We start from the raw sequence: 69,487 nt of genomic DNA on the forward strand, positions 1-69,487 counted from the left end.
GCCAACAGGCAGACTGGGTCTGGCTCCCTTCCTCCCACTGGCCCTCTGGGGGCTTGACATTGTGGTCAAATTCCACCTTCATGTCTTTTATCCTCCCCTTTCCTGCTGAAGCCACAACCAATCCAGCCTGTTGGACTCCTTGAGAACCAGACAGAGGTGGGTTTGAACTCTGGTCCCCTTATTTCCTAAGCAAGGGGACATTGACAAATTCCTTAACCTCAGCCTCAGTGGTCCCTTCTCTAGAATGGACAATAAAATGACCTACCTTTTGGGGCTTCCCTGGTGGTGCAGTGGTTGAGAGTCCACCTGCGGATGCAGGAGACACGGGTTCGTGACCCAGTCCGGGAAGATCCCACATGCCGCGGAGCGGTTTGGCCCGTGAGCCATGGCCACTGAGCCTGCGCGTCCGGAGCCTGTGCTCCGCAAGGGGAGAGGCCACAACAGTGAGAGGCCCACGTACCGCAAAAAAAAAAAAGAATACCTACCTTTTGTGTGGTTGCAAGGAGATGGTTTGTAGGGTCTGGCACATGGTAGATTCAGAATGGTAGATATGATTTTTGGTAATAATCAAAAATCATTGGTAATTCCTGCCTCAAGTAGAAAAAAAAAGGTTAAAAACAGGGGTATAATTAATTAATTTTTTTCAAGTAGGAAAAAAAAAAAGGTTAAAAACAGGGGTATAATTAATTAATTTTTTTCAAACGCCTTTCCAGCCCTAAACTGGAGGATTCTTCTCTAGAATCATCAGAGGAACAGCCTGTGAAGATAGGGTTTCAAGTGTAGGTGTTGCTGCCTCTGAGTACAATGTCCCCACCCTGGCATTTGGGGTAACCCTCAGCCTAATGGCTCACACACCTTAAAGAGGAGCTGGTGAATCGAGGTGCCCTCCATCTCCCCTCTGCCCCCTTCCCACCCCCAACCAGCCATCCTGCTTGGGAGGGAGGTCTCATGGGCTAAAAGACCAAAGTGCCCAATGGGAAGTGGTAGGGAGAAGAGCCAGTGAAGAGCTCTCATTTTCCCGGGTGGACAGTTAGGTTTCTCTCGTGTGAGACCATCATGAAGGGGGAAGACAAAGATAAACCAAGAGACCAGGCATTTCCTGAGGGCAGTCACTGAGCTGGGACTGGGCAAAGGGCTCCAGAAAACACTAATGATGGTTGGAGTTCTTCCAAGAAGGGGACCCTCAAAATTCTCCAAAGCGATGGGCCTCCTTGGAATAGAAAGTTCCCTAGCATTGATGGTGTTCCAGAGGGAACTTTATGTTGGAGTATCGGGGTGGAGCATGAAGCTTCAAATGGGCTGTTTGATGAGATGCCCTCTCAAGCCCAGCCTTATTCTGGGATCTATAACTGACAAGTCTTCAGGGTTTCAAAGGGCTTCCAGCTGCTTGAAAAGCAAAAATAAACAGAAGAAGCTCGTATGTCAATAAAGCGAGGCATTAGGAAAGTAGGGGCTTTTAATATGAGGCAATGTCAGCACAAGGAGACGTATACAAAGCTGGGTCATTTTTAGAATTTGGTGAAGGCACATTATTCTTTTGACAATAAGAATAAAGAAAGCAATTAGAAACTCCAGGAAAATCAAAAGCTGTACAAAACAGCCATCACCCAAATATAAAGCAAATGAAAATATGGCAAGCCTTCGAGTAGTTGATGGAGCCTAAGGAAATTGAATACATGTGACCTTGATGCATTCTTAGCCACCCTTTGAGTGGCCTGGGCATCACGACACTGGATCGGAAGGGAAGGAAATATAATCCTTGGGTACATATTCCTTCTCTCAGCAGAGGACTATACTCATAGTAATATCGGTTTATTGATTTTTTTAACTTTTAAAGCCAATCTAAGGACAAAATGCAACTGTCATGATTTCAAAACAGCATTTAAATATTATCATCTTTTAAAATGTAAGACTATTACAGACAGGTTGAGAGGCAGATGAATGGGGGGAGGGGAAGAGGAGAGATAGGAGTGGTAAATTTCTCATTTTATATAGTGGGAAGGCAGTAGATGGTGTCTCCACTCCATGGAGTAGCAAGGAAGATGTAGTGTTTAGAGCGCAAATGTAACCAATAGAAGAACCAAAACTATTTTAACTAGCAAAACTCAGGAGGAATGGGGGAGAGAAGAATGGGAGCATATAAGTGAGCTAAAACGTGGTTTTCCATAGAACAGTGTATTCCTTTCCTAAGGCTGTCACAACAAAGCACCAAAACCCAGGTGGCTTAAACAACAGAAGTTTACTGTCTCACAGTGCTAGAGACTGGAAGTCTGAGACCAAGGTGTCGGCAGGGCTGGTTCCTCCGAGACTGTGAGGGAACACCTGCTCTATGGCTCCTAGCTTCTGGGGTTTGCTGGTAACATTTGGGGCTTCTTGGCTTGTAGATGCATCACTCTGATATCTGCCTTCACCTTCACAAGGCATCCTCCCTTGTGTCTTTACATGGTGTTCCCTCTGTGTCCCTTTTTTGAATAAGGACGCCAATTTTATTGGATTAGGGCCCACCTTAATGCCTTCATTTTAAATTGATTATCTCTTTAAAGACCCTATTTCCAAACATCACATTCTGAGGTACTGGGGGACTTCAACATATCTTTCTGGAGGGAATACAATTCAACGCATAGCAAAGAGTCACAGATATTGTCTAAAAGTCTCTGTATCAAGACAAGGCGTTCTATGCATATAATTTAGATTTATGCAGGTCAATATCACTTCATTCCAGGCAGTGGGGCCCCGGCCCTGAGGCCCATGCTTTAGAGGGCTTGGCCCTGACTCTAGCCTACGGCGCCAGGCTTTTTTTTCAGTGTAAGTATGTCCCATGTAATATTGGGGCCACACTTATACTAAAAAATTATTGTTGTCTAACTGGGTGCCCTGTATTTTATCTGGCATTCCTACCTGAGACATGCCTTTCAAGGGGACTTTTCTACCTAGATCCTACACCCCAACTTCTGGAGCTGGGGCCATGGAATTCTCTGCCCAAATGAAATGGCCTGAGCCTGCTTCCAGGGCCTCTGTAAATCTTTTCACAATGACCACTCCTCCCCAGGCAGAACTACACCAGGGTGTGTGTACCCCTAGGCCTGAGTCAGTTCGAGGGAGGTAGGGAATGTGGACAGAGCTTGGGTGTGAGGGCTGCGGTGTTCACTTCCCTATGCCTAGGGCCCCTCGTGATACAGGATGGAGCCTGGGGTGGGAAGAGAAATAGGACAGCTGTAGGTGGGGTGTCCTCTGCCTGCCTGTCTAGTTCTAGGCTGGGACTCCCAAGGAGTACAAGAATTCTAAAGTTGAACTTGGCCTTCAAATGGTAATGAAGGAACATTTGTCAAGGTAAGAGAATAGAACATATTATGTAGCTTGCAGGATTTACAACTTTTAAATATTTAGACATATGTTATGTGCATCCCCAAATGTACCCTTGCCCCAGGTCCTGCAAATGTTCTGGGCAGGCCCAATATGTGTAACCACAGCAGAACTAAAAACAGACACCATCCCAAGTTGTTGCCTCTGGGGAATGGATGGGGGAGGGAAGGGTGGGAGGCAGAGGACTGTAGTATTTTGTATTAAGCCTCTCTGTCCATTTGATATTCGCGGGCCTCTCACTGTTGTGGCCTCTCCCGTTGCGGAGCACAGGCTCCGGACGCGCAGGCTCAGCGGCCATGGCTCACGGGCCCAGCCGCTCCGCGGCATGTGGGATCTTCCCGGACCGGGGCACGAACCCGCGTCCCCTGCATCGGGCAGGCGGACTCTCAACCACTGCGCCACTAGGGAAGCCCGCATTCTTTACTTTGTTACGAAAAGTATTCAAGTTCCCAGTTCCTCCCTTAAGTCTTCCTGATCCCCAGCTCACACACCCTTCTCTCAACCCCTACACCCCATGCTGTGCAGCATTCTGTCCTGCCTGGCCCTCTCCCAGAGGTCTTTGCAGCCAATGCCACCTCCCTAGGCAGACTGGCCTCCTGTCTCCTTGTCTTCCCCTGAGAGGTGGCCTTGGACCGAGGTCAGCATGGCCCTGTGACCCTGCCTCCCCGTGGCCAGCAGCCTTGGCCGGAGCTCCTCTCCTCCCTCCATCTGCAGCTGGTGCTCCCCACTTGTACACCCTAGGAAGCCCCTCAGGGTTGGGAGAACCCTGACTGCAACCTCTTTCTGCAGGTTGGTGTGGAGCAGCATAGCATGGAAACCTCGCTGCAGCCTGGCCTGTTGATGAGAAGCAGGTGTCCTGAGGGCTTTCTGCTGTAGGTGAGATGCTCCATGCTCCTCCTGGCTGGCCCCTCCTTTCCCACCCCTGTTCTCTCATGTCTCCTCCCTGCCTGCTCCCCTCTCTCTTCTTTTTCTCTCTCTGCCCTTGTCTCCCTATTTCTCCTTTTGTCTCTTTGCATTACTCTGTAGTCCTCTGCCAACTGCCTCTACTGCACTTTCCAACAAGGCATGGGGACCATTGCTACTATTTCAGACCCCAAAACCCTGCTTCATACCTGGTGTTAACCTACCTCCGCCCCACCCTCTAAATCTACACCCGCATCTAATCCTGGCCTTTCAAGCTGACCCCTAACAAGTGGCCTTGGCCTGTTCCAGCGCACCATCGCTACCTAGGGACTGGGATCCTGACCTTATATCTCTGGTCCCAGTCTAGAACCTTAATTCAAAGACTCACTCATTCACAGCACTCCCCAGTCCCACCCCTAGCCTTTGAGAAGGCGTGAGGCTGAAAACTGGAAATCTGCTATGTGCCCTGGGTGTGTGGCCGAGGTCTGAATTTCTGGAAACTGTGAGATTGGCGGGCAGAAGAAAGAAAATAATTCCAATGAAATATGCCGCAGTTAGCGCCGCTGCTGAAAACGGCCCCTGCGAACTAAGGGAAAGGTCAGGAGAGGGCAGTGAGGATGGTACTAGGAGGCAGGGACCAGAAATGCCAGCTAGAGAGTGTCCAGCGACAGAGAGGGCAGTGCCACACAGAAGGGAGGGGCTGGGGAGGCCCTGGGCAGGTGGAGGAGGGCCGGGGGGCAGAGGCTTCCTGCTAGGAGACTGGAGGTCTTTTCCTTCATTCATTCATTCAACACTATTTACCGAGCACCTGCTAAGTGGCTGACCCTTTGGCAGGCACTGGGGGTATCGCAGTGAACAGAACAAAGTGCCCACCCACGTGGAACTCATATTCAGACTGGGGAGATGGACAAGAATTACACTCACAGATATGTCAGAGGTAAGTGTTAGGAAGAGGGACGGGGAATTCCCCGCTGGTCCAGTGGTTAGGACTCAGCGATTTCACTGCCATGGCCCGGGTTCAATCCCTGGTCGGGGAGCTAAGATCCTGCCAGCCGAGAGGCATGGCAAAAAAAATTAAAAAAGGAAGAGGGACAAGTAAAGCAGGGTGAGGGGACAGAGTGACAAAGGCTGATTATGTAAGGTGGTTGGGGAAGGCCTCTCTGGGGAGTTGGCATTTGAAAATCTCCATAGACTAGAGGGAGTGAGCCCTACAGAGTCCAGTTTGAGAAAAGAACGAGAGCAGTGCCCCCAGCGTGGGAGCAGGTGATGCGTGAGGCTGGACACAGTTAGCGGGGTGGAGATGGGGCCAGACAAGTAGCCAGGGGCAGATCAGAGAGGCACCTCCTGGTTTCCAAGTTCTGAAGAACTGAGACTGGAGAAGAGCCGAGAGGCCCTCACACCTGAGCGAAGGGGAGGGGTGTGTGGAGAGGAAGGTGGAGGGTGGGAAAGGAAACGGGAGTGAGGGCATCGTGGTAGGGTCAGCCAGGGGCCAGGCCGGCTCTGCCTGGGCTGGGGCCTCTGGGCTGAGGCTGATGCAGGGGAGGAGATGGGGCCTGGCCTGCCGGCCCTACCCACAGCCTCAGGAGCCCACACAACGCGCTGACGCTCGAGCCATCCCCACATACCCGCAGTGTGCGTGTACCAACAAGCACATATGGAAAATCAGCACAGGCTCACGTGCATGCAAACAGAAATGATTGTGCGTGAACGCACGAGTGCACGCAGACTCCTCATGTGAAGGTAGGCATTAGAAATTCTAGAACATCAGGGCTGAAGGACATCAGACCATCTCATCTGACTCCCACATAGGACAGAGAAACTGTATTCTCAATGGCCCAGGCCAGACTCTTCCTCCTGGGAGACCCACAGGCTTAACCAAGTCCCACCGGGAGCCGCGGAGCTTCCTCCCAATTATTCTAGCAAGCTGTGTGGAGGGAAAGTGGGGTTGGAATCAAGACCAGCCTGCCCTCTCCGCATGATGGCAACAGCCCCCAACCATGGCTGGCCACACATCTGAGCACCAACGGTCTCCTTCTTCTCAGAGCCAATTTCAGGGCCCAGCAGACCCTCTTTCTCCATCTCCTTTTCTGTGTCGACCTTTCTCTACCTTTAGGTCTAACCCTGGCTGTCGGTGATTGCTTTCTTTCTCTCTTCCCCCATCTCTGTCTCCCTTTTCTCAGTCTCTCGGTTTCTCTCCAGTTCCCTCTGTGCTGGGCTCTGTCCCTCTCACTCTATTTTCTCTCTCTCTCCAGGATCTTTTTTTGCCTTCCAGGAAAAGCTGACGTGGCCCCCTGGTCAGCTGGAGTGAGGCCTCTTTGGGGTGGTGGAGTCAGGCTGGCTGAGCCTCTGCAGCAGGAAAGGGATTGGCCGCCCTGGTGGGAGGGGAAGGCAGGAGGAACGGGAGGAGAAAGGGCTGGGCTCCTGCGGAGGGCTGGAGAAGGGGGAGCAGAAAGAAAAACTCTGTGGGAAGAAGTGAGCACCACCTCCCCTGCTACGGTGATCAACTGTCCCAGTTGGCCTGGGACTGTCTGGATTTTAACACTGAAAGCCCCGCATCCTGGGACTGTTGGTCACTCTACCCTGAGGCCCACAGGAGCCAGGATGGGGCTGGCAGGATGGGCTCCCAGACCTGACTCCTTTCCTCCTCCTCCTAATTCTCCCTTCCACCGTTGCAGGGCTGCTGAGGATCCAGGGATGGTGGAGGGGTTTTAGGGTCTGAGAGAAGCTCTCTAGCCCTAGACCTTTGGGCCTCCATCTGTGATCTGGGGACAGTCAAGGTATCCACATACTCACCGAGGATCCCCATCTCCAGGTCCACAGGGAGCTCCCGGCTGGGAAGAGGAAGGGGAGCCGACCTCCAGTTTGTGTCCTTGCCTGCTCGCATTATCTCCTGTGGGATGGGCTTTTCAGGAAGAACTTTCAGTCGATGAGGGGATGATGGTGCAGGGAGAGCGAGGGGTGGGGGCGGGGGTGGGTGCTGCCTAGGAGTTGATAAGCCCAGTCCTTGGAGTTGTACCACCGCTTCTCAGGCTCGGCAGGGAGTGGCCCTGCGTGGCCCACTGTGAAGCGCCTTGGAGGACACTATGCTTCTTGGTAGAGGCCCACTGGACCCTGACAGCCCTTGTCCTATTGTCCTTCTTGGTAGAGGTGGGGCACACTTCACCCTCAGGAGGTGACGGGATCTGGGCAGATGGGGAAGAGCTGTCAGTGACCAATGTGTGCAGACTCAGCTCTGCCTGGGTGGGCAGGTCCCTCTTGCTGCTCCTGCCGTAGCACCACCCCGTTCCCCCCTGCCTCCACCCCCGGTTGCTCTGCATGGGATTCCAAGGGCAGCCTACTGTTGGGCTGCCATCAAGGTCTTTGATGATGGGGAATGGGGGTGAAAGGACCCCCAGGAAGCCTGGTAACGTGCTCACTCACCCAACAGAGGGTGGGTCTCCCACATTGTATGAAATATTCTTAAAATGTCCTGTTCTGAGGAAGCCGGTCTGGGCCCAGGGTCCTTACCTGTAAAATGAGGGGGTGGAGAAGGTGGCCTCCAAAGCGCTTTCATTTCTGGCAGCTGACGCCCACGCAACTCATCCATTCATTGAGTCAAGGGGTATTTACTGAGCATCCTCTCTGTGCCAGGGGTTAACAACAACAGGGAAGATAAGATGTCTGCCTTGAACAGGCTTCCTCTCTAGTAGAGGGGTCTCCCATTAAACACATGAGAATAAACTTATGTCAAGTGAATTAACTGAGAAAATCTCTAATAGGAAAGACAGTTCCAAATAAGTAAGCTAACAGAAAAAAAAATGCAACTTGAAGAAACCAGCAATGCAGATAGAATGAAGCTTTCAAAAAAAAGCTATTATTAACGTCAGAGAAATACAATATATACACATGAAACAAGAACTGGATGCACATCAGAAAATCTACAAACAACAAATGCTGGAGAGGGTGTGGAGAACAGGGAACCCTCTCGCACTGCTGGTGGGAATGTAAATTGATACAGCCACTATGGAGAACAGTACAGAGGTTCCTTAAAAAACTAAAAATAGAATTACCATACGACCCAGCAATCCCACTACTGGGCATATACCCTGAGAAAACCATAATTCAAAAAGACACACGCACCCCAATGTTCATTGCAGCACTATTTACAATAGCCAGGACACGGAAGCAAGCTAAATGCCCATCGACAGACGAATGGATAAAGAAGATGCGGTACATATATACAATGGAATAAAAAGGAACGAAATTGGGTCATTTGTAGAGACGTGGATGGAGTTAGAGACCGTCATACAGAGTGAAATAAGTCAAAAAGAGAAAAATAAATATCGTACATTAATGCATATATGTAGAATCTAGAAAAATGGTACAGGTGAACCGGTTTGCAGGGCAGAAATAGAGGTACGGATGTAGAGAGCAAATGTATGGACACCAAGGGGGGAAAGCAGGGTGGCGGTGGTGGTGTGATGAAGTGGGAGATTGGGATTGACATATATACACTAATATGTGTAAAATGGGTAACTAATAAGAACCTGCTGTATAAAATATAAAATTTAAAAAAACAAAGAACTGGACGCAAGTATCCTCTCCCTGGAGGATGCTAGTGTTGGGACAGCAGAGCCCAGGGAGCGAGGCTGCGTCCCCAGACAGGCGGCACCTAAGGTGGGGTTTCAGGCACTTGGGAGGCCACAGAGAGACTATTCCAAAAGGAGCAATGTCCTTCAGCCTCACCTGGCTGCCAGGTGGGTAGTCCTGGGTGATGGAACTGTCTCTGTGAGCCTGAGTGTCTTAGAATCCCAGTCTGGAAACTGAAGCCCAGCTGGTTCCTGTCCGGAGCTTTCTTTTACCCGCTTGGAGCCCAGTCACACCCCTGCCTCCCGCCCGCCCACCACTTCCAGCCCAGTGGGGAGCCAGGGCTGGAGCCTTGGAGCCTGGGGACCTCCGGGGTTACATGTGTTTAGGGCAGCCCAGCCTCAGAGCCAGCAGGCAGGCCTGACACGGGCGGGCCAGGAGGATGTGTTTTCTTACAAAAACATCTCTAACCTTTTGGCTTCTTACTGAGGCTTTGGAGCATCGTGGGTGTTTTATACACTTTGGCCTCAGCTTTTCACTGGAACACACCCACCACCCACACAGACACACAGTCACAGATATGCACGCTCACTTCTACACATAAACATGCACACACACACACACACACACGCCCAAATATACAGACAGACTCACATACACCCACACAAACACAGAGACACACAAAGACTCAGCCTCACACCTACACAAAAACACACACCCAAACATTTCCAAACACACAGATTCACCCATACATGGTCTCACACCCACATCCACACAAACACACATACAAACTCATCTGCACATAGAGATATCACACCCACACTCAGACATGCACACGCAAGTGTACACACAATCCCTCACACGGTCTCAGCTTGGAGAATGCCCCCCACCCCCGCGCATTTATTTCTTGTTCAAAGTGAGGTTAGAAGTCTCCCACCTTCCACGGGATTCAGTTTCTCACCCTTCCCCCCATAAAAATCCTTCTGGCCACATCTTTTCTTGGGTCTTGTCCAGCTAGTGCTGTGTCTTTAAGGAAGTTGAAGCTGCTAAAAGTGAGTGAGAGAGAGAAAAAAAAAAAAATCAAAAAATTTGGCATCTTTTCCCCCTCAAGTTTCTGGTGTCACTTATGAAACACGGGTCCTTGTTGCTGCAGAGAAGCAGTTGTTTTGCTGGAAGGAGGAAGTATACGGGCTGCCTGGGCTTCCTTCCTGCAGCCTCCTCTCAGCAGACGGTCTCAGGCACCCCGTTCGGATAAGGAAAGGGCAGGCCCAGGTGTGCAGACTGAAGGTGGGGCAGGGACCAGGCTGCCCCGTCCTCCAGCATCTTCATCTTCCCTTGGCCCTGCAGACCGTCCAGGGCTAACTCTTCCTTTGTTGCTTTTTTGGTCCCATCTTAGAAGAGGCTCTGCTTGACTAAGAAAGAGTAGTTTGAAGGTAAGCCAGCTGGAAGAGGGCTCCAAGGGCCAGTGGGAAGAGAGGGCAGCCTGCCGGGCACAGGGGCTGGGCTCCCCTGGGCACTTTCCTGTTGGTTTGGGGTGCTTGGGACAATCCCTTGCTTGGATCTGTCCAGGGGGCCTCAGTCCCTCTAATAACCGCAGCCCTGGAAATCTCAGCAGTATTTGGGTTGAGCCACTGGCCTCACCCAAGCCAGCTGAGAGGTCCTGGCAGGGGTTTATTTAGGCAGCTGCCTGGCGTAGTTTGAACCGAATAGGCCAAGGGTGTGATTCTGTAGAAAGGGTCTGGTGTCTGCTGTGGTCACGGGCCGGTAGGAACGGGAGAGCGGTGGGTGGGGCGGATGGGGGTGGTGTGCATTGCACAAGGGTCCTTGTCTAGGCCGGGGCAAAGCATACCTATGGGGGGCTCTAGTGGGAGGGACTGCGGCCAGGATGTGGGAGGGCAGGGGGGAGGTTCTGCCAAGTGCTGGGGGGAGGAGGTGGCTGGAAAACAGATCTCAAGCCATAAAGTCAGCTCGGAGCTGGCCGATGCAGGGAGAGCTCTCTGCTCAGAGAAGGAGCTGGGGTCCTCTTCCGTCCGGTCTTCACCTGCTCCTGACTGCATGACCTCGGGCAAGTCCTGGACCTTCTTTGGGCCTCAGTTTCCCCTCCTATAGAATGGGGGTGGTGGGCTAGGTGGTATTGGGTCTTAGCTGGAAGATGCTGGCAGGTCCTTCTGATGGGGAAGAGCTCTGGGTCAGGGTGCTGAGAGGGATGAGTGCCTTCTGTGTGTCCTCGGGGTCACCTCGGTGGCATGTCCTTCTCTGCAGGAGGTAGGATGCAGGAGCTGCGTCTGCTGTGCTGGGTGGTCCTTGTGGGCCTGGTGCAGGCCTGTCCCGAGTCCTGCGACTGTGGGGAAAAGTACGGCTTCCAGATCGCCGACTGTGCCTACCGTGACCTGGAGGCCGTGCCACCCGGCTTCCCGGCCAACGTGACCACGTTAAGCCTGTCGGCCAACCGGCTGCCGAGCTTACCAGAGGGCGCCTTCAGGGAGGTGCCCCTGCTGCAGTCGCTGTGGCTGGCGCACAATGAGATCCGCAGGGTGGCCGCTGGTGCCCTGGCCCCTCTGGGCCAACTCAAGAGCCTGGACCTCAGCCACAACCTCATCTCTGACTTTGCCTGGAGCGATCTGAGCAACCTCAGCGCCCTCCAGCTGCTCAAGATGGATAGCAACGAGCTGACCTTCATCCCCCGCGACGCCTTCCGCAGCCTTCGCGCCCTGCGCTCACTGCAGCTCAATCACAACCGCTTGCACACACTGGCAGAGGGCACCTTCGCGCCGCTCACCGCGCTGTCCCACCTGCAGATCAACGATAACCCCTTCGACTGTACCTGTGGCATCGTGTGGTTCAAGACGTGGGCCCTGACCACTGCTGTGTCCATCCCAGAGCAGGATAACATCACCTGCACTTCACCCCACGTGCTCAAGGGCACACGGCTGAACCGCCTGCTGCCGCTGCCTTGCTCGGCACCCTCGGTGCAGCTCACTTACCAGCCCAGCCAGGACGGCGCCGAGCTGCGTCCTGGCTTCGTGCTGGCGCTCCACTGCGACGTGGACGGGCAGCCAGCCCCCCAGGTTCACTGGCACATCCAGACGCCCGGCGGCACCGTGGAGATTGCCAGCCCCAACGTGGGTGCCGATGGGCGTGCTCTGCCCGGTGTCCTGGCAGCCAGCAGCCGGCCGCGCTTTCAGGCCTTTGCCAATGGCAGCCTGCTCATCCCCGACTTCGGCAAGCTGGAGGAGGGCACCTATAGCTGCCTGGCCACCAACGAGCTGGGCAGTGCGGAGGGCTCGGTGAACGTGGCACTGGCCACACCAGGCGAGGGTGGCGAGGATGCACTGGGGCGCAGGTTCCATGGCAAAGCGGCCGAGGGTAAGGGCTGCTACACGGTTGACAATGAGGTGCAGCCGTCGGGTCCTGAGGACAACGTCGTCATCATCTACCTCAGCCGTACTGGGGGCCCCGAGGCTGCAGCAGCAGGAGGAGGGGTCTCTGAGAAGCAGCCCCCAGGGCTGCTTCTGCTGGGCCAGAGCCTCCTCCTCCTCTTCTTCACTGCCTTCTAGCCCCACCCCCACCCAGGCTGGGCTGGAGGAGGCCCAAGGCCTCGCTGACTCCTGCCCCTGACTCTGCAGCCGTCCCTTACAAGTGCTGCAGGGGTCTGGGCTCGGCAACTCTCGAAGCCTGCATCGGGGACTTCCCATCTTCCTACCTCCCTTTCTCATCTCTTCTGGAACACTCACTGCCCCAACTTCTAGACTTGCTCAAAGCTAGTGACTAGGACAGAATTTGATCCCGTAACTCACCGTCTACGGTGCTAATTGCTGCTAACCACAATGCCCATGCTCCCTTCTCGGGGCAGCGTGCTGACAGGGCGGCGCCCTAACCAAGCGGGGTGGGGGGGACTCACTGATGGAATTCTGGGCACTGGGACTGACACACTGCCGAAGGCTATGGGTGGGGCTTGGGGCTTGGGGCTTGGCAGGGAGGTAGGCTGAAGCAGACAGGACACAGGAGACTAGGATGTAGCGGAAGTGGCTGGCGTGGCTTTGAGGCTCTCTGACCTGCTTGAGCTCCTGCTGACCTTTGGCGTTCTCTGATGACTTGGGGGCTTGGGAGGCTCTGCCCTCATCTCAGACAGGACTGGAGTGTCCAGAATGTCCTTCATCTCCTCACCCTTCCTCCTTCAGTGTGCCCCTCCACCCTGGACACCTGCCCTGTCTTCCTCTCCAGGTATGCATCTGTAGCCTGCCCCTCCAGAGAGACCAGGCAGCCTGGGGGCGGCAGAGAAATAAACAGCATTTCTGGTGCTCCCCTGCATCTGCCTGGTGTTTTGTCTGGATCTAGGGGGCCCCTGGTGGAGGATAGGACTGGAAGGACAGCCAGCCTGCCTGTCCACATGTTCCGGGGCCTGTGAGGCAGGGAGGGGTGGCCCGGTGGTGGGTTCAGGGCTGGGTTGAGCTGCAGATGTTCTCCTCCACCCCCCACCTAGCCCACGGCACAAATCGGGGTATGAGCCTGACAACAATTGCAAAGGCTTCTCTGGGGTCCCTGAGCAGTGGCCTGAAGGAGGTGTTTTGGAGGGGGCATGGGGGAAATCAAGTGCCTGGGTTGTGGCCTCTCTTCCCATTCCTGCTCCGGGAAGAGATGTTAGGGAACAGTGAGGAAAGCGGGGACGGGCAAGGCAAGATGGAGGGGAGAGAGAAGGGAGGAGAGAGGGGATGTAGGATGGGGTGAGAAGGAAAGGGAAAGACCCAGAGAGACTGAGGACAAGAGAACATATTTGAAGGAGAAGACAGAGGAAATGAATGGTACTTCCTCCCACATTTCCAGAAAGAGGAAATAGTATTCCTGGAGGAAAGTCTTTTCCTCACAGAGCAGGGGGATCAGGAACCGACTTGAGGGGTGGAGGGCCTGGCAGCAGCCTGTGGGTCTCTTAGGATGGGGTCAGAACCTGGAGACCGTAGAACCTGTGCTGGGTCAGAGACACGTCTCCCTACTGCCTTTATCCCTGCCCCTTTCCTGATCAAATGGCGCTATGCATGGGGACGAGACCCCATGAGAGAGGCTCTGAAGCCTCTGACTAGAGCCCCCAGAACTGCTGAGCCCAGCAGAGTGGAGGCAGGGAGGCCAAGGGACGTGCGGTAGCAGTTGTGAGCCTTGGAGGCTGGCCAGCCCCGCTACCTCCTCCTTCCACATACAGCGCCTCCCCATCCCCGCCCCCCCCCCACCCCCATCAGCTTGCAGCTCCTGCTGAGCTGCTGTCACCAGAGCACATGTCAAGGATGACTGCACCTCCGATGGAAAGCAGCAGGATGGTGCCGAGTCCCCTGTGCTCTGCCACTTTGGGTAAGTCACTGCCCATCTCTGGACTTCAGTTTCCTCAGAAAACAAAGGATGGGCTAGGATATGATAACTCATTGACTCTGACCCACTGACCCTGATTATCTAAGGCTTGATAATCCTAACCCAGCTTGGACCCCTTGACATCTCTGGCTCCATTCACAGTTGAGCAGGCTTGGCTTCTTGGAGTAGGATGTGGGCCTAAGACCTGAGTCGGGGGCAGCTGGGGAACATTTGTGCTCTGAATGAACTAGCTACTCGCTTGTTTTAAAGTCATCCATGGCCCCCCATGCCCTCAAGGTGAAGCCCAAGTTCCCCAGCCAGATGTTCGTGGCCCCTCTGACTGGCTCTCCAAAGTCACCCCTCCCCACCTCTCTTGGAATGGCTAATGAATTGTTCCTTTAACAGTCTGCGATGTGTCATCCTCTGTACGTTTACTTATACTGTTCCATCAGTCTGGACACCCTTCTCCTGTTCCTCACTTGGCTAAGTCAGCTTTTGAGAGTCGGCTGAGGTACCACCTCCTCCAGAAAGCCTCCCTGGATGCTTTTCCCTCACGCCCCCCCAGTTGGACTAGGCCCCCTCCTCTGGCTCACACAGTCCTGAGTGTCCAGTGTCCCAGCCTGATTACACTTTATTATGACTCTGTTTCCATATTAAGGGCAGAGACCCAGTCTGCCTTCTCATTCCTGAGACCCCGTCAATCACTAACACAGGGCTAGGAAGACATTTTTCAGTGGGCTGCAGTGGGATCAGACCCTGCCCCCTTTGCCCTCTTCCTGGGCATCCTCGAAGGTGGGTTGACGCTCCCTGGCCCTGCCTGGCTTCCTGCGAGTTTGAGGCTGTCGTTTGGGTGCAGGAATGTGATGTAATTGTGCAGATACTTCTGGAGGCCCCACTGATCCAGGTGTGTGGGGTGGCCACATCTGCCCCACCCTCGGTAGCCCCAGCGCCACAGTGGCCCCCAAACCCTCACTCATACATGCCCGCACCTCAGTCCCCAGCAGGGGGAGGGACCCCCTCAGTTGCCCTCCCTTCTGCATACTAGTCTCCTCCTACCTCCATACCTTTATTCATATTGTCTCCCCATCTCTTGAAATCTCTCCTCCTCCCCAAATCCTGCCCATTCTCGAAGACCCAGAATCAGTCTTACTTCCAAAGCCAATGCTCACACGACTCAGGGGTGGCACCATATGTCCCCAGTCTCTCCACCACCCCAAGGGATGTGGCCATGGTTCCCATTCTGCCCCCCATCCAGTGCCCAGCCCAGCATTGACCAGAGTACCCCAACCCCACCCAAGCCCCATAAACACAGTGTTGATTGACTGAGATGCCGGGTGGTTTTCCCCACGTACCCCTCCCCTTCAGGAAGACTGTTTCTTAGGGACAAGTTTATTACAGGGAACACACTAACCTCTTTCATAATATCTAAAGGCATACCAGCTACAAAAATACCAGGCTCTCAAGTGTGGCCAGCTCAGTGTGGGGCCTGGTTTGAGCCGTGACTGCTGCCGGGTAGGAGCCCACGGCTTCCTCCCGGGCTGCCTTGCAGGCCACAGGGACCCCCAGGAGGAGCGGGGAACGCTGCAGGAGAGAGGAAGCGCTGTGTCTGGTCACAGTGGTGTGTTCCAAGGCTGAGTGGGTCCAGCTGGAATCCTAGGTTGTCCCGGCCTGCATCACCAGCCCCGATCAGCAGAAGGCTTCCGTGAAGCCTGAAGGCTGGCGGCAGAGCCAGCGTCGGGAGGCTCCTGGACCGAGGGCCTAAACCACCAATTGCTTTCTCCAGAGCCCTAGCTGGCTTCCCAGGGTCAAAGGGGCAGACCAGAGCCTTCCCAAGGCTTGAGGTTCACAGTGCTGACAGACTTCCACCCAAGCAAAGCAACCCCCGGCTGGCGCTGAACCCCCGGGACCTGCTGACAGAGCTGGTGCCAAGCAGAGAGGCTGCCATGGCTGGAGTGATGACGCTGGGAGAGCTGGGGAGGGAGTGGGCTGGGAGGATGGGAAGTGCTCCAGCACAGGCAAGGACACGGCGGGGTGGCCTTCCCCGCCTTCAGGGCTGGGCACCGTTGGCCCGGGCATCCGATAGGGCTGTCTTCCGGAAGGCCTGCAGGGCTGGGTTGTGAAGCAGCGTGTATGCCAGACCCCAGCGGGCCCTGCCTCGGCCTACCCGGGGCCCCGCTCCCTTGGCCAGCCGGTCCTTGGTCTGCAGCAGCTGCACCCCTGAAAAGAGACCTTCCGTGAGTCACTCAACACACACCCAGCCAAGCCCCACCCCCAGCGCCAAGACCTGAGCAGAGTCTGAAAACCCCTTGTGTATGCAGGGTGAGGGAGGCCGAGACTGGGGCTCCAGGTGCCCGTTCACAGGGTGGGAACAGGAGAGTGTGCGGTGCAGAAGCGTGTTTGTTAAGGCTCAGGGTGTCATCCTCTGGGTGGCCAGCAGAAGAGGGAAAGGATGAGCTCTGTGGAGGGGACTGGAGGCAGGGCTGGGACAAGGGTCCCCCTCCCTACTACACACTTCCCAGGCAGCAGGGCGGGGGAGGACGCACTGCTTAGGAGAGGCAGGGGGTGGCCTGGGGTGGTAGGGGTGACGCAGCCCCTTAGCTCTGAGACAGCTGTCTCATTCTCCACGTGAGGAGTGAGTGTGTGTGCACACACGTGACGGAAAGTGTGTGTATGTTAGTATTATGGGAAAAATTACCCTGAGACGGACCAGGAGAATTCTCACTTCTTCTCTCCCACAGGCAGCCCAGAGAGGATGTGGGCATTTTCCTAGCCCTGTCTCCCTTGCGTTGCTGGAGAGGGGGCGTGCCTCCTTCCTGGGAGAAGCCGGGTGGGCTCAATTCCCCCCATTCCCAGTGGAAAGGCTCACCTTCCTCTTCCTCCCCCAGTCTGAGGCCATCCTGGGGGGCCGTGCGGGGCTGGGGCCTCCGAGTTCGCAGGAGCAGGACGCAGAATGCTGTCGAGGCTGGATGTGACTGGCTGGCCTCCATCTTCAAGAAGTTGCAGTATGTGTGGTAGCCTGGGTGGGTGGGGAATGGCCGTGCTAGTGCGGGAGGGCCCCAGCCGGCACCTAACGCAGACACAGGGAGTGCCCGGCACACCCTGCATGCGAGCTCGTGGGCACCTGAGCGTGTCGCACGTGCACTGCACATGGCCCCCTACACATACCCACAGCCTGGGGTTACAGACATCCTCTGTAGGGACTAGATCAGGGCAGACCCTCCCGCACTGCTTGGGCAGCCTGAGCATCCCCTGCCCCCAGCTCCTGCCCAGTAACCTTACCGGGGTCGAAAGTGGCGGCTCTAGGTGGCAGCAGGCTGAGGTCCATCTGGCCAAGGTGGACAGCATTGTAGAGGGCAGACAGGAGCACTCGCCAGGTGGCCATCATGGCACCCACCAGCACATTGATGGGGAAGAGAAGGAAGGTGGCCGCATAGACTGCTCGCCTGGGGCCAGGGAGAAGAGAGCTGAGGCAGGTCCTCACACAGAGTCCCTTCCTCAGGGTCTATGGCAGACCTAGATGACCACAACTGCCGTGTATTGGTTGGTTACATCTCTGTGTACCCATCTTCTGGGCTGCGTCTGCTCTCTCAACCCGGCTCACTCATCCCACCCATCCGGGAGACAGAGGCCCAGAGAGTCTGGGAGACTTTGCTAAGGCTGTCTGGCTAGTCAGTGGGGTTTAAGTCCAGGTCCACCTGGATCTTTCTATGACCCTGGTGCCCCCACCTCCCTCTTCTGGGTCCCTTGTCCACTGACTCTAAGTCTCTCCTGGGGCCAAGGTGCTCCCACAGCCTAGCACGGAAATAATATTTCTGTTAACCTCCTTCCTGCAAAGGGGAGAGCAGTATTGATCCCCAAAACAGGAAAGGCTCATGGGGGTATTTCTGGCCCTGTGACAGGTAAACAGAGAGGTATTTTGGACTAAGCTGGGTCACTGACCCCTTTTAAGGCAAGCTCTTTTTACTGTTCACTGGGCTCCCCATTAGAGAAAGGGGAAAGATGGCAGACGAGGGAGAAGGGCACAAGGACAAAGACACCAAAGAAGCAGCTGAGGGCCTAAGGGAGGCGCAAGCCCAGGAGCAACCTCACCGGTTGGTCAGCTCTGGGCGTCCATGGTGAGTGTCTAGGAAGACCCAGTGGGCTGCCATGTTCTGCAGGGTCACAGCCAGGGCCAAGGTCAGCCAGAAGGGCCTGTGGGGGGTGAGGGGATGGGGCGGGTGTCACTATTAGTGGTCCTCGGGGAAGCGGTCCCAGAGCCCTCGGTCCCTTGCCTCACTCACCACGAGGATTTCAGGGATCGGAGGAGCAGAAGGTTCCTGCCGTGGAGCACGGGCATGAACACCAGGAAGGTAAGGGCCAAGGTCCCCAGGAAGAAGAGGATCTGCTGCACCAGGAGCCCTGCCAGCATGGGGAGGAGAACAGGGAAAGGCATCAGCCCACCCTTGCCACTCCCAGGAGCCCCAGGCTTTGGAACTGGGCAGACCTGGTTTCAGATACCTGCTCTGCTGCTGCTTAGCTGTGCCACCTTGAGCAAGTTACTTTACCTCTCTGAGCCTTGGTTTCTTCCTCTTTAAAAAGGGGATAAGCAGCCCCTACCCAGGAGGGCTGTCGTGAGGATCCAGTGAGACAGTATCTGTGGTAACTCTTTGAAAACCACAGAGTGCTTTGCAAATGTTATTTTCCCCCAGTTGCTCCTGAGTCCTTGAGGACAAGACAGTATTTGAAATTAATGTTTGCATTCCTACTGGCCAAAGCCTGGCACATGGTAGGTACCTGAAAGTTGCCTGTTGAAACAGTTGGCTAATTGTTTCCATGGGATATGTACAAAAGGGTTTCAGAGGCATAAAGTTTACCTATACGAGGAATTATGAATTTTAGTGCTAGTGATTCGTCTACCCCTTTATCATCTTTTTCCACCTCCGCCAGCAAGGTGAGAACTGAAGGAACCAGCAGCAGAGGGAGAAACCAGGCCCTTGCTTCGGCAACAATGGCCCCAGCCCCCTCACATTTGCAAGGAATTTATTCACCGCAGTGCCCAAGGGGAGAATCAGAAACTCGGAGCTTGGAGGGGTCCTTGAAGTTAATCTAGTCCAGTTCTCTCAGAGCAGGGCCCTCCTTGCGGCCCCCAACCATGGCCACATAACCATGCTTGAATACTTCCAGTGACAGGGATGACCTCCTGAGACAGCCCATCATGATATTGCCCTCCCTTACAAAAGCAGGAACATGCCTCCTCGAACTTTCCAGCCCTGGGTCACCTTCTGTGTAAACCCCTGGTGGCACCCAGGAGCCATCCTCATGTGACGAGTATCCTTTTACCAAGGGCCCCTGCACCTGCCCCCCCACCCCCCCTGTGTGGACTCCCTGAGGGCAGGGAAGGCAAGGTGGGTCCCTCCTCTTGCTTTTGCCCCAGAGCCAGCTCCAGCACAGGCAGACCCCCAGAGGCAGCCAAGACCTGCTGAACCCTCCCCTCCCCCACTCGGGCCAGTGGGGCCTGCCGAGGTCAGGTGGAGTGGGCAAGGGGGCGCTCACCAAGGCAGGTAAAAGCAGTCTGGTAGGCGGTGAAGCTCATCCAACAAAATATGGCCTGGCGGGAGGGGCGAGGGCTCAGGGGCCGGGGGCCCATGTCCAGGGCACCCCCTCGGTGCAGAGCTCGCAGGTTGGCCCTGGGGTGGGAGTGAGGAAGCCAGCGATCTCAGGGAGCACACACGCTCCCTAATTTCCTGCTCTGGGCCAGCCTCTGGCTGAACTCCCAGTCTAAGTACAACCCACGGCCATGGGCAGGGAAGCCCAGAGCTGTGGGAGCCCAGAGGAGCTACTAACCCAGCCTGGGAGATCAGGGAGGGCTTCCCAGAGGAGGTGATGTCTGAGTTGCATCTTAAAGGATGAATAAGACTAAGCTGGTGGGGGGCGGGGCAGGGATCAAGGGAGACAAATTAAGGCAGAAGGCTCAACCTGAGCCAAGTCAGGAACGTGGGACACAACAGTAGGGATGGAAAATGATTTGCAGCTCGGCCGTCAGGGCAGGAGGCAAGGTTCCAGGCAGGCAGAAGCTTGAGGGCCTTGATATGCCAGCCTAAGTAGAGCCAACCCTGTGAGAAAAGATCCTGGGGCAGGAACCCTGAGGCCTGATAAATGTACAGCATACGGACCAGCTCCCTGCCAAGTCCGTGGCCCTCCCCTCCCCACCCACTCTACTCCCAGCTAGAAGCTTCTCTCCCTCTCTGCCCACATTTCCTCAGTGCTCTAAGCTTACCATTCACCATGAAAGGGCAAGGTAGGCGGCTTGGCATTCCATGTCCCACAATAATCTCTCTGGTGCCCCAGCGCCAGCCAGTCCACTCCTCGCCCACACTTCACACTTGTTCTTGCCCACACAGTTCCTCCCGCCTGTGGCACCCTTCCTCCCTCATCTCCACTCCCAGGTAGCATGCCAGCTTTCCCAGGTGGCCCCATGCCAGCCCTTCGTCAGCCGTACATCAGTCGCAGATGTTTCTCCAACCGGACAGGGATGCCCCACCATCTCCACCCACCACAGGGCAGCTGGGCAGCTGGGCTCAGTAAGAGCCTGGTCCTGCAGGGACTCTCCCTCCCTCCAGCCCCTAGCTTCTCCCCACAGGCCTCCTGGGTCAGGGGTCCTGCAGGCCCACAGGGCTCTGACCCCTTCCCCACGTCTGCACCGGGGGGAGTCAGAGCCTGTCACTCACCTGTGTGTCACCAGCGAGCGGGTCAGCATGAGGAAGGTGAACAAGCAAGACAGAACCAAGGCCGAGATGTAGCAAACTGGAAGGTGGAAAGGGAGCAAAGTGGGAGGTCAGGGCCGGGGAGTCTCCTGGGAGACCCCGAACTGCTGCCAGGATGGTACCTGGGTGGGAGTTATCCCTGCCCCATGCCCCACTCTGAGCGGAGGCCTCTTGTCACATCCCCTGTTCTCAGATCCAGTATAAGTCGATGACCTTGGTTGACCAATACTGCCAGGTGAGATCTGGTGGCCAAGACAGAGAGAGGCCGGCTCTGAGGCTGCAGACCTGGCCCTCACCCCGGTCTTGCTGCTTCCATTGCTGTGTGACCCCCAGTGAGAGACTCCATCCAATGTGGCATCTGCCTTCAGCTCCATGGCTTCCTGGCTGTGTGGGCTTCAGGGGGTCATTTCCTCTCCCAGCCTCAGCTTGCCCATGCCGGGCACACTGCTGGGCTGCCCGTCTCCCGGCATGTTGTGAGCCATAAAACCCCATCAGGGCCTGCGTCAGTGGCCTTCGTTAAGATGTGAGCGCCCGTCAGTGTGGCCTGAGTCCATCAGAATGAGGGAAGTGACCACGGCTACCCATCTCCTCCCCGGGTCGCCACCCACCCTGTCCATTTGCACAGATCATGAGTTCCCTGTATCACCAGCAACTGGGGGAGAATGTATGGTGTTGTGAACAAGCCTGGCATTTAGCATAGCAGGGATGCAGGGCTACAACCCTTCCACCCTATATCCACATCTAGTCTTACTCAACACCCTCGTAGCAACCCCACAGGAGAGGCCCAGGGAGACACGGGACCAGCAAAGAAGCTGAGACTCAGAGAGAGGGCCTGACCCGCCAGCCACACTGCTAGGAAGTGACAGAGCAAGTGGTGCGGTCATTCCCAAGCAGACCCAGAATGAGCCCAGGGTGTCTGCACTCTGATCTCATTGGTCAGCCAAGGGACGTGTTCCTGGCTCCCATCAGACTCAGGAGGGGAGCAAACACACACGGGAAAGGCAAGCACTAGGCCCTTGTAGCCACAGGCTCTGGAGATGTGGGTCTCAGCACCGACAGCGTATTAGGATCACCTGGAGTTGTTCAAATTCCCATGGCCCAGGCTGTACCCCAGACCAATTAAATCAGAATTTCTGGGCATAGGACCCAGGCCGTAGCTTTTGGGAAAGCAACCCCAGTAATTCCGATGTGCGGTCAGGGTTAAGGACCGCTGAACTGGGTTGTTTGTTTGTTTTTTTCAAAGACAGGGTCTTAATGATCTATTTCAAACAGCAACTGAGTGAAATCAATCAGCCAACCGACACGTGTAGAGCTCCTGCCACAGTGGTTCTCAGACTCAGGCTGGCATCAGAACCTTGGGGAGCGCTTGTCCACTCACAGAGGCTGGGCACCACCCTCAAGGTTTCTGAAGTCTGGCTCGAGCCTTGGGATTTCTTACAAGTTACCAGGTGATTCTCAGGCACAGCCAGTATTGAGGATGACCGCTACAGAAACCCGCGGCCGATCTGCCTGTCCCTGGCTCACTCGTCTGCGGGTGGAAGAGGTCACTTTTCTGAAAGGCAAGGCTAGGAGAAAGCCCTGGACACGCGCAGCTCTGCCCTGCTCCATCTGCCCTCCTAGAGCCGACACGGTGCCAGCGAAGGTACATTCTGGACTGTTTCTGCCAGGAGGTGAGGAGCCTGCCTGCTGAGGCTGCCCAGGTGAGTGAACAGGTTAACTGGGGTGAAGGGTTAGCCAGCCGCCTTGGCCCCAGCCTGGCCTTTGGTCTCCATTTGTCTACCTCTTGTTCCTCTCTACCTCAAATGTGTCCAAACTTGGGTCCCTCCTAATCCTGGTACCCGTAAAATCTTCCTGCACTTTGCCTCCTCTGGGACTCTGCACCTGCCCCCTTCTGGGCACTGATTCCGTGGATCAGTCTGTCTCCCCTATTCAATCAAGCGCCTCTAGGACAAGGTTGCCCTTAGAGCTTCAGCACCCATTTTGCAGGTAGGAAGATGGAGGTCCAAAGGAGTAAAGTGGCTTGCCCGGGTCACACAGCTGGTAAGTGATGGAGCAGGAATTCTAATCTGGTCTGCCTGACTCAGACTGTGAGATTTCTGTGAATGATGCCAGGCTTATAGTCCAGGTGCTAGGTGGGCAGCCCTAAAACAGGCTCTCGGAGCTCAGAAGACATTCGCTTCTTAGGCTAAGAACAGACCAAAGGGTCCCCAAGCTCAGATCTAATCTCAGTTCCATCCCTGGCTTGCTGAGTGCTTGGGGCATATCTCTAATCCTCTTGGGCCTCAGTTTTCCTTGTCTGTGGACTAGAAGGTTAAACACTGATCTGTTTGACCCCTGCATCCAAGGAGATCCAAAGTGGGAGCATTTGGGCTTGGAAACTGCAACATGTGACTAGAAGTGTCAGGTGTGTTGAGTAGAAACCAAATCCATTGTCCTGGACATTTCACTTCCTCCCTCTGCCTTTTGATTTCCTGCTCTGTGAGATGAGATCAGTGATGCTGACCTAACAGGGCTGCTGTGAGCAAGGTGTGAGCTTGGATGTGGACTGATGTGGGCCATGTCTGCTCCTGCCTGTGGCCCAGATTGCAGCCAACTTGGAAAATCTCCCTGGAGATGTCATTTTCAGCCCATCCAGAACTTGTCACCTGTCTATCCTGTGGGCTTTGGCCACAGTTCCAGGGAGCAGACGCACTCAGGAAAGTGGTGGGAGTGGTGGTCGGGGAAGGAAGCAGTCACTGCACACACCCCTGCCCACTCCTACTCCCTCCCTGATGGTAATCTGTAAGAAAGAGCTGCAGAGCAATCACACCTCCACCTGCCATACGGGCAGCCTAGACTCTGACCATCACATGTTACTCCTCCAGAGCCAGGGTGCCTTTGCCTGTGCCTTTGCCGGGGACTCCCAAGCCAGCAGAGGGTGCAGGCCCCATGACACCTGACCACCAGGCTTTGTCTCAAGGTGATGGAGAGCCCCAGCCTGGGCATCAGGAGATTGTGTTCTCCTCTTGGCTCCCGTCTGCCTGGCTGTACGACCTCAGGTGATTCCTTCCCCATGTGTCAAGTGAGGATACTTCTCAGTCTCGTCCACAGGGCTGTGGAGGTGGCGTAGGTGGGAAACAGGGATAAGGGATAAGGAGGCATCAGACCACAGAAGGGGAGACTAGTATAGTTCCCGGGCCCAGGAGCTCATTGTCAAGGGAAGGAAGGAGAAAGCAAGTGCCTGGAGGACAGGGATTGGGGAAGAGAAAGCATCCGCCCTGCCTGACCCCACGCACCTGCCATGAGGATTAGCTCAGAATCCTGGTGCACTGTCCCACTTCACTGCCTCCTTTTCCCCTTCCCCACCCGCAGCAAAGGCCCGGGGCTGTCCCCTCAGCTCACACATACCACACCCTCCCCCACCTCCACGCCTGCAGAACTGGGCAAAGTCACTAGGGGTGGGGGTGGGAGACACCACACAAGCTAACAGGGGCCTGCTGAGGTGACCTTCAGGTCTCAGAGACTTGGAACTGGAAGCTCCAACCACCCCAATTTGGAGATGAAGCAGCCAAGATGCAGAAAGGGGAAGGGACGTGCTCAAGGACACCCCGCATGTCCGCAGCACCTGGGACAGAGCTCAGGTATCCCAGCTGAGGTCCCCACTGCCGGCCCTCAGGGGCTCCCGAGAGGCCTCACCTTCCAGAGCCCACAGGTAGTGCTTCACCAGCTCCACCACCTCCTGCCTGTCCTCTGAGAGCACGATCCCAAAGCCAGCCAGCAGGTAGGAGACGTCCGTGGTGATCCCTGCCCTCACCTTCTGGATGGTGGGTATCACGCCCACCAGTAGCAGCAGGGCCACCTGGAAGAACCCGCAAATCAGGGCGGCAGGGCCTGGCTGTGCTCACACCAGGCACTCCCATCCCAGGAAAAGTGTGTTCTGAGACTTCAGGGAAGAAACTCTGGCAGCACACGGGCTGCCTCCACATGCCCATCACCCTTCACAGTGTTCTTATCTGTCCCTTAGAGCAGCATCCTCGTGCCTCTAATCAGCACATTACAAACAGATACGACTTTAGCCTCACAGGCCTCAGATATGCTTTCAAGCAGCACAAGTATACACGTGTATCTCTGATTGCCTATCAATCATCTATCTATCTAAAACTTCAGAATATAAAATTTCCAATTTTTCCATGCTGGACAAAGCAAAGTGTCCTATAAATGAGCACAGGCACTGAAGCTGGACAGGCCTGGATTCAAATTTTGGCTACCCTGAGATATTGACTGTAGGAACTTGGCCAAGTCAAGTTCATCTCTCAGCCTCAATTTCCTCCATCTGTAAAATGGAGAAAAATCATACCTACCTTCCAGGGTTTTTGATTTTTTGTTTGTTTTTTTTTTCTGAGGGGGGAGTAGTGGTGGTGGGGATTTACCAAACATATATTATCTCACTAAATCTTCCCGACTAAAAGGAATTAATCTATTTCCTCCATTTCACAGCTAAGCTAATTGTTTCAGGGATGTTGAGTAACTTGCCCAAGGTCACTCAGGAGGTAAATAAAGGAGCTAGGATTTAAATCCACATTTATGTGACTCCAAAACTCGTGCTCTGACCCTGTGTGAGCCCAACAAGAGTTACCATCCCCTCTCCTATGGGTAGGCCAGCATTCCCAAGATGGCCAGAAGCAGCTGGACAGGATTTGGGTCGGGGCTTTTGGAGAGCTGAGCTGAGGGCCTGAGCCATCTCAGCCTTGGGGGTTGGGAGCAGGGGTCCAGAGGCAAGTGGCACTACAGAGGCAGGACATACCTGGTAGATGGCCGTCCCTGTCAGGGTGACTGAAAGCACCAGCTTCAGGGGGAGTCGGAATCCTGCAGTCCCCAAAAGGAGGGGTGTGGTGAACTCCAGCACCATCCAGCCCCGGGAGCCCCATCCCTCCCGAGGCCTAGGACAAGGGCCAGGGCTCACAGGACCCGGGACCACCAAGGCCAGGCCAGGGGATTCCCCTTCTCCCAAGCTGGGGTTGTTCTTCCTGATGACAAGAGTTTTGGGGAAAGGAGTGGACCTTCTACTGCAGCTGTTCTACACAAAAGAGGGGTGAGGTCACCTGTCACTCTTGACCTCAGCTCCCCACGCCATACCTCGCTGTGGAGTGTAGATGCAGTGTCTGAAGTAGATCCAGGCCCGGGACAGGAAGCCCTGCTTGGACGTGTGGGAGCTGCAGAAAGACCCAGGCAGGAGGGAGCTCTCAGGAGAAGCCCCTGCCCTGAGCCTGGGCCCCAGGGTTTGGTTCATTCCTCATCTCTGCCCCACCATGCTGCCCAGTGCCAGCCTCCCAAACAAGCCTGCCTGCCCAGACCTGTCCCCTGGCCCTAGGACCTCACCTGCTTTTCAGCTTCTTCTGGCAAAGGAGGGTCCTCAGATATTCTTCAGAGTAGCTGTTCTGCAGCCCCTGTGGCGACAGACAAATGGACAAGCAGATGGGACCTGTCTTGAGCCATCCCTGGGGCCCTGGCTCAGGGTAGGTGCGCGTACAAACCTCTTGGCAGTGGTGGAGTACAGAGAAGGGCCATCCCGTGGGGACGAGGTCCGTGCCCCCCAAAGCTGCCCTTTCCTCCTCCGTAAATAAAAGACTAATCAATCTCCTATCTAAGAATTCTCAATGCAGGGAAGTTCTTCCTAAGGTCTATCTCCAACTCTCTCCAACTTTACTCAGTCACATCACATCACTGCTTTCCTCCTGGCCCTCTGGCCTCTAGTAGCTAAGACTGAAGCAAAAAGGGAACTTATGTCCCACAAGCACATCCCTGACCAGGACACGGGATAGGGCCATTTCAGGTCAGATCCCCCCAGCCCTCCCCTACTCCAGGGAGATCACAAGGGTGACCTGATTTGTCTAAGCCGCATTCCAGGCCTTAAACTCCCTGCCAAGTGGCAGAGGCCCACAGTAAGATGCAGTGAGCCCCTGGCCCCTGACGATTAGGAAAATATAGGCCATTGTCACCTGTTGCCATGGCAACCCTGGGATCCAGGGCAGGTGTGGGTCAGCTCAAGGCTTGACTGTGTCCTTTGAGGCTTAAAACTCTTTGACCAAGGGCCAAAGAGGATTTTAGTTCTCCTAAGACTTCCCAAGAGGAAAGGCATGCAATGGAGGGAGAGGCCGAGAAGATCCCTGGAAGGGAAGGGAAGGGTCTGGATGAGGTGGTGTGTATCCTGCGGAGCTGCTCCCCTCTTCTGAGCATCTGGAGGGCAGTAGTGACAAGTACTGAGGACCCTACTGCTACCCTGTGAGAGCGAAACCCGGAGTCAGGTGGGCCTGTGGGGGACCCAGGGTCGCCCCGGAGATGCTGCGCCCACCCGCCTCTTCTCCCCTCACTCTTCATCCCTCCATGGGGACCTCACTCCTTCTCTGGCTTCAGTCCTAGCCCCTCTCCTGAGCTCCAGGCCCACAGTCCAGCTGCCCGCCAGACCCCTCAGCGCCACACACCTACAGCTACACATCGTCCCCCGCACAACTGCTCTCATCCAGCGTTGTGTATGTCAGCGACTGGCACCACGACCCACCTGCTGTCTGTCCTAGATGCCACCCTTCAAGCCTTTCCTTCCCCCTCCACGTCTGCAGAGCAATCAGCCTTTTGCATCTGTGTCTTTAACCTTTCTAAAGGGCCTCTGCGGAGCAGTCTCCCTCTTCCTCCCCTCTCGCCAGGAAGAGCACTGGGCCCCGCCTCCACCCATGCTCCCAGGTCAGCTGGATGAGCCCTGGTTGCACTTCTCACAGCGCACTGTAAATATATGAGCACCCTGGGAGTCCTGGACGTCTGACACGAGTCACTCGGCTAAGTCCATAAACCCAGCCTAGGGCCTGGCACAGGGCAGGCGCTTAGAAGGTCTACCTAATCTCAAATAAGATTGTCATATCTCGTAAGAATTCTCTCTTGCCATGGGTGCCAGCCGAGGGCCTGGCCTGGCCTTTGCCTGGGGAGGGAGGACCAACCAGTCCCTCTGCGACTCAGCAAACATTTTCTGAGCACCTGTTGTGTTCTAGGCTCCACAGCGGGCATGACCACATGTAGGGGAACAATAGATATGGGCGAGTCCAGGGTGTCTTGGGTGCTGAGTACAAGCCCACCCCAGCCCTGCCCTTTACCTTGGAACCCGCTGCTGCCCCATGACTGAAGCTTTTCACCAGCTGCACCGGGTACCAAAGGCTGAGGAATCCGAGGCCCAGAAGGAGAGGCAGAGAGGCCAACAGAGAGTAGTACCTGTAGATCTGGATGGGCAGAACAACGCCTAGACACACCTACCTTCTGCCTCCTTCCCCCAACCGAAGACCAGGGTTCATTTCCCTTCCCAGCTCACAGCGGGCCCTGAGGGTGGTCTAGGGTGCATGGGAGGCTTCTGGTTCTTTCACTAACCCCAGCCAGGGCCACTTGGCACCAACTTCTACTTCCCCTTCTCAGGCCCTGCAGAGGTGCTTGCCCTCTCCCAGGCCCCTGGACTCCCAGGTCCCTTACAGGAGCCAAAGGGAGTATGTTTTGTAATCCCCTCCTACTCACCCCAGGGGGCTGGGATGGGGCCTGAAACTGGGGACATCCACCTTCTATGTCCCTACGTTCCTGGTGCTTTGACACAGGCCTGATTTTTTCTATTACAGTTTGCAACCTGGGCATCTGGGAAGTACATGCTCTGCCTCCTGGGGTTGAGGCCCTCCTAGGGTTGAATATGTATTCATCTATTTGTTAATTCAATCTGTTTTTATTGAGAGCTTAGTATGTGCCAGGTCCTGGCTGGTGAAAAAGACCAACGAAGTCCCTGCTCTCACAGAAACCACCTAATCTTCAACTCTACCCTGAGGGATTCGTGTTATCAACTTCATTTATGGGGGCAGGGCAGGGTTGGGGGGAGCCTGAGTCTCAGAAACGTGGTAAGGTGTCCTCAAAACACCTCGCACCACCTGGCGTCATTTCGTATATTTGTGTGTTTGACTGTGTGTCCCCTTCTGGAATGGCAGCTCTTGGGATGTCAGGGACTTCATCTGTCTTGTTCACAGCTGTATTCCAGTGCCTGGAAATGTCCCTGGTGCAGAGTATATGCTCAGATATGTTTGTGGAATGAACAAAGGAAGGAAGGGATAAAGCTGGATTCAAACCTGGGTTGTCTGACTCTGTAGGCCACACCCCCACCCTTTGGGCTCTGGACTGGTCAAGCTTCACACCCCAGCCAGCTCCAGTGAACCAGGTTCTGAGGTTCTGGAATTCTCTTTTTAGCCCTCTGAGACCATCCCCCAGCTCAGCACTTGCGTCCTCCAGCTCTCTTCACTCCCACTCCAGTCTGGCCAAGGGAAGTCTGGGAGATCAATAATGGGGGGATTTCAGGCTTCCTCTCCCTCCTTCTCTGCCCCTTCCCCCCTCCTTCCCCCTCCCAGACTGGAAGCTCCTGAGGGCAGGCCCGGCTGCTTGGTCCCCAGCCTCTCCCACAGAGGGGCGGAGCTTGGAATGAGCATGTGTGTAAAGGCGTGGAATCCTGCGCAACAGGGAAGCAGGACAGAGAGGCCGTCGTAAGTCAGCGGTTACCTTGGGTGACACCGGACACTCTGCCCTTTGCCAGACCTGGACCCCCAGATGAGCCCAGGACAGCACGCTGCCGAGCAGGTGTGCGGCTCCATGCCTGACCGTGGCACAGACAGCCAGGGGATAGTAGAGGGCAGGGTAATAGAGCAGAGCCAGTATCCTCCACGGCCCTGGAAGGCAAGACAGGCCGAGAGACACAGGATGGAGGGGCAGATGTGGGGCCTGGGCCCAACCCACCCAAGCTTCTCTCCTGTCTCCATCTTCCCAGCCCCTCAGCTGATTCCGTGGGCAGGAGCCCTGCACGCAAATCCAGGCTCTGACTAGTATCAGCTCTGTGATCTTGGGCAAGTTACCTCTTGGAGTCTCAGTTTCCCCGTCTGTAAAATGGAAATAATATATAGTACCTTAGCAAAGGTAAAATGAGAAGGTATGTGTACAGTGCCTTAGCCCAGTGCCTGAGTCAGTACTCAATAAATTAGGCTACTATTTTATTACTCTTCCCTTCTCTGACCCTCAGCACCTGCCACTGTAAAATGGGGCGAATAGCTGCATTTTGTGGAGTTGCTGTGAGGATCGGATCATCTAAGGAGGTCATGTTGCAGGGTGGTGGCTCCTCTGGATGGCCGCTGTCCTTTTTACCATCACCTCCTTGAGCCCAGCTCAAGTCTCCAGGACCCCTCCCCGCACCCCTCCCCACCCTTCTTCATGCTCACACGGGACTGGGCTGTCTGGGGGACTCAGCCTGTGCTCCCTCCCTCCCGAGGGTGGGATTTGCACAAGAGCAGAGAGGGCAGTATTGACTCAGGACAGAGCAATAGAGGTTTCAGGCACTGTGGTGGGACAGTTGGGGAGGGCAATGGGACAGCGTCTTCTGGTCTATGGCTCATGACTGGAACGGGGAGCCCCAGTACTCTGGATTCCCACCTGCCCCCTCCCATCAATCCAGCCCAGGGCCTCAGCTGTGCTGGGTACCTTGGTCGGGTGGTAAGGCGAGAGTCAGGAAAGGCAGTGGGTCCTCAGTGGGGAGCAGCAAGCACAGGGAGCTGAAGAGGACCGTGAAGACGGCGGCAGGCACGGTCCAGGGCCTGTCCCCAGCCAAGAAGTCCACAGGGCTGGTGCAGAGGCGGGGGCAGGACAGGGGGGAGTTGCTCAGGCCCTGCACACCCATTACCACACACCGAGTTCCATAAACCAGGGAGGTGGAGTCAGTTCCACTTTCCAGATGGGGAAACTGAGGTCCCTTCGTGTATTCATTCCACAGATGTCTGTGTATGTAACCAGATCTGGGCCCTGTGGCAAAGTGACTCAGGAACATCCCCTGCCCCACCCCCTGCAACAGGCAGACACAGAAGGAACAAGCCTGAGCACTGCTCCCCACCCACCCCCCCCCCCCCCCCCGCCCACTCTGGAAGCTTCAGGAAACAGCCGCCTCCACGCTAATCGGTCTGTCTGGGCTGGCTGACCTTCAGAGAGCTGGAGAGTCACAACATCCTTATGCAACAGCCGCCACCCTGGCCTGGGAGTGGCCCTGGGGCAGAGGGCAGACAGCGGGCATGGCTGTCCCAGGCATCACCCCTCTGGGCTCAGGGCAAAAGCCACTCAGACGCTCTGCTTCTGTGCTCCAGTTTGCCTTCATGCCCTGAGGGCTCCATCCTGCTTCGGTCTCCCCCAGGCCCTCCCCCAGGCAGGGCACGCTCTTTCCTGGGCCAGCCAGTGTGGCAGAAACCCCAGGCTAGTTCCTCACAAAACCAACATGGCAGGCCCCACCTCAGTGTGCAGCCCAGGCCTGGGGTGCAAGACTGTCTACACTGGGGCTCCACCTACCACCTCCCCCAGGCCTTTGGTCTCTCCCACACAAGGCTGCCCGGTCCTGTCTCCTCAGGGTCATCCCCGTCCCAGACTCTGGGGTTGCTGGGCTGAAGGAGACGGGGAGAAAATTTCAGCCAGAGGGACTGCAGGGCAATCCCTCATAAATCTGCCTTGAAGCATCAGGGTCCAGGTAACACCCTCAGGGAAATGAGGGTCAAGATGGCATGGAGAGGGGCTTCCCTGGTGGCGCAGTGGTTAAGAATCCGCCTGCCAATGCAGGGGACACGGGTTCGAGCCCTGGTCCAGGAAGATCCCACATGCCGCCGAGCAACTAAGCCCGTGCACCACAACTACTGAGCCTGTGCCCTAGAGCCCGCGAGCCACAACTACTGAAGCCCGTGTGCCTAGAGCCCGTGCTCCGCAGCAAGAGACGCCACCACAACGAGAAGCCCGGGCTCCGCAATGAAGAGTAGGCCCTGCTGGCCGCAACTAGAGAAAGCCCGCGCACAGCAACGAAGACCCAACACAGCCAAAATATTAAAAAAAAAAAAGACAGTGTGGAGTGATCGCGGCCTGTCGAGACCATGGACTGCCTGAGGGGGTGTGTTTTAGAGCTGGGCCCTCTTGGGCTCCGTCTCCCTGGGGTCTGGAACAGGAGTGGGTGCATCTGAGTGGGTCCCTCCCCTTCCCTCAGGGGGTCCCAACTAAGCCTGGAGATCTGGGTGGGGATGGGGAGACCCCCTAGACCGAAAGAGTTTGGGGTGTCCCAGAGGCCAGAGCTGGCTTCTAGGTACCTAACAAGCCACCACCCTCCCAGAGTGGCCCTGTCAGCTAGGCCCCCTGAGCGGGGGTGCCCAGGCCAAGGCACCAACCTGGGGAGCCCAGGCCTGCCGTGCCCACAGTGGGGCCAGAGCTGACGGCGCTTCACCAGCATGGCCAGCAGCAGCAACACGAGGATCTGAAAGGAGAGCACAGAGGAGGGCTCGGGTGCCCAGGCCTTCCCTGAGGGGCTGAGTCAGGGCACTCAATCCCAGGACCCCCTACCCCGCAGTGCACACTCCTGCAGCAACTGGGGACTGGCTAGGAGGTGACAGAAGTTTGAAAGGTTGGTCTGCATCCTGGTTTGGGTCCCCACCCTGGGAGAACTCCCGGTGCCCACTCCCATATTTGGGCTCCCCGAGTCTCCCTTCACCAGCGCCAGCAAAGAACACATATCCCCCTGTTCAGGCTGGCAGTAGGCGGCAAGCCAGTTGGGACTCACCGACAGCACGACCAGGCAGGCGTGGTAGAGGCCGGGTGGCACGCTGGGGTGGCAGGAGGGTACCAGCCTGCAGAGTGAGTGAAGGCTGAGTCAGGCCGAGGTAGGGAAACCCCAGGTGTGCAGCCCAGTCTGGGGTTCCAGGCTGTCTATACTGGGGCTCCACCCACCACCTCCCTTGACCCTCTGATCTCTCCTAGACAGTTCACCTTCTCAGGGCCATTCTGGGCCTCTGATGACCCTGAAGTGTGCCGGTCCCATGCCCAGCTCTGAGGTTACAGGGCTGAAGGAGACAGGGGGCTCCCAGGGGAAGACATGGTAGAAACAGAATGGGCCAGCTTGGCCTTTCTATCCATCAAGGCCCACTTCATTCCTCCCTCCTCCAGGAAGCCTCCCTGACTGCTCCAGGCCTCAGATCTCTCCTCAAAACTGTGGCTGAGCATACTGCCTGGGTCCGGCAATCAGCAATTGGTCCTATGATTTGTCCTTCACTCACTGGAATCCAAGTTTGGTCTGTGTCTCCGACTGGAATGATCTACCTTGGTCTTCCAGGATTTATGTCTCTTCATTACCTGTTTTATTAAGGGCTGAGTCACATGGCAGAGGAAGGTATCAGGTAGAAGCCCTGAGCTCAGGGCTGGACGTGAACCTGGAAGAGCTGATAGGACTGGGTTCCTGGGGCAGGGGTAGACCTCTGGGTTTGCCCAGTTGGAGCCTGGGAGCGCCAGAAGGAGGTAACCAGTGTGGGCAAGGCCACCAAGTTCTGGTGGGTGAGGCATTAGAGGAAGCCCTGCAGCTGCGCCCTCCCTGCCGCAGGCGGGGCTCAACCACCCAGCTGGGCTCTTTCCTGCTGTGTGGAAAAGAGGGATCCCAACGGTGAGCCTGAGTACTCTGTGCTGGAACACCCCGAGCTTGGAAATCCCAGAGAGTGAGAAGCAGGAAAGAACCCGGTCACATGGGCTTGTCCTTGGGGTGGAGGGACAGAAGAAATCTGTTTTGTGCAATTTCTTGGCCAGGGCAGAGTCAGCCTCTTCCCAAAGCAGTAGAGTTGGTGCCATGTAGGGGATCAGGTTCCTGCTGTCTGAGCTCAGGCCTCACACTCCCCACTTGCAACTCTGAGGCATTTTACTCGAGTATGTGGGGTGGGGTTTGGGTGAGGCAGGGCCCCTCACCAGCCCCAAGAGTTCAGAACCACCACTCCAGGCCCTCTCAGCCTGCATCTCATCACCTGACAAAGTCCTACTCAATCCTGCGCCCCCCACCAGGCCCAGCCAGGGCAGGGGCTCCGTAAACTGTCCCTGGAGCAGCCTGACTATTTCCCACTCACCCCAGACCAGGAGCCACCCTCACCTCCATGGACCCCCTCCAGGGCCCCGTCTGGGGGCATCTCTGGCCCTTTCTGTACCACCCGGGGCCCCCCATCTACCCTTTACTTAGCTCAGTTTGGCTGAGGCTCGTGGCCCCTCAAATGTTTGAGGTCTGAGTGACAGAAATTTGGCTGAGCAAATGTTTGGCTGACAGCTCGTGGACCCATGTTTCGTGCTGTGGGACAGGCAGGATGGCACAGACACAGAGAACGCTATGTCAGGGAGGGTGGGCGCTTGATCCTTGAGGGGGCACAAGCACATGCTAAAGGATGCAGAAAAGGGAGAGAAATTTGGGGCAAGGCCTCAGAGGGGGTGGTATTTGAGTTTGAAAGATGGTGGCATCTCTTTAGGCAAATAAGGGGCAAGGGAGCTCCATGTAGAGGAAAGAGCATGAGAAAGTGGAGTGACAGGCAGTAGACAGTGAGGCTGGGGCCAGGCAAGGTTTTCAGCTTGATTACAGCGCAGAGGGCAGGCTGAGAGCCGGTAATAGCAGGCATGAGAGGCACTAGGGAGCCACTGAGGGTGTCTGAGCAGGACAGTGTTCTAGATTTTAGGAGATTTCTGTGGCTAGATTTGAATAACAACAACAACAGTAACTAGTATTGACTAAGCATCGCGTAAGTGCCAGGCACTTTCTATGTATTAACTCAGTTAATTACCTAAGAGGTGGGTGCTATTAGTATCCCCCTTGCCTAGATAAGGAGAACAAGGCTCAGAGAGGCTAGGTATCTTGCCCACATCACACAGCTAGTAAAGCACCAGAGCCAGAATTCGAACTGAGGTAGTCTGACTTCAGCAGCCACGTGTGACCAGGATGTGAGAGGCAAGGAGTACATGGAGGAAGATATTAAGTTGAACCACAAGAAGCTGCCATTTCTTTCCATCAAAAACAGTTGAGTATCAGCATTTTCAGATGGTTCAGCATAAACAGTCACGGGGGAGCGGGAATGTCAGGCAGTATCTCAGCGGTATTTAGGTGGAAGACTTTACATGCCTTAATGTAGAGGAGCAGAGAGAAGGGGAGTTTCTGGGATGACTGTAGGCTTCTGGGCCTTATTCCAAGATGAAGAGTGAGGACAGAGTCCAATGGAACCCAAGGAAGCTGAGGCTCGGTCTTGGGCAATTCAGAGGTGGTGACGGGCACTCAGGGACAGAGGCCGGCCTGCAGTATGGTGAGGACACTGAGACGGAGAAGAAGCAAGGCAACTGTTTCTGGAAGTTTGGCTCTGAGGTAGAGGTTGCAAAGGGCCCCATCCAGAGGGGAGGGCAGAAAACATCTGTGTGGGTGAGAGGGAAAGGCTGACTGTCTGGGCCGGGGGTCTGTGGGCCTGTGGTCCCCGGGGGGCCTGGAGCCCTGCTGCCTGACCCTCTCCCTGCTCCCACAGCAGAAGAACCTGCAGATCACCCTGGCGTTGACCTCTCTTGGTGGGAGGGCAGGCCATGAAGGAAGCCTCCCAATTCCGCCTTCCTGGCAGCCCTTTGAAGTGGTGGGGAGGTGACTGACATCCTGGACAGCTGCCACAGATGTATTTGTATCCCCAGGCTCTGGCTGGGAAGCTCGGTATTGATGATAAGAGTGGATGACACATGAGCACATGGCAAGTAGGGCCCATAACTTGACCAGAGGAGCCTCTGGGGGTAGAAAAGAGCCAGCTCGGCTTATACACATCAATCCTATGTCCACAGAAGACCCCAGACAGTGTGCATCCCATCGCCATCAGACTCACCCCCGCCCCCAACCTCTCCAACCAGGTCCTGGCGCCAAGGGGGCACTCGGATAAATGTGACCAGGAGATTGAGTCCATCCCAGACATTGTCACCAGTGCCCACCACCTCGACTCCAGCCTGCTGGGGCGCGCTGAGGCACAAGGGGGACCACTGTGCAGAGCTCCTCAAAGCTTTGGTGCACCACCTCGCCGGGGTGTCTGACTCACACAGGGAGAAGTGAGTCCAAGTTTGCCTCCTTGGGATTCCCCTGGGATCCCAGCTTCCCACTCCCACCTTTGGCAGGAAGTTCGACTTGGTTTGGCCAAATAAGTAGATTCAAACAAAGCTCTTCATTCTTACCTGCAGTGGGAGAAGGGAGCTACAAATTCTAGATGACACCCACCTTAGGAGTGGTACTGCTCATCACCTAGTCCCTGCCATGCACCCAACTTTATTCTAAGGCCATATCGAAATACCTGAGCCACAGAGCTGGCTGCAGGCAACTGGCCCCAGCCAATGCCTGGGCCCTGAAGTGGCTAAGGACACAGCTTCAAATTAGGGCCTTAACTCAGGTCAGATTCTGTGTCCTCTTGGGGCTCCCAGGCCCCTCTCCATTCTGCTGCTTCTCCCACTTCACACATACACAGCAGGAACCTGGGGAGCCCCGGGCTTTCGAGGTCAGCCAGGGAAGGGGAAGAGGGCACCCTTTTGCTGACAGCAGGGCTGCTTTCCAGGTGGTCAGAACCCTGAGTCCTCCAAACAACATCTCCTTCCCCCAGGCCTGGGTGGGGTCTCCATCCCTGCCGGGTGACCCCGGCCTGGCCAGGCCACAGCCCTGGCCTCTGGGGAGGCACGCGAGCATTTTTCCCTTCTCCGGTTTTGGTTGTTGATGGAGAACAGATGTGCACACATCTGGCTCGGCAACCCCCAGCCTCACCTTTCTAGTTCCGCAAACCTTCAGACAGAGAAGGGAGGTAGGGGATGGGGCCGGGGCCAGGGACAACAAGGGGAGAACTGGGCTCTGGGGCCCACGCAGGCAAGGCGTCCTTGGCAGCATGGGAGCACAAGGAGGCCCAGCTCCTCCACCAGGGTACCCAGACTAAACAAAGATAGAAGGGATCTGGGCAGAGGCGGCTGTGGGCCGAGTCCTCAGGCCACGCTGGGCTGGGCTGAGGCCGCCTCCCTCCCCTGGGCTGCCCGAGCACTCCTGCTGAAGAGAACAAGGCCTCCTCAGCCTCACGGAGCCTCACACCAGCCAAAGCCAACCGGGGCGGCATGTTTCCTCAGGCCTCCCCCTGCCCCAGGCCTGCCCAGAGAACCTGACGCTTGCTAACGGCACACCCCACATGGTCACCACAGGGGCCAGTAACACCTTGAAGGCAGGCCTGACTCCCTCAACCACTCACCCAGGACTCTCCACCCTGGTTACAGGCCAGAGTCACCCAGGGAGCCACCACAGCCCAGCTGGATCTGAGTTTGCAAGGATGGGGCCCAGGAATCTGTTTTTTAAACACACCACAGGGAACTCCCTGGCGGCCCAGTGGTTAGGACTCAGTGCTTTCACTGCCAGGGCCGGGGTTCAGTCCCTGGTCGGGGAACTAAGATCCCGCAAGCCGCATGGCACAGCCCCCAAATAAAATAAAGTCCAAAAACAAACACACCGCACAGGTGCTTTTTAGGTGACTAACCTGGCCCAGGTCCTCCACCTCAAGTTTCTTAACACCAGCACAAAGGCTGTTCTCACCTAACAGGCGAGGAGACTGAAGCCCAGAGAGGCTGTGACTTGCCAAGGGTTCACACAGCAAATGAGCGGCAGAGCCCCTCTTAGCAGCCCTCGCTCAGAGTCTTCCCCACACCCCCCATCAGTAACCTGCCACACCCCATGGGCTGGCCGACAGGGCCAGGGGTTCCGACTCACCCTTCCGGCTCAAGCTCCTGGCCACCCTGGGGCTCGTCGATGTACCAGCTGCCGTAGGAGTCATCGTCGTCTGTGGCCCCGGACGAGGTCTGGTTCCCTGCTGCCTGGGTCGACATTCTCTGGCGCTTTTCCTCTGACTCCCAAACCAGAGGGAAAAAGCCACTACAGATGTGAAAAGAGGCTTGGGGGGGGGGGGGCGAAGAAAGAAAACTCAAACAAAGAAACGTTTCTCTTTAATCCTAAAGGTTACTTTCTTGCTTTTAGCTCTCTGGGAAAAGTCCTCCTGGGAGTGAGGGCCTGGGCCGGCTGGCACAGGAGAAGGGGAAGGGCTTCTCCTGTCCCCTCCTGTCCCTTCCCGCCCAGTCTCGCGAGGTCCTGCAGGAGGGAGTTATCCCTTGGGGATGGTGCCCCCTCAGGGTCCTTGGGCTTTTGCTGGAGCACCCGTCTGTCTCTCTCTATGACTGGCCACCGGTAGGTTTTGACTCAAAGCACCATTTTCAAAGAAGTTTTGTCCAATCCAAGCTGCCCACAGAGAGCACTCCCTTCCTTCCCCCTCCTCAAGCCCACCCAGATGGACCCACAGACACACACTCAAGGAAGGACCAGGGAGGAAGGAGCTGCGGAGATGAAAGGGTGGGCGGGCAGCGGGCAGCGGGCGGGCTCAGCACAGTCTGCCGGCCCCTCCCAGCTGGACTCCCAGCCCCTTCCGCTCTCAGGGGTCCAGCCCAATCCCCCCTCTTTGTTCAGGCTCCCTCGAGACCATCCCCCAGCCTCAGCCTGCCCCTCGCTGGCCCCCTTGGGCCTCAGTGATGGGAACACACCGTGGTCCTCACAAGACCCCCTTCCGGAGGTGGAGGTCCGGCTCCATTGGCGGCCCGAGCCTGGGAGGAGTGCGGCCAGGAGGGCCGGCACCTGACTGCACGCACATACCTGCCTTCGGTGCCTGCCCCAAATCGCCCACACATCTGCAGGGCCTTACAGACAAGTCAGGCATTCCAGCAACCCAGGGAGACTGCTGGGCCAGGGCCAGAAGGAGGGGAGGGAGCCCGTCCGTTCCTTCTCCTGGAGGAACATGTGTCTCACTGGTAAAATCTTTTTGTTTCTCCAACTTGATTTCACAAGGAGATAACTCACCCCCACAAGGCAGAAATTAGTCCTTTAAACACGAACCAGACCCACGGGGAGGCAAGAACCCTGCCTGCCTCCTGTTCCTCCCGGAGTGTGGGGTGAGAGTGAGGGCAGGAGATGGAGGTTCCTCTCCCCGTCCTGGCCCCCAACCTGGGGTGGAGGTATGGCAAGATGCAGACAAGGCAGAGAGCAGTTCTCAGGCCCCCTATCCCCGGGTGGGAGTCAGGCACCCTGAAACTTTGAGGGTCCCTGTCCTTCCAATACCCCTCAGGGTGCCTGGGCCATGGCCCTACCCACCTAAGGCATTCATTCAACAAGCTTTTCAAAAGGACGTTCATCCATTTATTATTTTAACATAAATTCATTGAACACCTACTTAGTGCCAGCACTGTTTGGGGTCCTGGGACGGGAGAGTCTACAGTTCAGGGGGACACAGCCAAGTAGGTAAATGACCTCGGATCTGAGGGTTACAAAGGGAAGGCACAGAGTGCCCTGATGTACACCACAGGAAACGGAATTTGGTCTGAAAGAATGGGGGGCGGGGGTGGTGCGGTGTGTGTCTTGAAGAAAGAAACCTTTCAGTGGAGATCCCAGGGCAGGGAAAAGTCAGCTGTGCAGAGGGTGGAGTTGGCGGGTGGGGTGGGTAGTGGAGGGAAGCGTGTTCCTGATAGAGGGAACAGCATGAGGGATGCTCAGAGGGACAGAGCTTGAAATCCTAAAAGCTCCCCATCCAAATTCTGTAGCCAGGCTCACAAGGCCTTCCAGAATTAGGGTCTGAGGGCTCTGTTGGCTTTGGTTCCTCCCCCTCCTTCCCAAATGACCCCCTCTTCCAGGAAGAGGGCTCTGGCCTCCCCTCTGCCACCCCACAGAGATGTTAGCATCTGCTGACTCAGAGCTGAGCCTGAACTTGTTTGATGCGACGCAGGAGCCCACACTGCCCATCTGATCCCAGGGGTCAGACCTGGCTAGGATCTCCTGAGGGCAGAGTTCTACCTCTTCTCCTCCTCATGCCTCCTTCCCCGATGCACAGTACCCAGCACTGGGGCCACAGGGACTTTCTAAACTGGGTTTGGCAAAGCCATTGCTTGTTCTGGTGACCATCGCTCCTCCATGGGCCTGTCCCGTGCAGCCTGCTGTTTCTCCAGCCAGGTTTCCAGAGCCCTGCATTCCCTTCACTGCTCAGGAGTCCTAGACCCATAGCTTAGGGAGCAACTCACTATCTGATTTTAAATCCCCCTCATGATTCCAGTCTGTGCCGGGGAGCTCACTCCCTCTACAAGGTGGAGAAGTTCATAGCTGGATAAATCCCTGTCCGAAACTGCTTTCTACCCTGCAGGGAGCGAGTCTGCCTCCTCAGTCTGGTTTGTTCATTCCCTCATTTATTCCACAGATCTTGACGGCATGCCGATTATGGGCCAGGCAAGGTTCTCCACGCTGAGAATATAGCAGCGAGCAAGATAGATAAAGTCCTGTGCCCCAGGGAACCTCATGTGTAGTGGGGGGCAGGGGGGGACAAAACATGTGTCATGTGTGCTGAGAGGGAAAATACAGTGGGATACGAGAGGAGAGACAGACGGGAGTTGGCTATTTTAGGCAGGATGGTGAGGACAGGCACAGTCGAGAAGGTGATATTTGAGCAGACCCCTGAATGAAGGGGGGCGGTACCCATTCGGGCTGCCTGGAGGAGACTCCATCAGCCTCAGGGGCTACAGCAAGGCCGGCAGGGAGGGGCCCAAGCTAAGTCCAGGCACAGTCCCTTCCCCACTGCACTCTTCCCCGACCCAAACCCTGCTCTGCCCCCAAAGAGACCTCAAGTGGAGACAGCGCCTCCCCCCATCCTCCCACCCCGGGCTAGCCCAGTGCCCATGGTGCCACCTCCGTCCTTACTGGGGAGATGCAGAGGCCACCTTCAGGGAGGCCCTAAGCAGAGGTGAGAAAGTGTGAGCTTGTCTCTCTCCCCAGGTATAAGCACAGCGGACAAAGGGCAGTCTTTTGTTCAGTACCTCTAGAGCTGGGTTTCTATATGGCAGGGAGAAATGCCCTGGTTGGGGAGGCAGCCTACCTGGGTTTGAGCCCTGGGACTGGCTGTGTGACCTTGAGTGATTCCCTTGGCTTCTCTGAGTCTCAGCCCTGCCTCTCTCCCAGGAGGAATAGGTTATCCAGCCAGGAGATTCTTTGATTGTGGGCTCTCCTCTCCCCAAGGCCCCCACTCCCTGCCCTCAATGACTTCACGGCCCAGGAATGTGGAGCCAGCACACCAGGCACTGGCTGTAGTAAGAAGGTCAAAGCTACAGAGAGCAGCTGTGACTGCCCAGGCATCCCCCATTGTCTTCCACCCACCCTCCTGGCCCCCAGCTCCCCTATACACTCTGATGGGGGCAGGGAGGCAGGCTGGGTCAAAGATCCATGGCTACTAGGTGGCTGCATAGCTCAGGCTGGGAAGGGGACCCCACTCCTTGAGCCCAAAGTACCTCCTCAGCTTGAAGCTAGGAGAGCTCACATCTGTGAAATGGAAGGTTACCTCTGAGGTGTTAGGAAGGATGCCACCTGGCCAGACTGCAAGCTGGCAAGGAAAAGTATTGAGAGGAGAAAGATGGTAATGATGTGCTCCTGAAGAATTTCTCCAAAGGCCTGGCGGCAGAGTCCAGGGCCTACCCTCTGGAGTTGGGCCTACCCTTTATAGGGGGACTCGTATCCAAAAAAGTCAGAGACCTGCAGGAGAGGAGGAGCTGGCCGGTGGAGTTACTTGGAAGACAGACAGTAAAAACTCGGAGAAGGGAGAAGAGAGGAGAAAGAATAAGGAGATGGACTGAGCAGTCTTGAAGGCTTCCTGGAGGAGGGGGCCTGGAGCAGGGCCCTGAGGTCAGACAGAGTCAGCAATGGCAGCAAGAATGAGGTATAAGTGTCATAGGAGAGTTGAGAAGGGGAGTCTGAGAGGCAAGGAGAGAGCAGGGCAGGGCTCAGGGCTGCCTGGCTGTGCCCTCGTGAGCCCACACGGGCACATTCAGATGAGGCTGACACCAGCACCCAGGGAGCAGCCCACGCCAGCAGTGCTCCTAGCTGAGCACAGATTGGGGGGGGGGGGTCGCAAAAAGCCTCTGGGCTCTGAGCAGACGAAGGCCATCTGCCATCTGGGCCTGGCACGGAGCTCCCCTTGGGCTGGAGCTGGACCACGAAGCCCTCGGGACAGGGCTTCCTTCCTCCCCATGTTTTTGTTCAAGTTGATTAAATCTGAGGAATTTTGGCGTCCAGGAACAGAGGCCCACATGTGTGCCTCCAGCAGCCTGTGGTTATCAAAATCCTCAAAGGGTAAAGTGCTAAGCTTAAAAGGAGCTGACAGTGGGCCTGAAGGAGTGAGGAAGAACCTCAGAGACACCCCCAAGGACTCCCAGATCCTCCGGAGCACCTCCAGGATCTCAGCAATATCCCCAGGATTTTAGTAACACCACAAGAACTCCCAGAACTTCAGAATCACCCGCCATCAGCCCCCAGAACTTCAGTAACACACCAGAACCTCTAAAACACCTCAGAACCTCGGCCCACATTCCAAGGACCCTCAGACTCCGGCAAATCAAGCACTGGTAGGGGCAAGATGGTCCAAACCATGGTACGCAGTTGCAAAAGGCCCAGAGGCCCCTCATTGCTCACCACCCTCCCATCCCAGCTTTTGGCTCTCTGAGTCCAACTGCACCCCCCAAAAGTTCTACAGCACCCAAACCTCAGTAACACCCAGAGCCTCAGCAACACCCCAGTCCCCAGCAGCACAGCAGAGAATGGCCAAGGGTTGCCTCAGTCCAGGAGTGGGGGATGGCCCACGTGCCTGCCTGTGCAGCCCAGCCCACCATGAACCCATGGATAAACAGCCAAGGCAGGTTCAACCCCACGTGGACCAGTGAGCTCTGGGTCTGCCCCCATCTACACAGCACACTCACATACACACATATCGAACTGCCCCCGGCACACACAGGCGCCTAACCCTGGCTCCAGACCCAGCCTGACCCCATTCAGTGGCCGGAAGGCAGTGCTGTTGGCTGCTAGGCTCACGACAGGAAAGTGTGGATGGCTCTCTACCTCCTACCTCCCTTGCCATGTGGGGGCATCAGAAGCATCTAAGACACGCCTTTCTTAGAATTCTCCTGCCCCCCTCACCAATAACATCATCATAGCATGAGGGATGTAAGCCAGACTGCTCTGGTATGAGTGTGGACACTGGTGGGGAGAAGGAGGGTAGCCAACTGTTCCAGGGGAGCAGTGTGTTCTTCCCCTCCCAGAGTGCCAGCTAGAACTGACTCAGAGGAGGCAGGTTTCAGCTCAGGACAAAGGTAGCTTTCTTTGTCTCACAGAGCAGTGAGCCCCCCATCAGAGGAGGCAATCAAGAATAGGCTGGTAACATCAAGATGCCTTCAGAGGAGGACTGGCCAAAAGGCCATGAAGATGCCCCCAGCTATTAGAGGCCTGGATTCTCCCTTCCCAGCACGTCCTCCCTGGGATGGCGCCACCATGGTCTGGTCTTGAGATGTGGGCTTCGTGCTGCCCTCCTTCCTCACTGAGGACACCAACTCCCGGGCAGATCCCCTGAGTTCTCTCTCCTTCTTCCCTGCTGACCACAGGACAGGGCTCTCCATCAATCTCTTGCCTACCAGCAGACCCTAACCAGACACAACTCTTCTGATGTCTCCCTGCGTTTTGGAGCTCGTACTAGCTCCCCAGGGTCCCCCAAGTACAGCAATCTTGAGGTCTCCAACCTCATCCCTCGGAATTGCTCAACCCTACCATTCCTGCCCCCTTGCTGCCCTGCACCTTTGTGCTCTGTCGTACCCCCTCCCCGCCGTGCCTCTTCCTTGCTCCCTCACCTGTCCCGATCCTACCTGGCCCGCAAGGCTTGGCTCCAGCCCCACCTCCACCAGGCGTTCTCTTGACCTCTCCCTCCTGTGTCTCTTCCTTCTCCTTAGTGGTCACCCTGGAGAGTCCTGTGCCTCCAGGCAGGCAAGGTGCTCCCCACTCCCTGGGGCCTCCTCCGCTGAGCCGCCAGCACCAGCTCTGGCTGGGATCCCGGAGGGACGGCTGGTTGTGCAGTCTCAGCACTGGGCCCTGAGCAGAGTCCCCAGCACCTGCTTTAAAAGGTGTTTGATCTCCTCCTCCCAGAAAGGCAGCTCCCTCCTTCCCACCAGCTCTGGCCCTGCCCCTCCTCCCGCCCCCAAGGCCTCCCGCCTGTGATTCTAGCATCAGAGAAGCCCACCCCACCCCCACCTCGCCAGCTCAGGGCCACAGCCCAGCTGGGGCCCCACACAACACACAGGGCGGCTTGTCTTTGGCGGAGACTCTCCAACCCCCAAACCATTTGCCCGAAACTTGATCTCCTTGGCCCTCAGAGTCACTTCAGTGGAGAAGCCTGCACAGGGCTTTAATGGCTGAGTTTCCCCAGCTGTGGTCCAGGATGGGCTAAGGAACCCCCTACCTACCTTCATTTGTCACCATCCATCACTCCCGGGGAGCCATTGCCTGATGAATTGCACCAAGCCGGAGGGGAACCACCAGCTAAGCTTTTAATAACCCGATCAGCACCCTGCTGCTGCCCAACTAACTGGGCCGAGGGCCCTGACCATGGGAAGGGGGGAATTTGTCACACTTTCATGGGGCTTTGGGGCTCAAATTTCAGGTATGATCCATTCCAGGGGGAGGGCCAAAAAGCTCTCTCAGAGAGCTTTCTCTTCAACTCCTCATAGCCCAGTTTGTCTCTAGAAGAAGTCTGGGGTTCTGGGGCCTGCTACTCACCCCAAGCACCTTCCTACAACCCCCAAGTCTGCAGGGACAGTCGCCCCGATCACCATCCCATAACTTGGAAGGGGAGGTGATTAGCTCAGATTCACCATGCTCTTCCCTCCCCCTCCTAGCAGGGGTGCCCTGGAGGGGGGTAAATGAGAAGGAGCAAAGGGCTCAGAAGGTGCTAAAACATGGTGCTATGGTAGTCAGGGAGGGAAGGGATAAAGGTGGGGACCAGAAGAAGGGCCCTAAATTCCCAAGAGAAGGATACCAGGGGAGGTGTCTTCTTCCTCCTCAAAGGAGAAAGGGTGTACAGTCGACAAAAGGGTGGGGCCGCCAGGCAGCATTAAGATGTGAGATTGGATTCCAGTGATGGTAAAGACCCTAGAACAGAGGGCACAGTGAGGATGGTGCCAGGGCTGTGCTTGCTTAGTGGGAGGGAGGGAGGAAGGGAGAGGGCGCAGTCCAAACCAAGATGGAAGGGGCCTCTGAGCTGACTGCAATTTTCCCTATGGAGAAGAAGGATTTTCAAAGAAAGAGTTAAACCCATGACACTAGGAGAGAATTAAACTTTGGCCCATTTTTAGGAATCTATCCTCAAGTACCACTTGCATATATATGCAGAGAAGATACCCAAGGCTGTTAGTAATGTAAAAATTTGACAAGCCTGATATCCATCAATAAGCTTTGATAAGTCTATGTGGTAAGGCACTATTCAGTTGTCACAAAGAATGAGGTACCTCCTTGTGGACTGGCACGGCAGAACCTCCAAGACATAATGCCATGCAACAATAACCAAGAATGCAAGTTGTAGAATAATACACACCTGTGTTCCTTTAAACTAGGTATACGTGTGTGTGTGTGTGTAAATACATAAAAAATGAATCTAGAAGACACACAGAAAACTGTTCACAGTGATCACACGCAGGGGAGGGATGAGTTTGGGGAAATGAAGGGAGATTTGCACTAGTTAAAAACTATCTATTATCTATCTATCTATCTTTAGTAAGCAAAAGGAAAACATTGTAAGGCTGTGTTGAAGCTGCTGTGAGGAGCTGTGATGGCATCACTGAACTGTGTGAAATACGTTGTCTCCAACCTAGTATTGCACATTCCACAGCCTCCCTTGAAGTTAGATGCAGCCCTGAGTCTAAGTATTAGCCAATAAGATGGAAAAAGAAATGTTGAGCATAACTTCCAAAGAGGTGTTCTTTAAAAGAGAGGTGATTTCTTTAGCCTTTCCTCCTTCCAATTGGTTGAAATGTGCTTGTGATGGCTGGCTCTCAAGCAGCCATCTTGGACTATGAGGTGAAGGTCACGAGTTAAATAGGATAGAGCAGTAAGTGAGCTGCAAAGACAGAGAAGTCTGAGCTAAGACCAGATCTTAGGGCTGGAGGAGACCTCAGAGACCCCTGTTCTACCCCTACTCACCCTCACATCCAGAGGAAACTGAGGACCAGAGAGGCCACATGACGTGTCAGGGACAGTGACTGAGCTAGGAGTTTTGCCTGAGATCCCCCACCCCCACCCCACCCACATGCACACACAGAGTTCATGGTTCTGTCCCCAGAAAACTTCCTTTCCCAGAGCTTTAATGCTGCTCCATTCTGTGGCTGGGGACACCCTCTGGGGCCCAGTCCGAGGGTTAGGTGAAGGCCCCCAGGGTTGGTTAAGTGGCAGACCTGGGACCTACCTCTCAGCACCCTGATGAGAACACAGCAGAACCTCTGCCCAGAACCTCTGTGGGTCTGTCAGTATCTCCTATTTGGCTTCTTTCTTTCTTTCTCTCTCTCTGTCCTTCTGTCTGCCTGTCTGTCCCTGTCCATTAGCGCCTCTTTTCATCCCTATTATCGTCTCTCTGTCCGCCTCAGTCTGCCTGTCTGCTATCTTTCTATCTCTCTTTCTAACTCTCTGTCTCTGCCTCTTTCTTTCGCTGTCAATCTCTGTCTCTCTCTACCCTTCCTGTCTTTCCCTTTCTGTTTCTCTCTCCTGCTCTTGTATTGTTTTTCTGTCTCCCTCTCTCTGAGCCTGACTGTGAAGTGCATCTCTCTTCCTAAAGGTTTTAGGCGGTACCTTTTCTTCGGTCATGTTGTGTGTTGACTTGGTGCTGCCCCTACCAGCTCCTGCCTCCTCTCTCCCCCACTTACCTCCTCTGGCCCCCAAGCAGGCTGGACTCCCTCTCAGGGGTTTGAGTCCTTGGAGCCAGTGGAGCAGCTGGGCAACCGGGCACAGAAAAGGCAAAGGTCAGTGCCGTTGATGCTGCCAGAGAGGCTAGCACCCTCGCCCTCCTGCAACCGCAGGAACTTCATTCTTCCTGAGCCAAGGCTGGCAGAGAGGGCTGTTGGGGAGAGCCCAGGGATCATGGGTATGGCCCTAGCCCAGGCTGAAGGCCAGAGCCAGAGGGCTTCAGGGGTGACCCAAGACTCTCCTGGCAGTGTTCCATGCTGGAGCCTGGAGCAAAAGACCTGGAGGGGAAGGGTGGGGCCGGAGGCATGGAGGCTGGATCAGTTGCCACTCAGAGGGGAGAGTTTCAAGGTAGCCAGGCCCCAGTCCTAACCACCACAATCAATGGAGGGAAGAAACCAGGCTTCTAATTTTGCGTTTACCACTTACTAGCTGAGTGACCACAAACAAAGCCGTTTCCAGCTCTGGGCCTCAGTTTTCTCATCTGTGCAGTGGAGAGAGACTGCTACGTTTCACTTTGCCAGTTGGAGTCTGTTCTATCATCCCATGAGCCTCTGGCACTGTGGATTTGAAGGGAGTGGGGTGTGGACCTTGGGCAGTTCCACTGCCCAGTTCCAAGAGCTGGGGGCTGAAATCCCAGTGTGGAGCAGTGATGATCGCTTGATCCCACTGGCCTGGGAATCAGGAGTCTGAGGTCCAGGTCCATCCCTTCACTCACCCACCTGATCTCTCTGTGCCTGTTTTGCCATGTGTAACCCCATCTGGTGTTAATAGTCCCAGCTCCCAGGCCTTGGGAGGATCCAGTGAACTCACAGATGTCCCTGCCATGAGCAGAGGTGGCGGGTGAGGGAGGGGGGAGTTGGAGGTGGGCCTTTGGGGATGAGGGTCTGAAGGCTCACACGAGCCATGGCGGCTGTCAGCAGGGGAGGCTGAAAGGAACTATTGTGGGAAGCAGGAAGGGGGCTCTCTGGGGCAGGCTAATTACAGGCCCAGGCTCTTCCAGACAAAGCCAGCAGCCTCTGAGTGGCCATTCTTCTGGAGAAGAAAGAAGACTTGAGGGCCCCATGAAGTTGTTTCACGCTGGGACTACGGAAGGCGGACTGGAAGGTGGCCTGGAAGTCAGCACTGTCGCCTCCTGTCTTCACCTCACACCCTGCCCCTTCTTGGCTCCTTCTGTGGGAGTCGGGACTCTTCCTGGAGTTTAAACCTTTTGAAAAACCACAGGAGGCTGAATCAGGGAGGCAGCTGGGAGTGAAGAGAACTCTGGGAAGGGAGTTGGGATCTGGTCCTGCTCTACTATCCCGGGCTCAGTTTCTCCATCTATAACATGGGGGAACTATCCGGTCCCGACCTGCTAAAATTCACTGAGGTGTCCGGAGACTTCCTCGGTGGAACCGAGGCCAGGCCCAGAGAAGCCTGAGCAACAGAACACTGCCTCCTGCCCTGCGGCTCACCCCCCAGCGCTGCTGCCCTCCCTCCTGGGCACCGGCCTGCCCACTGAGACACCACGATGCATCTCTGAGTCCAAGTGCGAGTCAAAAACCCAGAATGGTCTTCCCTTCTCACAAATGGACTCGAGATGAAATAGCCAAAAGGACTATTCCTTATTCTTTTATGCACAAGTAAAAGCTGGGTTGGGCTTGTTGATCACTTCTCCCTCCCTCCCTCCCTCCCTCCCTCCCTCCCTTCCTTTCTTTCTAGAAGGTGTTAAAGATCCCCCAGGCACCTATCTCTTGCCCAGCCCTGTCCTGGGCACACAGACGTGATTCCTGAAGGCACCTGCAGTCGAGCGTGGGCAAGTTTGAGGTGTGTGCAGTGTGTGGCAGTCGGGTGGAGTCACCAGCCTGATTCCAGAGGAGGAGGCTTTTAGCCAGACTGGAGGAGGACTAGCATGACATCAGATGGGGCTGGGCAGCTTGGGCAGAGGAAAGAGCACCAGCAAAGGCAGGGAGGAGAGACGGGGCGGGCCTGGCTTGGGGCAAAAGTGAGCCTTGCCCAGGACATTATGCTGAGTGAAATAAGCCAGTCCCCAAAGGACAAATACCATGTGATTCCACTTATATGAGGTGCCTAGAGTAACCTCATTCACAGAGACAGAAAGTAGAATGGTGGTTGCCAGAGGCAATGGAAAGATGTTGTGTAATGGTGTAGAGTTTCAGTATTACAAGATGAAAAGAGCTCTGGAGCTTGGTTGCACAGCAATGTAAATATACTTAACACTACCGAACTTGCGCACTTAAAAATGGTTAAGATGGTCGGTTTTATCTTGTGTATATTTTACCAGAATTAAAAAGAAAAAAATAACCAAACATACACACCAAAGCATGAGCTCTGCCCAGAGACTGAGTAGGGGAGGGGAGGCTAGAAGTGGGAGGGGTGGGTCATCAGATGCAGAGGACCCTCAAACCACGCTGTGGCTGCTGGCACAGTCACCTCAGATCTTCTGCAGAAAGCTGGAGGGAGGGAAAGAAGGGAGGAAGGGGGAAAGAGAGAAGCGTTGAGGAAGGGGCTCAGGATAAACCCTGAATGGTGGTGTGGCTGGGGCCTGCTTGCAGGGGCGTGGGTCTGGCTGTAGTGCACAGAGGTCTGCCCGAGGGCAGAAGAGACTGGCTCCCGTCTTGTAACATCTCTGAGGGTCACTTCAAACATGCAAGAGAAGAGAGCTACTTCTACCGAATCACTGCGTCTCCAAGACTTTAGAACTAGCAGAGGCAAACCATGGCTTCCAGACCCAGGCTGGTTGGCCAGGCCCAGCTGTGGAAGCAAAGGTTTCCAGGTAACCTCTGCCAGCCACCCTCTTCCCCAAATGGCCAGACTGTGGCCTTTTCCAACATGACTTGCAGAATTTTAAACCGCCAGAACTTATCTGCGAAGACTTATCCGTCCAACTCCTACCCATCATACAGATGGGTCCACTGATACCCAGAAAGGGAAAGGAATCTGCCCAAGATCACCTGCAAGTCAGGTGACTAGAACTCTGGTCTTATAAACCCTCTCTGCCTCAGTTTCTCCTTGGGGGACCTGAAGAAACTGAATTTTAATCATTGCAGAGGAAGCCTGCCACATACATCGGGACCCTTATCTGGGCTGGCCAGACCATCTTTAGACTGGTTATCTCCTACTTTTTGAAAATGATGCCTTCCAGTCAAGGTGACTTCAAAGGAACTCTTGAATGAAATCTATGCTGTCCGTAAATCTACTCTTTAGACTCAGAACGAAGGTACAGAAGTCCCTAATAGTTTGAATTTAAATCTTTGAGCCAGTCCCAGGCCACATTTAGTAGGGGAGAATGTAGATAGGTTTAGAATCTCTAGGTTCAGATCTCAGCTCTGCTTCTTCCTGGCTACATTGTCTGAGATTCTCTCAGCGTCAGATTCTTCACCTGTAAGATGAGGTTGATTATATCTATCTCACAGAGCCACACAGAGCGCCTGGTACCCAGCGGCTGTCAGTGACGGGTATCACGATGGCGATGATATTGGCTAATGAAGAGAATAATGATGGTGGCACAGTGGTGATGGTAGAGATGGTTCTTCCTGAGGAGTGTCCAGAATCCACCCTCTCCCACTGGATATCAGCAAGACCCAGGGTCAGGAAGGATGGGTTCCAGCTTGACAATTCTTTGGTGCGACAAGCTCTGGGCTCTCTGTAAAGTGAAGCTGTGCCCCACATTCTGCATTTTGATTCAGAAGGTAAACAAACTGGTTCTAGAAGCAGGTGCTAAGGGTATGCTCCCAGGGAACAGACACTTCCCCAACTCAAGAACTCTAGGGAATGAACAGGCATGTGGAGATAGGCTCTCCCGGAAATGGGAAGCCCTGATTACCCCATACCTGTGTGCTCCCCACACCGGTACTCCTTATCCCTGACCCTGCTCTAATTTTTCCATAGAACTTATCATCATCTAGCAGACAACATAGTTAACTTACTTTCTATATTTAGTGTTTACTTTTATCTGTCCCCCCACTCGAAGATAAGCTTCAGGAGGGCAGGAATCTTTGGTTCACTGCTATATTCTAGATGCCTAAAATAGTGCCTGGCACACAGTAGATGCTCAATAAACGTCTGCTGAATGAACAAAAGCTAAATGGGAGGAATCCATTGCTGTCTTTTTTCCCTGGGACGGGCCCAGCTTCCTGGCTTGTTACCTGGGTTCTCCTCAAACAAACAGAGAAACGTCGGGGTGTGGCCCTGAGCGCCCAGCCAGTAGGCTTTCAGACTGGGCCCAGGCAGGGACGTGGCTGGGAGGGGGCAGCACTCAGCCCGGGGCTCAGTCCCTGACATGGGCGTGGCCTTCAGGGCGCCTGAACCCTGGGTCCCTGCATCCCTGCTGAGCCAGAGGCTGAAGGCCGACGAAAAGACTTTGGACCTTGAGTTCGAGGTCTTGAGCGTGGGGTTTAACGAGGAGGGCAGATACGCCCTGCAGCTGTCAGCTGAGAGGCCCCTGCAGGCCGGCTCTGGGGCTGGGGTGCAGTTGCAGGTGAATGATGGGGACCCCCTCCCTGCCTGCTCTGCTGTCACTGATGTCGTTGAGCAGAAAGACCCCGGACGGGGCCTCACCCTCACCAGGAACAAGTTTGTCTTTACTTTGCTTAAAGGTATGAAGTAAGGGTGGAGGCTGGGGAGAGACAGGGACCTTGCAAATCCTGCCCGGCCCCGGTCAGGGACTCCAGGGAGCCTCAGGGGAACCAGGAGGGGCAGGGGCAGAGCTCCAGATTGAATCCCAAAGCTCTGCCTGTTGTCACTTGGGCCAAGTTGACCCTTTGTGAGCCCCTGCCTCCTTCAGTATGACATGGGGATGCTGATGCTGGTCACCCAGGGCCGGGTGAGGAAGAAATGAAAGGACAGCTGAGGAATGGCTTTGTGAATTTGTAAGAGCTGAGCACACAGCAGGTTTGGGGCCAGTCCCACCGGCCATCACACTGAGTAGCCTTAGAGCCACTGGACTGTGGGTAGGCAGGGTAGACAGAGAGATGGAGACCTGGGCCCTGCCATCAGGAAGATTCCAGCCATCAGGTAGAGAGGCAGGAATTCCAAAGAGAGAATAGTTAAGTGACCTGGAAAGAGCAGAAGATCCATACCTAGACTGTGAAGACATCCAAATGGGCTTCCTGGAGGAGGAGGTGCATGCAGAAATAGGGAACCTAAGTTCCAGGCCTTCAAGAGGTCAGAGATCAGAGTCCGGTTGAACTCCTCCCTCTGGGTGGCAGGACCCAGGACCATCTCACAGGCTAAGAGCCCTCCACTCCCCACATTAGTAAAGGGAGGGGGCCATGGATGGGGCCTGAGAGGGGGGTCATCCACAGGGAAACCAAGCCTGGCTTCACCTCAAAGGCCAGGCAGCCCGGGTTTCCCAAGGGCCTTGCCTGTCCTCCTCATCCCCTGGGGGAGGCAGAGAGAGACCCCAGAGACCACCTCTGAGACCCCTGTTCCCTACCCAGCTTTCTGCAAGAATGATGGACAGCACGACGCACAGCTGCGCCTGAAGTCTGAGCAGGGCCTCCGGAAGGGCGGCCCAGAGGGTGGGCGAGGCCATTTTTCCCATCTACCCACGCCTGGACCAACCCTGAATGAACCTCTCGGCCCGGGAGCACGAGGACCCGCACCACTACTGCGGCAACCTGGCTCTGCTCCGGGCCAGTGCAGACCCCACGGCCTGCCACTGCGGGGGCCTGGCCTACAGGGTGGCCTTCCACATGCACCGGGCCCCTCAGCCTCCTGCCACAAACTGCCCCCCCAGCGCCAGCTAGCCAGAACCAATGTCACCGCACCCAGAGCCCCAGCTGCCCGGGCTGCAGGTGGGTGTTCCCTGGGTCCCCATCAGGTTCTAGCATCACTGCTCCCCCAGTTAGAAGACCTGTGTCTTTGATAAGCCTGGCTGTCCCCACAATCTTTCACTGAGCAGAGCAGCAGGACTTGCCAAGGTTGCCTCATTCAGTTCTTAAGAACAAGCAGTCTGAGGGTGTAGCAGGGAGTCCCAGTTTGAAGGAAGAGGCAGAAAATGGAGCAAAGGCCACACAGATCAAGGACATCACTGGGTGGGGTTTCTCTGCCCAGTGGGTGAGTGTCCCCTGAGACCCTTCGGTCCTCAAACTCACTCTCGCACGTTCTCACCAGGTTTTGAGGGAGACAGAAGTCTCTCTGTGCCCACCCTCAAGCCCAACCAGCTCCTACCACGGCCAGGAGGGACTCAGCCCTGAACCAGGACCCTGGCAGCCTCAGGCCCAGGTGAGAGGGTCTAGTCCTTGTCCAAGCTGAGGAAGGTTCCCCAACGCGATAGTGTTCCGCAACCAGACAGTGTGTCTGGTGGGCCTCACAGTGAGTATAGATAGACACTAGTAGAGCAAGCAGCCCATTTCACAGGTAGAGAAACTGAGGATCATCCCCAAGGATGCTTGATTCCATTTAATGCCAACAACATTTCCTGGGGACCTTAGTGCACAATAGTGCACGGAATCCAAAGCTAGGTCAAACCCCAGGTTCAAGGTGCCACCTGGCTTGAAAACAGTCTGGCGTATTGTGGGCATCATATGGTCCCACAGGTTATGTGCTGGAAGGTGAGCTCCGGTGAGGAAGTGTGTGGGTCTGATTTTGGAGCCTAGGAAAGGCGTTTCAGAAGAGATGTCATTTGAGGTGAATCTTTCATTCATTCATTCCCTCATTCATCCATTCATTCATCCATCAAACATTTGTTAAATGCTGACTCTAACAGATCCCATGCTAGGTGGGTAAGATTTAGGAATGGCAATTCTGGACTTTGAGGAGCACATTCCAAGGAGGAGGGACCAGAATGAGCTGGCTGAAAACGAAAGGGTTTGGCTAGCAGCAGAATGAGCTGAGGTTGAAACCAAAAGTTTACAGCCAAAGGTGCCTGGCTCTCCTGCAGCACCTCCACCCCACAGCGCATTGGTCTGGGCTGAAGCGGAGCCCACTGTGGTGGACTGAGTTGGGCTGGAAGACGGCTGATGGATGGAGAAAGTGGAAGGAATCAGGAAGAGTGACAAAAGAGCTAGGTGGATATTCAATTCAGGAGGCAATGGGGGACCACCAGAGGGGTTAGTGCCTGAGAAAGACAATCTGACCCGTGGTTTAGACAGAGTAATCTGGCAGAATGTGCCAGGAGAACTGGAAGGATGGACCAGGGACCGCGCACCGACTTCTCTGGCCCAGGTCTCAGTCTGTTACATGGACTACTCTGGCCCCTGTTTATTCATTCATTAGTCAGTCGATCAACAAATACTTTTGACCACCTATTGTATGCCCAGCTCTGTGCTGGGTGCTGAGGGTACAGCGGTGAGCTTGTGAGTGAGACAGATGATACCTGGGTTCCGACATGTTCTACAGTTTGTTACAGGACTACATATGCAAGAAGCTCAGAGCTCAGGGAGAAGCAGTCCCCTGCTGTCTATGTCCCAGCCTGTCCTGGCCACCTGAGCCAGGGGCCACGTGGACAGTTCTTTGCAGGCTGCAGCTCTGAATGCCTCTGAGGGAGGGTGGGACTGCTGCAGGGAAGGGGGACTGTGAGATGGCTGAGCCATCGGAGGCAGCTCTAATTTCTGTTATTTAATGCTGTCATTTCCCTGCCGTTCTCCCTCTTAAAGTGTCAGATGTCTGCTTCTACCAAGACAAGAAAATGGCTTTCAAGGGAGAGGAAAATCGCTTGCCTCCTGGGGGTGGGGTCAGCCATCACGGCCCTGACAACAGGGCCAGGAAGCCAGGGGGGAACAGACAACAGAGAGGGGTCCTTCAGAGAATAGAGGGGCTGTTTCTTTCAGTTCAGGCAAACTCATCCAGCAGTTCAGCCTAAGGAAGGAGGGGGGCACCTTTCTGGTGTGTTTGGAGGCTCAAAGACACAGCTGGTAGGACAGCACCATGACCAGGCTCTCAGCGCAGGGTGGGGCCACAGGCTATCCTCCGGGCCTGTGGCCAGCTCCCTGGGGAAGTGGATGTGGCCTAGAACGACAGGGATCCTTAAAACCATCCTCCCTCCCCTCCTTGCAGATAGGGAAAATGAAGCCCAGGACGGAAGGACTTAACCCAGCTCTCTTTGATTCTCAACTGAAGAGGAGGAGAAAGCAATCTTGGGGCGGGTGGGGATGGTGAGGGGAAAAGGTGGTGAGCAGGACAGATGGAGAGGAGGGAACTGCATTCTTGAGTGTAGCCCAACTTCAGCAATATTCAGTTCAAGGACAGGAATAGATTTCTAGGCTCTAGATGCCAATGGATAGACTCAAGGCCACCTCGTACAGGAAGCCTTCCCTGCATTGATTTTGTCCCTTCCAAACTAGCCTCGGTCCTGTGTGGTCAGGCATTTCAACCATTGAATCTATTCAATTTCAAACTTTATTGTAAGCTCACAAGTTGCTCTCCAACTTGTGTGTCAGTTTTTTAAGCCAGAACTGATGATGGTTATGGGTTGAGAGATGGGGTAAGTACGGAGTCGGGGGCAGAGGGCAGGGGGATTACTAATGCAGTGATCAAGAGTGAGTAGGGAACAGGAGGCAGGGCTCAGTGTGAAGCTTCAGTGACTGACTTTGAATCACTTTGCTTCTCAGCCATGGCTCACAGGCTTCACAGCCATGGTCATAGCATTCCAGAAATCTTGGAGACTCTGCTGGGACAATGAATTCCCCTGAGCTAACATCTTCCCTTCTTCAGTACTCACGTTTCCTGTTATGTGTGTGGGGAGATGGGGAGGTGGGGAGATGGGGAGGTGGCGGGGTGGGGAGGGAGTGGGGGTTGCTGGTAGTGCGGGCTTATCCCCCATGAGTATTTCCAGCAGGTACTAACAGACTCCGGGGTAGAGATCACTCCCTCGGGCCCTGACCCACGAGTTGGGGGACTGGGCTGTGCAGGCAGTGGCTGGAGAGGGAAGTTTACTGTGCATGGGAAGGAACGAGCTCCAGGTTTCCTGCCAGCTGCAGTGTCCTCTAGCAGCTTCCTTTCTGGGCGGAGCTCCACCAGACTCATCCTGTCCCTTGACCCTGCCTCCTTCCCCTCTTGGCAGGCTTGAGACCACAGGGCTGTGCCACCCCGGCACCCCCAAGGCCCTTTCTCCCCAGGGCAAGAGAGAGTTTATCTGACCAGAATGAGGGTGGCCTGTCCAGTGCCAGGCAGGGTAGGTCCCCAAGGATGAGGGAAGCATCGAGGTGCAGGCCAAATCTGGCTGCTGAGCCCTTGGGGGTGACTCCCGCTCCACTCTTTTAAGGGCATATGAGGCCTCCTGGGGAATTATGGGGCAGGGGAGGCCACAACTGCTTTGGGCTGGGAGCCGCAGGGCCCTCAGGGGCCGCAATCCCTCCTTGTACCTCACTCACCTCTCTAAGAGATCCTGAAGGCGTAAGGACAAACTCCTGCAGGGCAGCACCGTTTAGGAGGGAAACTATGGACTGGAAATTCCCAGTCAAGAAATTTCAGGAAACATGAACTTTAAAATTCCTTGCTGGTAGCTCTGTGAGCCATCCTGGGGGCTCCTTCATGCTAGGCCCTGGAGCTTCCTCCCACGCGGGAGGGGAGGGGGGAGGGGGAGGAGGGGGAGGGGGAGGAGGGGGAGGGGAAGGAGGGGGCGAGGCGGGCTCCCTCCCCTGCATTTACCTCTTGCAAACAATCGCACTTTTGTTTCAAGGAAATGATTCTGTTCCCGAGGAGCCTTTTAAATGATGCTTTCAAGGGTCTTTTTTTTTTTTTTTTTAATTCTTTCCATTTAAAACATTTTTTTTTTTGCCCTGGAGGGGAAAAAAAGAGAAGAAAAAGGTAATAAAGCAATCACCAAATGCTGAGCACCTGGCTCTAATCCTGTGGATTCTGATTGTGGCTTTGGCACCAACAGGCTGGGGGGGGTTCATAAAAAGGAGTGGAGGGGAACGAGCAGTCAGTGGCTCTCCTGGCGTCCCTGCTGCCTGCGGTCCCCGAAACTCTGTCTCTGCGTCTGTGTCCCTTTGTTCCTTTCCTCCTCCCCTCCCCCACCCCCCTCTCTGATTCTCTCCATCCTTTTCGGGTCCCAGTTCTGGCTAGATCTCCAGACCCGCACACTTCCAGCCCCAGGTGTCTTTCTGCCTTCGGACCAGAGCACTCCAGGCCCTCACTCTCTTCCCCTTCCTGCTCTGCTTTTCAATTCATTCCGCCTTTTATTGCGCACTATTGTATATACTATTTCTGTTGCCCTGGAGATGGGAACAGTTCTAGTGGGGAAAGGCGCACACACTGTTGGATTTCATTAACATTCCTGCCCGGTTCATCTGGGGTGGGGGTGGGGAGCTGGCCTGGCGGGGGAGCTGGGTACTTCTTTGCTCACGCCCCTACACCTCAGTGCCAGACCTTCAGGGTCAGTGTCAGGCTTCCCTCCTGTATCCAATCTCATGGTGGAGGGGGATGCCCACAGCCCATTTCACAGGTGGGGAAACAGAGGCTTGGACTGCTACTAACAAGGTGGGAAAGGTGGGAACAGGTTAGGTCAGGACTGCTAACCTCCTCCCAAGCTAATGCTCCAGTCCCTCGGTATTGGGGCCCCAATGTCACCCTTCCCCCTCCCTTCCTGTGCTCCATCACATACGGAGGATGTGAGCAGGTCAGCTCCTCCTTGCAAATGAGGCAGTTTTACGGGCTTTAGAAAAACACTCCAATTGTTCCCTCAATTACCCCGAGTGGATTGAATATATTAATCTCTCTCTTAACTCGAGTGAGAGACTCGGCTGCTGCCCCTCCCCCAGCCACCGGCACCCCTCCACGGGCACGTTCTGCGGAGTGACTCCCAGCCCCTGCTCCCCTGGCCTGGGCCCCAGATCAGGTCAGCCTGGGTCCAGGCAGCATACTTCTGCTGTGCCTAATACACACACACACACACACACACACACACACACACGCGCGCGGCTGCTTTACATTTCTCTATCAATTCTCATTGATTTTGCTCCTTTGCTGCTATTTGGAAGAGCCTTTTCCTTGTGTAAACTCAATCAAGGGGGCGAGGGTGGTGGGAGAGGACTGCGGGCAGCTCCCCCTTCTGCTTCTGTGACAACTGCCTCCAGCTTAAACACGCTCTGCCCCAGGCGGCTGAGCTCCGTTAAAAGCTACCTGAGGTTTCCCTTTGTAGCTCGATTTTCTTTTATTTCTGGGGAACAAAGGCACTGTCAAGATGTTCCCAGAGAGCGCTGTCACCCATGCAGGGAGGGGTGTAGACCCATCACCAGTGGCCGCCGAGGAGAGCTGAGGCTGGCAGGAGAGGCGGGGTTGGCCAGGGCTGGCCCCAGGTTGGCGGGGAGGGGCGGTGAGGGACGTGGCCAGGCCCTCCTCAGGAAGAGAAAGGCCCTTGGCTATTTGTACCACAATGACCCTGCAAGCTGCCTGCTGTCCCTTCTTGCTCCTGGGTGGCCCTGAAAGACTTTCTGCCCACAGGGGCCTCTGAAGGGCCTCAAAAGTCCCTGGACATAGTGGATATGACCTGAAAATATGTAAGTTGGGGGGGGTCCCATATTTATGTCCTTGCCCGAGCCAGTCTCTTCACCCCACCTGCCTGATTTCCAAGTCTCTATATATGCCTTTGGAGTCGGTGCCTAGAGCTCAGACGGGTAGGTTATAGGAGAGTTTGGGGTTCAGCCAACTTGCAGTGAGAGGCAGGTACAGTGGGGTCAGGTGGATCTGGGTTCAGATCAGTCTCTAACATTTATTTAGTAGCTGTGTGACCTTGTGCAGGTTATATAACTTCCCTCAGCCTCCATTTTCACATCTGTAAAATGGGGGAGAGCAATTCCTATGCCCTCTGTTGCTGGGAAAATTAAATGAGCTGGTATATGGTTAGCCATGCCCTGCAGGCAGGGTTTAATAGATGCTCTTCTAGTAATGAGTTGGGATGTCTGTACTAGGCAAAGCAGATGCGTCTGGGCCTCAGTTTCTGCATCTAGAAGAGAGGGTAGCTCCTGCTTGCCTAGCTGGCCTCCCGTGGGAAGGGTGTTGGGAACTTGTGAAGCCCACTGTCTCTGGGACCTGGGTACCAGTTTTCAGGGTTGAGAAGGCTGGATCAGCCTGAGCGCTGGTCTGGGAAGAAACTCCATTAGCAGATTGTTGTATCTGAGCACACCAGATGGCCCCGCCGCCCCTCCCCCATCACTGCGTTCCCCCACCCCAGCCAGGGGCTGCCGCTGACTCACACCTCCTACAGGCCCTGTGTATGTGTGTGTGTGAATGTGTGATATGTGTGTGGTGAAGGGGAAATGGAGAGGAAGGGGGTACCTGGCTCTGATGTCCTCCCAGCCAGCCCAGGCCCAGCAGCTGAAGGGCTCCGGGGTTGGGGGGGTGGGGCGGGGGGGACAGGGTAGCCTTTTCATCTCCAGAAATCACCTTCATGTGAAAGGAGGGAGGAGTGGCAGGAGGGTCCAGCTGTCATGCCTTTTAGGGTCATCTTTCTCTCTTCTCCCTCACTCACACCCTTGGAAAGTAGATGTTCCCCCAACAGACACTCTGGAACACAGCCACTCTCACAGACGTGCAGACACACAAGGACACACACATGTTGGATATACACAACCCACCACATCCTGGACATGCAGAGACCCACTGCCCACATCACAATGATAGATTCATACCAACTCATTGACGGATATACATGGGGCACACCCCCTCCCACACACAGATCCATACCTCCTTGGGACCCTCCTGGCTTTATCTCTGTACAAACCCTCCAAGTGCAGCCTCTAGCAGAGGAGAAAGAAGCTTTGGGGATATGGCATGTATGATGTTAAATTAAAACCCCATATGAAACCAGTCTTTAATAACTGGTCTCTAGGACTTCCCTCGTGGTGCAGTGGTTAAGAATCCGCCTGCCAATGCAGGGGACGTGGGTTCAATCCCTGGGCCGGGAAGATCCCACATGCTGCGGAGCAACTAAGCTCATGCACCACAACTACTAAGCCTGCGCTCTAGAGCCTGCGAGCCGCAACTACTGAAGCCCACATGCCTAGAGGCCGTGCTCTGCAACAAGAGAAGCCACCGCAATGAGAAGCCCGTGCACTTCAACGAATGGTAGCCCCCGCTCACCGCAACTAGAGAAAGCCCACGCACAGCAACGAAGACCCAACACAGCTAAAAATAAATAAATATTTTTTAAGAAAAAAGTAAATAACTGGTCTCTAATATTAAACAGCGGATGGGGGAGGGCAGAAGGGAAAGAAAGTTGACAGTGCCCAGTTGGCCTGCCATGGCCCTGGTGAGGGGTTGGCCCGTCAGGAGTCAGCCGAGACACCCCCGGCTGGTTCTGCAGAGTCCCTGGGCTCAGGCGCAGCCGAGGCCAGCAGGATGGATGGCGGATGAGTCAGGGGTATCCTTTCTCTACCTGGATCTGACAGCCTGCCCTTGGGTCCAATGGTCCAACCTCCCTTGGCCCACAGTGGTCATCTGTCCATCTAACCATTCATCCATCCACTCCGAGCAGTAAACAAGGTAGCTGATCTCCCAGCCCTTGGGGAGCCACCAGGCTAGGTGGGGAGAGGAAATAGGAGGAGTTGGAAGACCATGACTTAAAAAGCTCACTGTGAGGGCTGCTGGAGCTTGGGGAGGAAGCGATGGGCATGAGCTGGGTGGTCATCAAGGACTCAGTCTGCCGTAGGAAAGCCAGTTCTGACTGGGAATCAAAAGACCTTGATTTAGGACTCCATTTTGCAGTTGCATAAGAGCTGTATGACTTTGAACAAATCACTTACTTCCCTGGGCCTCAAGTTCCTCATCTGTACAGTGGGCAGAGCAGTACCCACTGACACGGAGGTTGTGAGGCTCAGGTGAGGAAGAGGGTGAAAAATTGCTTGGTTCATTAAAACCCACCTCACAAATGGGGAACATCTGATCCCTGCCTCAAAGAATGGGTGCGATTCCAGTAGGGACTGAGGAGAGTCGTATTCAAGCGGAGAGAACAGGGTAAGCAAAGGTGTGGGTGCATGAGGTGTGTGAAGGAACAGCAAGAAGGGAGAAAGGATGGAGTGGAGAGAGCATGTTTGTGGGATGAGGAGTTGCAGGGGATGCCGAGGGAATGGAGGGTCGGTGCCAGCTCCCAGGCTCTGAGCCCTTTGCTATACCGTTTGCCCAGGCTGCTCAGAGCCAGGCTGGCAAAGGGGGAAGGTACAAAGCCCATTAGAGCACTGCATGGGTCTTGGGAGGTGGGCAGGTTAGCCTTGATAATGTCCATTTTCTGGAGCAAGAAACTGAGCCCTTGGGAGGTAAACCCTTTACTCATGGCTTCCTATTGACTCGGTAGCAAAGCCAGGCTAGAATCCAGGTCCCCACCATATATTTTGCTTTTTCTGATACAGCAATCAGCACAGAGGAGGGAATGACTTGTAGTGTTCTTTCCCAGGGAGACTCATTCTTCAATGGGCTTTCTAGGCGACATGACAGGCTCATGGGCAAGCATTTGGGGCAACAGATTTCTTCCTGGTGGCCCCATCTCACTCCAAGTCCAGCCCAGACAGATTACTCAGTGTTAAGCTGACCCTAACAGCAACTGCTCGTTGTTGCGCCGGGTGGTTTGGGAGCAGGACTGGGGATGGGGTTGGGGCTGTCAGTGCCTCAGAGTCCCCAGGCAAACCCCCTGGCCTACTGGAGTTGGCTCATGACACCTAGAAAAAAGTGTCGCATAAATAGCCCCAGCACAGAATTAAGCCCTTACCCACCCTGTCTGAGGAGTGAGAGTGAGTCACTGCCAAGAAGATGCTGTGGATCAACATCGAAGCTGGATTCAGGCATGAATTCAGATCCCTGCTCTGCCTCATACTTAGTGTTCCTGATCAAGTCACTTCACTTCTCTGACCCTCTGTTTTCTCCTCTGTAATATGGGGATAATGATGCCTACTTTGCAGTGTGATTATGAAGATTAAATGATATGCTAACCTGACTGCATGCAGTCCAGGAGCCCTTCCTGGAGGAGAGGGGATTCCAAATAGATTCCAATTTCAATACGGATAAACTGGAAGGCACCACTGGAAGGATACAGCTTCGGAGGCAAGAGTGGGACACACATTCGTACCCCTTCTATCCCTGTAGGGAGGTGTGTCGCTTCTTCCACCCAAGAATTATTTGTTAAATCCCGATTCTCCTCCAGGCCTGGCCTCTCAGAGTCCTCAGGGAGATAAGACACCACAGTGAGACCACTGCAGTCATGGGTACAGGAGGGGAAGCAGCTGGGCTTACCCTGGGCGAAAGGGTGAATGTTCTCCTTTAAATTCCTGCTCTGCCTCCTTCCAGCTATGGGACTTCTTCTCTGTGGCCCTCTTTCTTCATCTATAAAATGGGAATAATGACAATAGTCCCCTGACAGAATTGTTGAATTGAACATGTAGTAAATTTAAAGAACACACTAAATGCTTAACCCATGATTACTATGCGGAGTGAATGGCAGCCTGCCAGGTAAACAAGGGTTGGGGGGCTACATTCCAGGCAGAGGGAACAGCCTAGGCAAAGGCCCAGAGGCTTGAGAGGGCATAGTTTCTTTGGGGAACTCAGGGAGGTAAAGAGTGGTGAATGTGGGGGCAGGTGAGGGGCCAGGCCTTGGGGGCACGTCCTCCTCAGAGGGAGAGAACTGAGTCTGCCGCCCCGCCCCCCAGCAGGAATCCTCCCTTGAATCACAGTCGGGAGGTGGTGGAGGCTGGGTGGAGCTGAGGCCCTCGGGTGGGGATTGTTGCAGAGGATATTATTTTAATCTTCCTCTTAAAGCATAATTGCTTTTCGTCGGTGGGTGTTCCGGGACGCGCCTCCCCACAAGATTGCTTTCCAGGCTCCTCTCCTCCAGGAGACAGGCAGGGCTGGGCCAGCTCCATGCTGCATTAATACGCTGCAAACGCGATTTCATGGCCGCAAATGAGATTAGGGCCAGAGGCTCTTGGGCAGCGGGTGTGGACGAGGGGCTGGTGCTGAGGAGGGAATGAGAGAGAGGGAATCAAGGGATCCCAGCAGGTAAAGCCTGAGTAAGCAGGAGCTGGAGCTCCTCGGACCTGCTGGCTCATTCCAGCTGCAGAGTGGGCCCTGAGGCCCCATCCTGGGAGTGGGGTGCTCTGGGCTGTCTCCCCCCACCCCCAAACTCCCCACAAGCCTCATTAAGGGAGAGGGCTGTGATGACAAATGCAGGTTCTACAGCCACATGGCCTGGGTCTAAGCTTGGCTGTTCAGCTCCTGGTACTGCCTCTGTTTTCCCATCTGTAAAAAGGGGTTACAGTTGTACCTACCTCACACGCAGTTGTGAGCACCGAGTTAACAGATGTAAAATGCATAGAATAGTGCCTGGCACATAACAAGCGCTTGTTAATCGTTAGCTCTTCTTATGAGGTTCACACCAAATATTCATGCCCGAGTAGGGGAAGAAGGCCCCTGAGGGCTTGTTCTCTGGAAGAGAGAGGGCTATTTGGGGAGCAGGCATCACTGTCCCAGGCTGAAGTGGGGGCGTCTGGGGAACTAGCGGAGAGGAGGAAAGCATCTGGTGCTAACGTCATCCCTCACTCATTCAATGAGCACCCACCTGACACCAGTTCTGTACCAGGCAACAGCCTGGGCCTTGGGGACAAGGCATCACCAGGCACAGTCTCTACCCTCAGAGGAGACAGACCCTCTCCCAGAAAAGTCAATAGTGGGTCATGAGCCAGGCCAGGGGGAGGCCCAGGGGCTATGGATCTGATGCCCCTGGGTGGAAGTGGAGGCAGTGGGGGAAGGTTTCAGGGAAGATTCACCTGAGGTTGTTCCATTTGTGTCTTGAAGAAACACGATGAATTATTCAGGCTGGTAGAGGGAGGACAGTCCAGGCAGAGCTTAGGTGAAGGCCAGGAGGCTGGAGAGACCAGAGCCCTTTCAGGGGACTGCAGACGTGTAGTGTGGCTGGAGTGTGGGTGTGAGGCAGGGATCTGCAGCAATGAGGCTGGAGGGGCTGAGGCGAGCCGAACATGAGGCTCCTGAGAGAGTCAGCATCTCTCCTGTGAGCCGTGAGGCCTACTGAAGTGTTTACCAAAGCAGAGGAGGAACTTGGTCAGATTTGTGGGTCAGAAGAGTTGGGGTGAGGGAACTGGTTGAGCCTACTGCCCACCCCCCCTCAGGCCTCTCTGCCCTGAGTGGACCCCTCGACCTTGGTGCCACTCGACCTTGGCAGGGTCCCTCTTCCGCCCCCTCCTGATGGAAGGGAATAGCATGTGGCCTTCCCTGCTTACCCCTTTATTCAGTCCTTTGTTAATGAGTTATTGATTCTGCAAAAGAAAAATGCCGAAAAGCCACGTTGCTTCTTTAGCAAAGTGATTCATGGCACGATGATGGGACCTGGGCTGCCCCAAACAAGAGCTCTGGTTACCAATGCTGAGAGGACTCCTTCAATGCGGTGATCAATAAACATGCCTGCTGAGCTAAGGGACGCGGTGTCAGCCAACAAGGAGAATAGCATATCCATGACAATCACCCCAAGTCTCCCGTTGCACAGCTGGGGCCGCAGGGGCTCCGGATTGGCACAAACTGGCGTAAACGTGGGGGAAGCTCGGTTTTCTGGGCCACCTGCCATGTGCCAGGCGTCCATTCTCTCACCTGATCCTCACGGCACCCCTGCAAGGTAGATTCTCCTTGCTGCTTTGCAGGTGAGGAATTGAGGCCCCAGATGGTCAAAGGACTTGTGCAAATGCTTGTTGGTGGGGCTGGAGGAGCCACAGTTAAAGCCTCGCTTGGCGGATTCCAAGCCAGTGGATGGTGTTTTTTACTGCCCAGTGTGATGGTGCTGGGCCAGGCTGGTCAGTCCTGAGGGACAGAAACGAGGCACAGTGACAAGTTTGGGACTATCAAGTAAGCCATGATGGAGGCACATGCATTAGGCCCAGGAGCCAATGACTGAGCAGATCCAGGTCACCTCTGCATAGTAGGGCACCAGAGGAAGGTCAGAGGGCAGCCGCCCAGTGCCTCCAGGATCCACCACCCAGACAGCAGACAGGCTGCGTTGAAGGGGCTTAGCTGGAACTGGGAGCTTGATCCCAGGCATAGCCCCCAAGCACCAGGGCTCCACCAAACAACACTGCCACGCATTTGTGCTGGATACAATGTCCTCCTCTGGACATCCCAGCTTCTGCCCTGGTTTACAGAGGCCTGGCCCAGCCGTGCCCAGTGAGCCTCCAGGATGCTCCGCCTCTCTCTCCTTTGACTCTTGGTGTCTGTGGACAGCACTGTCACAGAGCAGCTCTCTGGCCCCCTTCAAGAGGTTGGGTGTTTTCATCTCTGAACTTGACCTTTTACGTGTTGTCCCAGTTTTAGGAGTGAAGGATGGAGAGATGTGACCCCTTGCCCTGGGAGTAAAGGAAAAAGCAATATGCTTTAGTGGTTATGACCACAGGCTTTGGAGCCAGCAGATCTGCATTTGGATCCCAACTCTGTTGCTTCAAAGTTTGGACAAGTCCCTTCATTTCTCAGAGCGTCTGTTTCCTCTTCTCTAAAATGGAGTAAAAACAATAACTCCTGGGGCTGTGAGTGTGAGGATGAAATGAGACAGTGAGGTAAACTCTGGGCACAGCGCCTGGCACAAAGTAAGAGCTCACTCATCGTTAGCAGGGTGTGAAGATGTGGAGGTGATGAATGGCAGCAATATCAGGGTATTTATCAGATGAGCGCTCAGGCCCACAAAGAAGGGCTCACGCAGCAGGTGCATCAGCTGAGGGCCTTGTAGGAAAAAGAAGGCATTCAAATTCTGTCATTTGAGGGGAATTTATTAGAGGCGCTATTTGCAAAGTTGAGAGTGATGTTTAGGAAAAACAAAAGGGACAATGTAGTCCCCTGGGGGCTAGTAAGTGAGAGGAGCCGTCACTGTCTCTTAGACCTGAACAGGCAAGAGGGGGAATGATGACCTGGAGGGGCAGCTGTATGGAGAGTGCTGCCTGCTAGGCAGGGTGGCCCTGGGGAGAGGGACCAGCCAACCCAGAGAACCAGCCAGGAGGATCTTCCTAGCTCCCTGATGGCCCTCCCGTAAACCCAAGCCAACCAGAACCCACTGAAGTGGCCACGTGGGTCAGCCTCCTGGGCACAGCGCAGGGTGGAGAAGAGGGAGAATGGATGTACGGTACAAATGGGAGCCGCCCAGCACCATAGGTGACGGGAGAGGACCCTCCTGCTCCCCAGTTGGAACACTCTCAGAGGAAGCGGTGGCCCTGTCCTTGGGCTGCTTCTTTGGTGTGGGCGGGACTAAGGGCAGGAAGGAGGACAGGCTGGAGGGAACCACAGAGAGAGGGGCTTCCGGGTGCCCCCAGCAGAGCTCTGGCTGCAGTGACTTAAGCTCAAACTCTGCCCAGTGCCTTAAGGGGTAGGGTGTGAACGGCCCCCAGGGGCCCCAGTGGGAGATGAAATTGAAGCACAAGGTGGAGCCAGTCCTCCCCTACTCACCCCCACATCTCTCTGCATAATCTGAGGAGGGGGCCCTCCTGGAGTCGGCCATCCTTCAGCCAACGAGAGAGCATCTGCTGTAAACGCCGCTGATGCTGAGGGGTAGTGGCACTTGGAGGGTGGCGGCCCTCTAAAGGAACTGCCTTGGGCTCCCCCGGTGGCGCAGTGGTTGAGAGCCCGCCTGCCGACGCAGGGGACACGGGTTCGTGCCCCGGTCCGGGAAGATCCCACATGCCGCGGAGCGGCTGGGCCCGTGAGCCATGGCCACTGAGCCTGCGCGTCCGGAGCCTGTGCTCTGCAACGGGAGAGGCCACAGCAGTGAGAGGCCCGCGTACCGCAAAAAAAAATAAAATAAAATAAAGGAACTGCCTTGGCTGACAATTGCCAATAACTCGGGGAGGGGCAGGCACCTGACCTCAGGTTTATTTCCTATCGGGAGTGAACTCACGAACACAGGCACAGGCAGGTGTTACCGTGGACAGAGGACTGTTCAGAGCAGGAGAGAAGGGGGCTCAGGAAGGCTTCCTGGATGAAATGTCTTGAGCTGGACCCTGAAGATAAATTGGATTTAGGTAGGAGGGGAGAAGAGATTTCTGGCGAGGGGGCTGCCTGGAGAAAGGTGGCTGTGGGCATGGTCTTGGAAGCTGGGAACAGAGTGGGTCTGGGGAAGAGAAGAGGGAGGCTGGGATATCTGAGGTGGGGGTGAAGGCTCAGGCGCTGGGGGGAGACTGCACCCTGCAGATATTTCTCACTTTTCTGGCCCATTTCTTCTGGGGACAACCTGCCAAGTCCAGGGTTGTTTAGCAGGGAAAAGAGCGAACATTTCTGGAGAACTTAAATGAGTATCAGCACTAAGGGCTTGACCGGCATTGTCTCTTTCAGTCCTCAAAGCTGCCTGGTTTCCCCACTGTATAAAGAAGGGAACCAACGCTCAGAGAGGGTTAGTATGTGAACCAAGATCACACAGCTATTGGCTGCTATTTGCTACAAAAATCACACTAAATTTCCACCTCATCTATCCCATCCCTTTCCCAGAAGCCCAATTCAACTGCCCAAAAGAAATGAAGAGAAAGTGATGGGGGTGGGGAAGTGGTGGTGAAAGAATGGGGGAGGCGGAGGGGTAGGCTCTTCCCGCTGCCCAGCAAGCCCAGTGCAAAGCCAGCGGAAGAAGCAGGACCCCTCCTTCCCCAAGAGCCAGCCTCAGATCCAGTGCGCAGTGACTGTGGGCTCCCTAATGGCTGTGTTTAACCCCTGGCCCTACCAAATGATGCAGCACCAGGTGTTCTCTCCTGAGGGGAGGGGTTGGGTAGGGTTACTTATTAGCTGTGAGATCAGTCATTACCTGCTTCCCCTAACAGTGGAATCTCCTTGAGTCATCAGAGCTTGGGGCTGGTCCCCTGGGCAGGGGAGCAGAAGGTCTTCTGGACATTTGGGGAGCAGGTTCATTTCCCTTGGCTGGTGGAGGCGGAGTTCCCCTTACTGGGAAAGGGCAATGAGGCAGGTAGAACAGCGTGCGCGGGAGGGGGGATGGGGTTCGTAGCGTCGTTAGGTAGGAGAGCCACATCCAGTCCCCAGGCTGATGGCCATCTCACTGGTGAGGAGTAAGCAGTTCTGGAGGGAAGGTTAGTGTAGCACAGGAGTGAGTGTCCCAGGGGCCCTTGGTCCAGGGAGCTGGGCAGCCAGTGAGTGAGGCGGTGGGAAGGCTCTCTTTCCGTTGGCTGCTGAGCATGCAGGGCTCAGGGCTCACTAGGGCTCTGGAGCCAGACGGCCTGGAACCAGTGCCCAGTTGCATTATCCTCTTCCCAGGCAGGAAGGCCGACGGGCTGGGAGCTGCAGCTGTAGAAAGCTCAGGTGCAATCAGGGAGCTGCAGGGCAGGGCAGGCAAGGCAGTTAGGGTGCAGGATTTAAGGAGGTGCGGTGGCAGGCGCTTGGGACTGAGTGGAAGGGGGAGGCACTCTAGGGAGACTAGGGAACCACCCACTTAGGCCTTCTCCAAGCATGCTCGATTGTGACTGTCAGCCCAGGCCTGGGAGGGGAGAAACCTGGAAGTGGGACTCACAGCGTGCATCCCCAACCATCTGGGTGACCTTGGCTGGTGACCTTTCAGTTCTAATCAAAGGTGAGTCCTCAGCTTTTCTGCTGCCAGGGTGGGCCTGCTCTTGGCCCCCAAACCGAGGAAAATGGGAAGAACCCTCCGTATGGTGTCTAAAGCAGCTGGCAAAAGAATGGGGCAGGCCACAGGGGTATTCCAGACATCTCTCAACCCCACCCCGTATTGATCATCCTTTGAGGCCAGTTCACGCCTCGTCTCCCCATGGAGCAGACTCCACCCGCATGCCAAGGGCCAGTCACTCCTCATTCTGCCATCTCATGGTGGCAGAACTGTGCCTGGCATGTGGTAAGTGCTCAAAAAAAAAAGAGTCGTTATTTATGTAATCATTTCTTGTGGAGCTCAGAATTGGATCAGTCATAATCTTTGGTCCATACTCTAGAACAGTTGTTGACCCGTACATAGCCCTCTTTAGTTATCTATCATTTATTTTCAATAATATAATGAACACCTCTTAACTGACCACCCAATCTAAGGGGACAACGTTACAATACCACATCTACTTATTTCCCGTTCTCTCCCCCATCTTCCCACACACCCTCCAAGGGGAAACCATTCTCCTGAACTTTGTGTTTATTACTATTATACAAACAGAACGCTACAGGCATCCAAAGAGGCAGGATGCCGGCAGGTTCACTAACAGAAATAGTTGTTTTTCCAACCAAGCTGCAACTTCCTTGCAGGCAGTGTCTGGGTCTCCTCCTTTCCTGCACGGTGGTCAGCATGTGACCGGGCACACAGGACCACTGGTGAATCTTGGTTGATGGGCTCTTTGGAGTACCCAGAGCAGGAAGGATGAGGACTGAATGCCGGAGAGCAGGCAGGACACAACCCCAGGAATAGGAGGAAGGGCTTCGGACTCCCCCGCCACTGCACCTGACAGGTGTCTGTGTGACTTCTGCCCTGCCCTGTGATCTCACACAGTGTCGCCCAGGTGACCCAAGTGGGTGGAAGAGCTCACTGCTTTTCCAGGTCTGGGCAGAGAGCGGTCCACCCCTATCTTTACCTTCTGGGGGTGCCAAGAGCCTATTGCCCAGCTGCTGACCCCTGCCCAGGTGGCCATGGCCCAGAGCCCACACATCACCTCCGCTTGCAGAATGTCTCCCTGCTGAGAAAGTGGCAGACCCTTGCCCTCCCCCTTCCCCCTGCCCAGGTCCCAGAGCCAGTGTCCGGTACCCCTGAGACCACACTGATGCTCCATACTGTGCGCCACCCCCAAAGACTCCAAGGTACCCAGGCCAGCTGTCCGAGCAGGATTGATCACCCAGCAATACCAAGTACTGCTCCCCAAGATTGGCAAACAAGGCCAAACACTCCTGCCCCCAAGAGGATGGTACGGAAAAAGAAAAAGGTGACTCCTGGGGTCATGGGGAGTGCACCTGCATGAACTCATCTCTCCTTCAAAGTCCCTTATTTTGT

General features: G+C 55.3%; 2 protein-coding genes across 2 annotated transcripts; one reads left to right on the top strand and one right to left on the bottom strand.

Annotated features, from left to right (window-relative positions):
- Nucleotides 1-10,019: 10,019 nt before the first annotated feature.
- On the top strand, nt 10,020-13,136 carry ISLR (immunoglobulin superfamily containing leucine rich repeat). Its single transcript, XM_029236425.1, has 2 exons — nt 10,020-10,265; nt 11,095-13,136. Exon 2 carries the CDS (start codon nt 11,103-11,105, stop codon nt 12,387-12,389), a length of 1,287 nt encoding a protein of 428 aa, XP_029092258.1. The 5' UTR covers nt 10,020-10,265; nt 11,095-11,102; the 3' UTR covers nt 12,390-13,136.
- A 2,435-nt stretch (nt 13,137-15,571) lies between these two features.
- STRA6 (stimulated by retinoic acid 6) lies at nt 15,572-38,574 on the bottom strand. The gene is made up of 19 exons (XM_029238270.1): nt 38,446-38,574; nt 37,516-37,696; nt 32,527-32,593; nt 32,138-32,223; nt 30,429-30,568; nt 29,810-29,833; nt 29,460-29,626; nt 28,034-28,156; nt 26,271-26,338; nt 26,028-26,104; nt 25,696-25,757; nt 24,588-24,750; nt 20,877-20,952; nt 19,702-19,835; nt 18,450-18,567; nt 18,259-18,360; nt 17,449-17,612; nt 17,036-17,185; nt 15,572-16,386 (listed from the first exon to the last, which is right to left on the bottom strand). Exons 1-19 carry the CDS (start codon nt 38,507-38,509, stop codon nt 16,217-16,219), a joined length of 2,136 nt encoding a protein of 711 aa, XP_029094103.1. The 5' UTR covers nt 38,510-38,574; the 3' UTR covers nt 15,572-16,216.
- Nucleotides 38,575-69,487: the final 30,913 nt, after the last annotated feature.

Source organism: Monodon monoceros, unplaced genomic scaffold, assembly GCF_005190385.1.
Source record: "Monodon monoceros isolate NGI ecotype Baffin Bay Population unplaced genomic scaffold, NGI_Narwhal_1 Super_Scaffold_21, whole genome shotgun sequence".
Lineage (NCBI taxonomy): Eukaryota > Metazoa > Chordata > Mammalia > Artiodactyla > Monodontidae > Monodon > Monodon monoceros.

Coding starts and splice junctions, on each gene's coding strand:
- ISLR (XM_029236425.1), top strand. CDS start 11,103: ATGCAGGAGCTGCGTCTGCTGTGCTGGGTGGTCCTTGTGGGCCTGGTG.
- STRA6 (XM_029238270.1), bottom strand. CDS start 38,509: ATGCCTGACTTGTCTGTAAGGCCCTGCAGATGTGTGGGCGATTTGGGG. Junction 32,224..32,526: donor CCTGCCTGGTCGTGCTGTCG/GTGAGTCCCAAC, acceptor CTCTCCTTTCAG/ATCCTCGTGTTGCTGCTGCT. Junction 24,751..25,695: donor CAGGGACGGCCATCTACCAG/GTATGTCCTGCC, acceptor GGGTTCTTCCAG/GTGGCCCTGCTGCTACTGGT.